This window comes from Oryctolagus cuniculus, chromosome 9, assembly GCF_051225735.1.
Source record: "Oryctolagus cuniculus isolate XC-2025 breed Fujian yellow rabbit chromosome 9, ASM5122573v1, whole genome shotgun sequence".
NCBI lineage: Eukaryota > Metazoa > Chordata > Mammalia > Lagomorpha > Leporidae > Oryctolagus > Oryctolagus cuniculus.
The window spans coordinates 103,459,202-103,522,357 of record NC_142875.1 but is presented as its reverse complement, the minus strand read 5'-3'; the positions used below and the strand labels follow the sequence as shown (position 1 = coordinate 103,522,357).

Sequence of the window (63,156 nt, the reverse complement as noted above, 5' to 3'; positions counted from 1 at the left end):
GCCCCACTCCTTGTCCCTAGGCTGTGTCTTATCTTCTGCTGAACAAAGATTTAGGAGCCTGTTATCTGTTCATGGGTCTCCCTGCCCCACACTGGGATCCTCCCGCACTCTGTTCATGGACAGAGGCTGCTTCCCGGCATGCGGAATCATATACAAGCACCCAAGACACTGACAGCAAATGAGCAAAGCCCCCTCCATGACCTGGCTGCTGCCCCTCTGAGCCCCAGCTGTCCCTCCCCCTCCCACCTCATCCCATCACTCAGCTGCCCCGGCCATTGCCCCAGCCTCATTCGTGTCCCCTTGTCTCTCACCTTGTCTCTCCACTGCCCTCAGCACACCTTTCATCTCCCGATGCTGCCCCCACGGCACCCAGAGACAGCTTGCTCAGAGAGCATCTCAGCTCTCTGTCCAATGTCCCAAAGCTCCGAGCCAGGGACTGCAGACACCAGCAATGGTCCGTGCCCTGCAGGAGCTTCCTGCCTGTCCCCTTCCTACCCACTTCCACCCAAGGAGAACCTAAAATGCAGGTAGAGCCCTACCTGGAACACACAGCTCATTACTCATTCCCCTCCCTGAACCCTTCACTGGCCATGCTCACTCAGAGTACAGAGCCCGCGGCTGAGAGACCTGGCACCCACACCCCGCACCTTCCCCTCCCCACACGCCTCCCACTGCGAGCTCCAGCCCAGACCCAGGAAGCCCCCATCTCAGCCCAGGATTCTCTCTCTATTGTCAGTTTCCCTGTGGAAAAGTTAATTCTTCCTGATTTAGAGCTAAAGCCCCAGCTCCCAGCTCCCAGCTCCCTTGGTCCCCACGCCCACCTGTCACTCCACCCATCACCTTCCTCCCATCCCGTGCTGCCTGCCACCACCCGAGGCGCCACCACTGCCACTACTGATTGCTCTTTAACTGCCTGGAGGGCAGAAACAAGATCTCATCTACTTTCCCAGCTCCTATAAAATACCGTCACATGTACCGGAAACATGTATTTGAATGGTTCAGTCCAGGAGAGGAGACTAAGGATAATACGGAGACAAAGCAAGAGCTACAGTGCGATACCAGGGGCTGCTTCCAGTGCGTGGAATTTGTTGAGTCCTTTTTGTTTCTTAGCATTTTCTGGTGTTTTTTGTAATGAGCAGGCTTTGCCTTGGTAAGAATAACCAATGATCATGGGAGCCTCATTTCTTTTTTAAAGATTTACTTATTTATTTGAAAGGCAGAGTTAGAGAGAGGCAGAGGCAGAAAGAGGTCTTCCATCCACTGGTTCACCCCCCAAATGGCCACAATGCCCGGAGCTGCGCCAAACGGAAGCCAGGAGCCTGGAGCCTCTTCCAGGTCTCCTGTGCGGGTGCAGGGGCCCAAGGGCTTGGCCCATCTTCTACTGCATTCCCAGGCCATCGCAGAGAGCGGAATTGAAAGTGGAGCAGGCGGGACTTGAACCAGCGCCCTTTTGGGATGCCTGCACTGCAGCTTTACCCGCTTGGCCAAAGCTCCGGCCCCAAGAGCCTCATTTTGGGGGGAAAAAAAGTGCCAACAGGGCTCAAGGGTCTCCAAAAACCAAGACTCTCCTCACCCCGTAGGAAAGGTGTGTTGACATTATGGGGCCATCCCTGTCCTTCCAATGAAGGGGGCAGGGCCGGGCCAGGTGGAGGCAGAGCAGGGGTGAGGAGAGGCATGGCAGAAAGAGGAGTGTCATAGCAGGGCCTTGAGAGCAAGGTGAGGTGTCTCCCCTTAGGTCACAATGCGCGGAGCTGCCGCAAGTTTCTGAGTAGCGGGGAGCCGGCTCAGAGCTGGTCGCCGGGAGCATCCCACAGGCAGCCGTGCGCAGCTCTGGGAGTCCCGAGCAAGAGCGCGTGGAGGAGTGGAACAGAGACGTGGCGACCACCCCTCACCTTCCTACCGGGCATCCACACCGCAAGCCCCGGAAGCAACCTGGGCTGCCCGACTCTACTAGATAAACGATTTCCACAAGCCCCAGGTGTGCTCCCACCCGGCCTTGCGGACTTCTAACACCACCTCCTGTTCCACCTGGTGTGCCAAAGAAGAGCAAGTTCATCACCGGAGGGCCTGTGAAGAGCCCTCCGAGAGGGAAATAAAGGCAGGCAGCGACCCTCAGGCTGCAGCAGGCGCAGCAGGACCCGCGGGGGCCCCTCAGGCTGGAGCAGCCGCAGCAGGACCCGTGGGGGCAGGCGGCCGTGGGGAAGGGGCCTCCGGCTCCCGCCGCCCCGCCGAAGGCACCCCCAAGTGCAGCGCCAGTCTGGGGACCACCGGAAGGGCGAGGCTACCCGTACAACCCCCCGGTAACAGGGGCAGGGGTGGCGGCCAGGGGAGGCCCGGGGCAGAGAAAAGGAGACGGGGAAGTTGGGAGGGCGGTGGAGGGAAGCAGAGCAGGGGCGAGGCCTCGGGGAGCGGCAGGGTCCCTGCCTCGCGGACCTGGGCTGGGCGGTGCGGGGCGTGGGCGGGGCAGGTGGGGCCGGGAGGCGGGCTGGGCGGGGGCGGCGGCCCCGGCACATGCGCAGGGAACCCGCCGCGCGCCCTAAGGAGTGGCACTTTTTTAAAAGTGCAGCCGGAGGCCAAGCAGCAGCCGCCAGCACCTCCGTCCTTTGCCGGGTTCCACCAGCCCCAGCCCCAGCCCCAGCCCCAGTCCCAGCCGCAGCCTCAGCCTCAGCCCCAGCCGCAGCCGCAGCCGCAGCCGTTCGTGTTCCCAGGCCCACCCCCGGTCAAGCCAGCCAAGGCCCCTCTATTCAGCATCATGCCGGTCAAAGGAGGCACCAAGTGCATCAAGTACCTGCTCTTCGGGTTTAACTTCGTCTTCTGGGTGAGTGCGTGCCATGACCGCGCGTTCCTCTCACGGGCCACCTGTTTCTGGGCCCCCAAGCCCCCCCCCCGAGAGGGTCGGGGGCGCCACGGCGGCCGGCACTGCCCAGGCTGGGCGGGCGAGAGGGCCCTGCGGCTGCCAGCTGGCACCTCGGCCCCGGGCGCGCGGGACGGGCCCGTCCGCGAGGGGCTCTAGCGAGCCCGGGCGTGCCGGCCGCTCGCGTCCCTCTCCTCCGCGCGCACTGGAGTGGGGTTTGGGTGTGCTCCATGGGAAAGGCTGCGGGGAGAAGCGGGATACAGCTCTCTCGGGAACTCAGAGCCCTGGGCGGGGAGGACCGGCGGGCAGTGCAGTTGGTGGCCGGGTGGGGTCCACCGTGGGAGCGGGCGCTCCGAGGACTCGGCGGTGCGGACACTGTCCTCTCCGCCCTTTAACAGTGCAGGGGACCCGGGCCTGGGTGAGAGCCGAGACCCCGACCCCTCACCCCCACCCCGGGTCCCCTGGGGGAGGGACCGCGCGGCCCCATTCACCCAAGATGGGGCTTGGCGCCGCCGTGCGAGCGGCCGCGCTCCCTTGCAGCAACCTGAAAGACGAGCTTGGCTTGATTTTGTTTTCCGAGGGCGATAAGCATCTTAACTGGAGAGAACTCTGGGAGAGTTGGGGAGGAAAGTAGGAGCCGATGCCTATCGCCGGCGCCTCCAGTGCGATGAGTCCCGGGTTTTGGCACTTCCGGCCTGGGATCAGGTGCCTGGGGCTGCCTGCCCGATGGCCAGGCGGGGTGCTCACCTGGAGAGGCCATCCGGGCAGGGCGCCCCGGGCACACCCACTGGCTATCAGAAGCAGTGGAAAAGGAGTGTGTCCAGGCCACACCTTTTTCCCTTGGGGGATGCAGGGACTTTTGTGTCCTGGTCCAGAGCCAATATCCCTTACACACAAATGGACTGCATTTGCCCCGTCTGCAGGCTGGAGAGGGTTTGGGAGGGCAGTTCTCGCACCACTCAGGAGAGGAAGCTGGAGAGGGCAGAGACTGGGACCCCAGAAATGCACTTCTTCCCCTGGAACAAATGACTGCTTCCCTGGGGCCCTGGGGTAGACGCCCTAAGATCTGACCCTTTGCAAGCTGAAGGCGCCGTAGCAGAGCCGTTCTGCAGCCTGCAGTCTGACCTGCCTTCGAGAGGGTCTGCACGCCCAACACACCCTGCTGAGCATAGCACATAGGTGTGCCCCTGCCCGACCCTAGGCAGCTTCAGGGAGGCCCTGCCCTGGGGGGGGGGCACCCCCTCCTACTGGTGTTACCTACAGCCAGCCAGCTGCCAGTCTCAGCTTCTGCCTCTCCCCAAGTCTGTGTCCCAGAAAAGAATGTTTGAAGGAGCCTCACCCCACCCTCGTCATTTGAGGAGCTTTGCCCTCTGCCCTGCCAGTTCATTGGTTAGCCCTCGGCTGTTGGCTTAGATTGCCCCAGCCAGACTACACCCCCATCAGCCCCATGGCGCATGGGGGAAGCTTGGAGTCTTGCAGGACCCGCAATCTGTCAAGACTGCTTCCAGCCTGCCACCCCACTCGAATTCACAGCTCCCTGCCTGGGCTAGGTGCTGCTGGTTAGCTCTGCCGGCCGAAACAAGGCTGACTCATGCTGGAAATGTTTGGGTTGAGAGTTGGGAGTGGCGCGGGAGCTCTCCTTCACAGTGAGGAAGCAGAGAACCAGATGCTGAGTGGGTTTGCCCAGGATCCCAGACAGCGCCACTGCCATTAACCCCTGGGTCCCTTCCTCTCCTTCTGTCCCTTGCCAAGCCCGTCACGGGGAGATGAGCAGCGACCACACTTTCCTGAGTATTTATTGGTCACTTGTCTTGTACTGGGGTCCTTGCAGAGGTAACGCCTTTTCCCCCCAGATGATGGTGGTGCACTTGGTGCCGTGTTTTGCAAAGTCCTTTCTTTTCCAACACAGAGCAGGAAGTGTCATCCCCCCTTTACCGACAACCAGGGAACTTGGTCCCCAAAGAAGTTAAGTGCCAAGGTCATGTGGCAGGAGCATATCAGATTAAGTTATTTTACCCAACTGGGTGGGAATGCAAGACAGTGGGATGAAGCTCCCCCTTCCTCCCAAAAAATTATTTTCCAAATTTTTATTTGAAAGGCACAGACAGAACTCCCATCTAGAGGTTTATTCCCCCAAATGTCTGCAGTAGCTCGGGTTGGTCTGGGCTGATGTTAGGAGCTGGGAACTCCTCCCAGGTCTCCCACATAGTAGCAGGAATCCTGTTGAGCTGTCGCTGCTACCTCGCAGGATCTGCTTTAGCAGGGACACTGGAATCAAGAGCCAGAGCCAGGAATCAAACCCAGTACTCTGATGTGTGATGCAGGCGTTTTAACTGCCAGGCCAAACAACAGCTCCAAGACTCTTTTAAGGAAATCTAGGATCTAAGGAGACTGCTTGGATTATGATGATGTCACCACTTCCCTTTCTGTTCCAAGACCAGGGATTTATATCTTGGTATTTGGAAGCCGATATGGGTCTTGAAACGCAAGAGTTGTGAGGCCAGGAGCCCCCCACGTCTCCTGTACTGAGGATGCTGGGCACGGGCGATGGGGCGGTGTGGGGTCCGGCGGGGATGGAGAGAGAAGCCAGCCCCAGCGGCAGTGGGAAGGCTGTGGGCCACCTGGGACGTTGTGCTTCTGTCTGGCCCTGCTCTCAGTCCTGAGGATCCCTCCGTGACAGCTGCGCCTGTGCAGTCAGCCCTCCCCATGTCCGGTGTCTGATGCCCACGGCCAAACTAGCAATCAGCCTGTTTTTCCAACACCCCCAGAACCAAACCTCCTAGCTCTATTTTGGTTGTTTCTGCATTTCCTTCAGCCCTCCCTGCCCGCCAACCCCCTGCAAAACAGTCGAGAGGGAAAACATCTTCCTAGTGTCAGAGTGCTAAACAACCCCGTTCAAGCTGGACGGGGGGACCAGGGCTAGGGCTACCCAAGGGATGTGCCATCCCCATTCTATTCGCAGATTCTAAGTCTGCACAGCGAGGGTTTCCGCCTTCTTCCTGGAGCTCCTTAGGATAAAGGAGGGGAAGAGTTGGCTGAACTGAGTGAGCCCAGTTCCTCGCCCTCCACCTCCTCCACTCTGCTCATCATGGCTCACCCCTGACCCTCCCTCAGTGATGGAAATAGCAGGGAGGGTCCTCTTTCCCAAGAAATGGTGTCACCTGGACCCAATGGGAGACGTGGACTCTGTCCCCAGACCTGTGCCCCGGAACTCAGTTTCCCCATTTGTAAAACCAGCGAACAGGTTAGAACATCACACTCAGCCTAGAAGCCAACCCCTGGAGCAATAGGACTTTCACACCCAGCCCCAGCCCCAGGCGGAAGTCAGGAAATGGAAAGATCCGTGTTTTCAAGACTCATCCTCCCAGCATCGCTGCCCCTGACTTCTGCCTCTGGAGCAAGAACCTGGTTCCTGTGTCTCTTTCCTGTTACCTCTCGCTCCCCTCTACTTGCCCTGGGTGGGCTCTCTGGTGGTGTTGTCAGTGCCCATGCACCTTAGCCCTCTGGTGCTCAGCGTCTCCCCGGGCATTGCTGTGGCAGCTCAAGAATGTGGGCCATGCCCTTGGCGTGGTAGCCTTGCACAGGGTGGCCTGGGAGAGCACTCCACAGGGTGGAGTGGAGAGCAGCCTCTGACAGGTGTGGCAGTGGGAGCCACAGATGCAGCCAGGAGCACTTCCGCCCGCACCATGCCTCCCTTCTTTGCCACCTCTTCCTGCCCCTGCGCCAGTCTTCCTGAACGTAAAACTGCCCCCGAGAAAAGCCGTGAGGCAGCAGGATTCGGAGCCTGGGCAGGGTATGGATGAGCAGGGTGGCACCGGCCAAAGCCCCTCCCTCTGGCTTGCTGCTCCTGGCAGAAGCTGCCTGACTTGGAGGTAGGGGCTGGGCCAGTGTGGACTGTGGGGCAGTTGGCTTCCCGCCCCTGGCGCCCAGACAGCCTGGGCCGCTGCTGAGCCGGGCTCTGTTTGTACTGAGGCTGGCAGGTTCCAGCAGAGGTGAGTTGAGGCCAGATGTCTGCATCTGGGAAGGAAAATGAGGCCTTTGCCTGCTCAGGCTCTCTCCCCAAACGTCTGGCCTTCTGATCTGGTGGTAGCAAGAGGATTCCTCCTGTACACTCAGTCTCCCTCCCTCACCCTCTCCACCCCTTTCTTTTTGAGTGACCGCCCCCAAGCACCTTCCAGACCCCACACTTTTGTGCTCAAAGAAAGCAGCTGCTAGTGCAGCCCGAGTCTGGCACTGCCTGCATAGGAAACTGTCACAGGCCACCCCCGCCCAGAGCCCCTACTCTGCTAACTGAGCCTTCCTTCCGTGTCTCATGGTCCCCATAAATCATTGCTGCCACACCTTCCTTTGGGTGGGAGCCCTCCAGCTTTGCACTCCGAGCTGTTTGTCCTGTGTGCGTTTTGTCTGTTTGCTTTCCCGTTCCGTTTTATGAGGAGGTGTGGCCTGGGGACTGGGCACACAGTGCAACTTAATAATACCTTGGGTTTATAAGAGCGCTTTCTCTCCCAAGCAACACGGCCCCTCATGTTCCTGCCTGGGTGCGGCTGGCCCGGAGGGGAGGGGCCTAAGGTCGCCGCCGGCCATGGCCTCCGTGGGCGCCTTGTCGGCAGCCCGTCCCGGATAGACCCGAGTGGAGGAGTTGAGGACGCCCTTTGAGGTTTGGAGCCATGGCGCCTCCTTGCAGCGTTCAGGTGGTGTCGAGTATGATGGTGTGAGCCGCAGTGGCCGCTGTCTGCCCTGGAATGGGCTCTTCCTAGTCCGTTTTTAAGCCTTGGTGTTTGAAGACTGACTTCAGACGGCTGGCCTGTCTCAATCCATGGAAAAAACCATGCTGTTCCAGGGGATGTTTTTGCTTTCCGTCAAGTAAGGGCACGCAGCTGGGGAGGGCAGCGCCCTGTCCCCACACGAGAGAATTTTGTAATAATTGCACCCACCCAGTAATTGCCTCCCCCCGCCCCCCAGAAAATGCTTAGTTGTGGATAGTTTTTAAGGAGTGTGCACTGCTTCGGAAGTGCGTAACTTTTCTAGGGACTCCTGGGAACGCGATGGGACCCGCCTCCACAGGGTTATGCCCATTTTTTTTTTTTTGAATTTCTTTTTTCCTGGAGACCCATGGACCTCAGGTAGTGAATGCCCCTTGCTGGTTTTCCATGTGACTCCCAAAACTGTCCTCAGTCCCAGCCTTTGGGGGCAGGTGGCCTCACCCTCCTCAGGGGGGCTCCAAGGGGTACTCCTGGGGACACTTGGCAAGAGGCATCAGAAACCCCAAGTTTCCCTGGTCAGGTGTGGCCCGGCCTGGAGCACTGCCTCCCTGCCCTGCCCGCCCCCCCCCCCCCCCCCCAGCGTCGCTCTGACTCTCAGCTTAATCATTGCCCAAGGAGTGGCTTTGGCTTGCTCTGAGTTTAATGCATGTGCCGTACTTCTGGTCTACCCCAACTGTTCAACTTGATGAGTGTCCAGCTAAGTCCTACTTTGTAGGCTCCTCCTTCCCACCCAGGGGAGACAGACGGCCCTGCCTGACCTGCTGTCCTCTTGCAGGATTTGGGGAAGGAAAAATGTCTCATGGGGATCAATCATTAGGGGATGTGGGCTCCTGAGAAGGCAGTGACCAGCCTGGTTCAGGAAGAAGGAAAGACAGCTGACCTAGAGGGCGGCCTGGGCTCATCTGACTCCAGAGAAGGTCCCTGGGGTGACAGATTTGGGGACCGTGGACTTGAACAGTCAGACCTCAGGCTTTTAAGGGTTCTTCTTGCTTAATCCTCTTGCCACACATTGTGCAGAGGAGCAGAAATTGTGGCTGTTGCTGGCTCTGTTAGGAAAGTCACCCTCCGAGGCTTATCCGGTACAGTCAAGGTCCAGGGTGGGGCGGGCCAGTGGCTGGTGAGCTGCTGCCAAGGCCCCTCCTGCACACCCAGCTTCTGAACCCCAGAGTCTGCTCCTAGCTCACGCTCATGGTGCAAACTGCAAGTTGATGTCCAAACGCAGAAATGACACAGTGCATACATCATAGGAGGAGGGAACGCCACTGGCGGCTAGAAATACCGCAATGGGAGTTGGACAGCTTTGTTGTTCCATTCACAACAGATTTCTCCAGCATTTTCGTTGGAACTTCTTTGTAATGTACATTGGTGGAATCTGCCACCCGCTCAGCAGTGAGATTGATTGATTAACGCTCTAAATGAAAAGGTCAGCAAGATGGGACTTCCTTGTTTCCTCATCATCGCTCTTCAAGGTTTGGTGTTGGAATCCGCGTCGGCTCTTCCCTCCGAGGTGAATGGTGGCCGTGTGCCGCTTTCCATGCACGCCTCAGATCCGTGGCCCAACTTGGAGGCGGGGAGCCAGGCCCCCTCCCCTCCGCAGCCCTACCCATAGAAAGGAATGTGCACCCCATACAGGAGGCCCCTCCCCAGTGTCATGTGGATGCCTTCGTTGTGCTGTGGGGCTGTAGATTTAAATCTACTACTGCTGTGACTCAACGTGGTGTGTTGTTATTTTTTCATGGGTTTTGGTTGGGTGGCTTTTTATTTTTTGGTATTTGCTTTGTTTGTTTGTTTTTGGAAGGCAGAGAGAAAGAGACTGACACAGAGATATCTTCCACCTACTAGGTCCTTCCCCAAGAATCCACATCAGCCAGGACTGAGCCAGGCTGAAGCCAGGAGTCTGGAACTCAATCTAGGTCTCCCACGTGGGTAGAAGGGACCCAAGTACTTGAGCTGTCACTGCTGCCTTCCTGGGGTATGCAGCAGGGAACTGGATTGGAAATGGAGTAACCAGGATTAGAACCGCGCACTCTGATATGGGATGTAGGCAGCCCCAGCGGCAGCTTAGCCACTGCACCAAACACCCGCTCCTCCCCTCACCAACCAGCCACCCAGCACCGCCAAATGGTTTTTTTTTTTTTTCTTTTTTAAGATTTATTCATTTGAGAAACAGAGAAAGAGAGAAGGGGAGAGAGAAGGGGTCTTCCACCCACTGGTTCACTCCCTAAATGGCCACAATGGCCAGACCTGGGCCAATCCAAAGCCAGGAGCCAATAGCTTCTTCTGGGTCTCACACTAGGATGCAGGGGCCAAGAACTTAGGCTATCTTCTACCGCTTTCCCAGGCCATCGGCAGAGAGCTGGATTGGAAGAGGAGCAGCCGGGACACAAACCAGTGCCTTTTCCAGCCTTGGAAAATCTCTCTAACCTTTCTTCCACTCCAGCCAGATTGTAGCCCTGACCCCCTAGATGACCCTTTAGAGACCTGCAGACTCACTGTACCTGGAAATGAGATTCTCTCCTGGTGGCGGGGAAGGACACTGCTTCTCGATGGGAAGCTGCATTCCCACGTCACAGCTGCCTCCGGGCCCCACGCTGTGCCTCGAGAGCGCATGTGCGGGGCTGTAACAAGAGGCCCATGGTTGTGCCTTCTTGTGCCCTCTGCCCTTTGCTGACTGGTGGTGCTGTGGGGAAAGGGCAGAGGCTCTGGGCTGCACTTGGGGCCATTCCTCTAGGGGAGGCAAAGACAATGGCCATTTGATGGCCGCAGTCCTCCTGCCTGGGGCCACAGTGGCCGATGGGCGGGGGCAGCGGTAGGAGAGCCAGCGTGAGAAGCCGTGCCAAGGCGCTCTGCAGAAGTCATTTCCCACTCTGATTTTCTGGGCAGTGGAGCGAGGGTGTGGCGGGCGCTGTCGAGACGGAGGCCAGTGGGAAGAAGCCTCAGCTCTCTCTGTTGGGTGGCTCCTCTGAGACAGGCCAGGTGGCCATTGCAGATCCCTACCCTCTCTCGGGCCTTTCAGTATAGAAGGCCCCAGTTTTGAAATGAATAGGAGAGAGAACGGGCAGAAGGGGGAAATTCTGGCTCCGGAATAAAAGAAACGATCAAAAAGACAAACGGCACGGCAGATCCAGCCTCCGCTCGGGGTGCCGGTGTCCCACATCAGAGTGCTTCCAGTCAAGCTTCCTGCTAATGTGTGTGCCCAGCAGGCAGCAGAAGATGGCCCAAGTGCTTGGACTCCTGCCACCCTTGTGGGAAACTGGGATGGAATTTCTAGATCCCTGGCTATTGCTGGCATTTGAGGAGTGAACCAATGGATAGAAGATTCTCTCTCTCTCTCTCTCTCTCTCTCACTTTGTGTGTGTGTGTGTGTGTGTGTGTTTGTATGATTCACTTATTCTACCCTTCATCTTAACAAAATGCAAGTAGTTCACTAAATGATTGCGAATGTGGAGTTTGCAGTCAGACGGTTCTGGGTTCAAGTTCAATTTCTGCCATGTGATATAAGACAAGCATCTTAACTTCTGTGCCCTGGTTTTCTCATTTAAAAAAATTGAAACGAATATTACCTACCCAGTGAGCCTGTTGCAAAAATTAAATCACTCGGGTGAAGTGTTTGGATGGAGTGTGGAACGTAGATAGCAAACGTGTGTACTTGCTAACTGATAGAGAAGAGATCCATAGTGAAAGTGGCAGATGGACAGGAGAGGGGATGGGTTAGACCCAGGAGTTTGGGGATCAAGGCCCTTGCCCCTGCTGGCTGGGGCTCGCTGTGTCCTGCAGTGGAGGCGGCAGGCAGACCACCGAGCAGAGCTGGGCATGTCTTGCTTACGAGGGCTTGTCAGTCGGTGCACCCCGTGGCATTGTTTGAAGGCCAGGAAGAAGGGACCCCGCTCGCCTCGTGAGCTGCTCTAAGCAGTTTTCCAGATGGAGTAGGCTCAGGCTGCCCACGTGGCCGAAGCGTGTGAGTGAGGGTGGGTGCACACACAAGCGCCAGACGTCTCAGCGTGCACAATGGAAACCAAATGTGTGGTATTCTGGAATCTAAGACTAAACATCCCCCCCGCCATAGTTCCCCACATCGGATGATTTGGGTTGCGATGAGAACAGCTGCTCTCGGCAGCAAGGGGATTTATTTCTGGGCCGGCCAGCGGCTGCAGGGCAGGCAATGGAAACTTAAAAGGAGATTTCTTGTTTAGACAGAGGCTACCTTGGGGAGGGGCCCTCCCAGCCAGCCAGTCAGCCTTTGACATGGGCCCCTAACATGAGCGCGCCCTGTGAGCCCGGAGACCGAGCAAGGGCTCTGCTTTTCAAATGGTGCTGACTTTGTTCCCGGTGCAGCAAGGATTTCTCAACTCCTGAACTTGTTCAGACCGGGTAGCTGCCTGATTTCCATAAAGGTAGGCTGAGGAAAAGCTTACCTGGCCCTTCATCCCCTGCCACGCCCCAGAGTGCACAGAGCTGCCTCCCTCCTCCAAGGGGTGAGAGGCCCGCGGTCAAGTGGCTGCGATCTGTGGCTGTCACTCGCTCTGGCCTGCTTACTGGGATGGTGCTGAACCCTTCCCGGGGTAGAAGGCAGAACCCACAGGTGTCCAAGGCTTACAAAACAGCAAATCTCCCAAAAGCCTCTCATGCATTGCATGCCTGTTACTCCTAACGGGAATGTCCCCTGCAAGGGGCCAGGCTCCAGCCTTGAAACCCAACTGCCCAAACGAAACAGGCGTAGCAGGGTGCTGGCACCCACGGGCTGGAGCTGTCTTGGGCCCCAAAGCCAGCAGACTGGTTCAGCGTTTGTCCAGGGCAGCAGTAGTGTGGCAACACCCTCAGCATCAAGGAAACAAGGCACATTTTTGAACTTCTTTTTTAATTTATTTTATACTTTGGATTTTTTTTTTTCACGTTGAATGGTATGGCGTGGTGGGGAGCAGGTACCATAATCTCCGTGTTTAGGGTGCTTTAAGGCCACGGGCAGAATGGCTCTCCAAGCACCTGGCTTCTCACGGCCGGGTCAGGGGTGGTTCTGGATCCACTCCCTGACTCCAGAGTCGGCTGCAGGTGCTGTGTGAGAGCCGTGTGTAGTAGCGGGAGGCCCTAGCTGACCCAGGGTACTGGAGGTGGGGCAGGCAGCACATTAGTGCCTCTCCTAAGCCTCAGCTGCATATAAAGGTAATGCTGTGGCCCTCTCAGGGCCTTCGAGTTGGTGAACAAATAATGGGATTGGTAATGCACAGTTCTTACTGTAGGCCTGGCTCCCCGGAAACAGCTCGTGTGCTGGCCTCTGCTGCCCTTCTCCTGCCTGGCCTAGGGTTTCTCAGATGCAGAGCTTGCCCTGCAGGTTGGTGGTCATCCGTGTCCTCTTGCTTCACACCGATGACACCATATCACACGGGATTGCTCAAGCTGAACTCTCACCTCTAGGCCCGTGCCCTTTCGAACACAAGCAGGGGCCTTACCGTTCCATCTGTTTCCAGAACGCTCACTTCCAGCATCTTCACAGCCTGCAGCAGGCGGGTAAGAAATACTAGTATTGCAGCCCTCTTGGAAATGCCCCAAAAGCATGCCTCCCTGGGTGGAGCTGAACTTGGAATTGAGCTTGCTGTCGAAACTGAAAGGGAAAATCTATTTGGCTCCCAAACCAACACAGGTGGTCTCAGCACTTATTCAGTTCACGCCTTGTGGCTCCCACAAGGGGATTGAGTACTCTCATCTAGAACATTCTAGACCCTTAGAACACCCAGAAACCAGTTCCCAGAAAGGGACAGGATCAAAGCCACCTTTGCTTCTGTGTGGACCCTGGGTAGAAAATCAGAGGAAGGGGGAGCAGGCCCTGTAGGGTGCATCTCACCCGGCACCACCACCACCATCTCTCCTAGCCTCAGCAAGGGGAGAAAGAGGGCAAACCTAAGGGAGGAGCTGGTGGTCAGAACCCCCGGCCCTCCCCAGTCCGCAGCCGACACCCTCAGTCTAAATCACAGTCGACAAGCAGCAGCAAGTAAGGGAATCCTCATTGCCAGGTTTAGGTTTAAGCCAGAGCATTTTGCCACGTTCAACATGTCCAGGCCTCTCTCCTTTCTTAGGAGGTCCCTTCCACCCCTGGGGCGGTGAGGAGGCACAGGGTGGGAAGAGAACTGCTAGATTGCCTGGTCCTCTGTGTGCACCTGCTTCTGCTCCACCTCTTTACTGGCTGTGTCTTTGCGAGTGGGTTTCATCTCTGAGCCCGATTCATCTATAAAATAGGGGTGATGAGAAGATGGGATGAGACGTTCCATATGTAAACCACCTCCCATAGTGTGTGACAGCCGTCAGCCTTCACGGATAATAGTTGCTGCCATCATGATTTTTGAGGCTATGACGTATTTCCCCGTTTGCTTTGCCAGCATTTGGAGGAGTTGATAATAGGCAGGAAAGACTGGCCAAAATCAACACAGCAGCCAAGATAACCTTCAACTTGTCCAGCAGCCTCCACATGTATTCTTTTAAAAAAGCCCTTTTATCCTGGAGCTTGGGCTGTCTGGAATAAGAGGGTCTGCTCTCATGTGTTAAGCAGCCTGGCCTAGGAAAGCAAGGGGACGTGTGTACCAGGTTGTGGGGGCCTCTCGCAGGCCCCCTTAGTCATTAGGGCTTCTCTTTAAATTATGAATGTACTTATATATTTGAGAGACGGAGAATTCCCATCCAACAGTTCATTCCCTAAATGCCCCCAGCAGCAGCTATGGCTGGACAAGAGCCGGAAACTCAATTCTCACACATGAGTGGCAGGGACCTAGCTACTTAGCTCTCGTCTGCTGCTTCCCAGGGAGCTGGAGTCAGGAGCGGAGCCAGGACTTGCACCTAGGCACTGCACTCCGGGATGGAATGCAGAAATCCCATGAGGCAGGTGGCTCACCCACGGCACTACATGCCGGCCCCTTACTGGGAAGCAGGAAGGCTCACAGGGCACAGCCTGGGGGGTGGGGGGAGAGGGACATTTGGGAGCCAAATGTAAAATGTAGGTTCCAACTTGAACATCACTTACTGTGGCTACCTGGATCCCATGCTTCCTCCCTCTCTCTCCTCACCCTTCTCAGCATCCCAGGGCTTCATGACGGTGGGTGGTGGGTGGTAGTGGGTCGTGTCAGCATACACCACCCCCCACCCCCGCCCAGAGCTCAGTGTAGTGTGGCTGGTAGCGCTCCCTTAGCCAGACAGTGAGAAAGCTGACACCTCCCACCCAGGGCTGCTTTTCAGTAAAGGCATAGAAAGCTATTCCCGCTCTGAAGAGCTCATGCCTGAGCTTCCTTGTTGTTCCATATCCAGATCTGTGGGTCTGATCACAGACTCGAAGGTGTGTCAGTCACCTGGGGCGACCTGTTCCCTGTAGAGTGCTGCCCCACCCCATCCACTGAGTAAGTCCAGGTGTGCAGGTGTGCAGGTCTGACAAGTTCCTGGGTGCTGCTGCTACCGCCAGAGGCCGGGGCACCACACTCTGAGACCAGGGGCTGCACCTGCCCAGCCAGTGCCCAGGATGGCCGCGTAAGGGGGCTTCGGGTCTGTAGAGCTGCGATCCCTGGAAGCTCGCACCTCATCCCCAGGAAGACTGAAGCTAGCCCCATGCCCTCGCCTTGTCTGGAGCTTCAAATTCTTTATTTGCTAAGGAGACCCAGTCCTAGTGGTTTTTTCCGCTGATGAACGTGGGTTTGGTTTTGTTGTGGTCTCACTGGAGGGCACCGAGGACGGGGAGACTGCAGGGCTTCTGGTCTTGTCCCAGTGGCTTCACCCTTCCAAAGACAACAGCCCTGGCCTTAATTTGAAGTTGAGGGGAGGAAGAGGGAGAGGATTCGCGGAGGCCCCAGGGAGAGCCTGTTTGTTCTTGTTGGCGACTGCCAGGCCCAGCCTCCTGACTGGTGAATCAGCCCGGCCCAGGCTTGGCATTCGGTGGCAAGTGCGGTTGCCGTGGCGATGGGTGAGGCCGGGCTGCCCGACTTGTTTTTGAAGGATGAGGCTTGTGTAGACACAGAGGGCCTTCTCTCCACGCCTGTGACTTTCTTAAAGCATGGCTGATGTTTGGGGGCCCAGCAATGGCTGGCAAGGGAACCTGGCCGCGTCCTCAGCTCTCGGTCCGCCGGGGACTTCCTGGCTGCTGCTCTGTCCCTCTCGTCCAGCACAGGAGACAAATACAAACAAAAACCAGGCTGGTACGCATCTCGCTGGAGGAGGGAATTAAGGGGTGAAGGTTGCCCTTTCCTGCCCAGCCCAACTCAGGAAAGCCCCAGCCTCTGTTATCTGCCGTAATAACTGCTTTCCTCAGAGGGCTCTGCCGGAGAGGCAGGCTGTGAGCCCAGGGCGGGCCGGGGCCTCGGGTCTGAGCCAGCAGCCTCCCTGGGACACGCCTTGCCCACGTGTCTGTGGCCATTCCTGGCGGGCTTTCTTGTGCTCAGGGAGGTTGTTTGTGGGTGCGAGGAAAGTAAATTTATCCTTCACCTCACTCTCACACTGACTCTCACAGAAGCCAGCAGACAGAACCCCAGTGTCCCGAGCCTCCCTCGCCTGCCCAGCTGTCTGCACGAGGCCCGTGGATCATCCCGGCTCGGCTCGTGTCTCTCTGAAGCGTGATGACCGATGGTACCCGTGGCCGGGATGCTGCCGCCAATGATGATCATGCTTGTTTTTGCCTTCAACACCTGGCTTGCTAGAGAACTTTCTGGTTTGCCCTCAGAGCGTTGCCCATATCACCTCATTGAATCCTCACTTTGTACCTGGGTCGCAAACAGGACAGGTAGCACAGACCATATATCTTTTTTTTTTTTTAAGATTTATTTATTTATTTGAAAGTGAGTTACACAGAGAAAGATCGATTTTCCATCTGCTGGTTCACTCCCCATTTGGCTGCAACAGCCGGAGCTGAGCTGATCTGAAGCCAGGAACCTGGAGCTTCTTCTAGGTGCAGGGGCCCAAGGACTTGAGCCATCTTCTACTGCTTTCCCAGGCCATAGCAGAGAGCTGGATTGGGAGTGGGGCAGCCGGGACTTGAACCGGCGCCCATATGGGATGCTAGTGCTGCAGGCAGTGGCTTTACCCACCACACCATAGCTCCGGCTCCCATATTTATTTCCAAAGGAGGCCCCTGAGGTGCCGAGGGGCTCAGGAGAATGCTGAGTATCATGGCACTCCTGGGTGACTGCACCCAGATCAGAGCTCCCCCCACCCACCAGTGCAGTCCCTCTTGGCAAAGCAGGACAGTGGAATCCCTTGGGAGCCCAGGCAGACCTGTGTTTGGAATTCCCCAGGTGGCTCTGACACACCCACCCACATGGAGCGAGGCCGTGGGCTGCTTGGCCTTGCTGGGAACAGGGGGCAGTGGGCAGTAGCAGGCGTCCTCCTCCTGCTCGCTGTCTTCCTGGTACACCACCTATCCCAGACTGAAAAATGTACAGTGCCTCACTGGCCACCACTCACCAGAGTAACCAGATAGCCAGTGCTTTTCCAGGACGATGGGACGTAGGCAAGAAGGCTCTCCCTTCTCCCGACCCCATCTACTCACCACCACCCGCCCCCAGTCCCTGTGTGCAGCCACCTGAATTCCAGTGCAGACCTGAAGGAGAAGTCAGCATGGAGAAAGATCCCCTGTCCACTTCCTGGGCTTTGTGAGCTGAGTGGACAAAGTGCTAATGAGCAACTATTTAAAATTAAAAAAAAAAAAAAAAAAAAAGTGTGGCCAGTCAGGTCCTGTTACAGAGGAGGAGGCTGGGGGGAGGGCAGCTTACCTCCCAATTGTTTGCCAAGAAAAGATTTCTCTTGGAAGTGGTGTTTGTCCTGTAGGCAAACATGGTTCTTTCCAGCTGAGAGATGGGACATGGTGGCCGCCCCCACCCCGACCCCACACACACCCGAAACTTCCTGTTGGTTCAGGCAGCCCCTTCTGCCTTTCGTGGCCCCTCCTCGTCTCAACCGCCTTCTGTAAGAGTTTCTGCCCGCATACTGGCCTGTTGTGTGTGCTGCACACACACACACACACACACATAGCCACCCGTGTTCTAGCTAGAACCAGTTTTGCGGACTTAGCACAGGGTCCCCTGAGCTCTCGCGCGTTTTGATGTCTTTCGACTCCAGGTGTGTGTTTCGGTGTTAGATTTCTGGACCTGTCCCTGCAGCAGGATCTGCAGGGTGACTCACTGAAACCCCGATCCCCAGGCCCTCTGCGAGTTACACTTTCGGCGGTGAATCAGTGTGAATGAGGAAAGTGCCCTGTGCACCTCACTTTGGGACAGGGCTGGCTTTTCATGACTCAAGCCCCAGATGATCAGGTTACCTGGGTTTCATCCAAAATGGGGATAGCTAACTGGCTTTTAAGGTGCCTGGATGCTGGCAGAGCTGCAGATACGGAGAACAGCAAGGCGTTCTTGTCCCTTGTCAGCAAGGCTTGTCATGAACTTTGGTGCTCTAAAGATTTTGTAAGCTTTTGCTCCAAGATCTCATTGTGACGTCCATCACTTATAGAAAGAGAACTCTTTCTTTTTTAAAAAAAATTTTTATTTATTTATTTGAGAGACAGATTTACAGAGAGAGAGAGAGAGAGGAAGAGACAGAGGGGTAAGTCTTCTATCTGCTGGTTCATTCCCCAAGTGACCACAACAGTCAGGGCTGAGCCAGGCCAGAACCAGGAACTTCGTCCTGGTTTCCCACATGGATGCAGGGGCCCAAATACCTTGGCCATGTCTGCTTTTCCCAGGTGCATTAGCAGGGAGTTGGATCAGAAGTGGAGCCTCTGGGACACAAACGGGCACCCATGTGGGATGCCAGCGTTTCAGGCAGGGACTTTACCCACTACACCACAGCGCAGCCCCGAAAGAAGTCTGTCTCAGCCACCAAGTACTGTGCATGCAGCCCTGAGCAGCCTCACTCAGTATTTCTTCTGGAAAGGTCGTTGTACTGAGTCCCTTCTTGCTCTCGTGGGGAGGTGTTAGAGGATGCAGGCAGATGAGAAGCCAAGTCAGAAGGCAGATGACCCAGGAGAGGAGATATGAGTGTGTTCCCAAAAGTCTCTTTTTTTAAAAAAAAATCTTTTTTTTAAAGATTTATTTACTTATTTGAAAGAGTTACAGAGAGAGAGGAGAGGCAGAGAGAGAGGGAGAGAGAGAGAGGTCTTCCATCCACTGGTTCACTCCCCAGTTGGCCGCAACTGCCGGAGCTAAGCAGATCTGGAGCCAGGAGCTTCTTCTGAGTCTCCCACGAGGGTGCAGGGGCCCAAGGACTTGGGCCATCTTCTGCTGCTTTCCCAGGCCATAGCAGAGAGCTGGATGGGAACTGGAGCAGCCTGGACTTGAGCCAGCGCCCACATGGGATGCCAGCACTGTAGGCAGCAGCTTCACCCGCTACGCCACAGTGCCGGCCCATAATTTTTATTTCTTTATGTGAGAGACAGAGATCTTCCATCTGCTGCTTCACTGCCCAAATGTCCACAACAGCCAGGGCTGGGCCGGGTCTCCACGTGGGTGGCAGAGACTCGGTGCACTGGCAGGCGGCTGGAATCAGGGGCCAAGCCAGGACGGAAACCCAGGCACCCTGATAAGGAATGCGGGCGTCCCAGCAGTATCTTACCACTGTGCCAGACTCCTGGCCCCAGAAAAGTCTCGTGCATTGACATGATCTTTCCTTTCTTAAAAAGTTATTTACTAGTGACTATTTTGTCCCAAGCATGGTTCGGGCAGGGGAGATGCTAAAGTGGCTAAGAAGTTGTTCGACCTCAAGGGTCATGGGCTCCAGTGAGTCGCTGAGGTGTGAGAGCGCAGCTGCTTTGCATTTGCTGCGGGGAGACTGCTGGGGACCTCTTGGTGGGGGGAAGCACAGTGGCCTAGGTGGCCACAAGGCTGTCCCTGGAGACGCGCTGTGCACGAGGCTGACTTGGCAAGTGTTGAGGGGGAGGAAAGAAGGTTACAATGGCATCAGCTGGCGCAAGAGCCAAACATGGGAGGACGGAGCAGAAGTCTTCGCTTGGGGCCATCTGCACGCAGCCTCTCAGAGTCACGCGGACCTGTGTGAAGGCAGGAGTCGGCTCCGGGTGAGCAGTGCTGGGACTCAGGGTGTGGTTGAGCTGCGGGCTCAGGGCTTCAGGGTAAGTGCAGGGCAACAGGGCTGCTTGGTTCTTGGGGATCAAGAGATCTGCGCATGTGCTGTTGGCAAGGGGCGAGAAGGTGGCAGAGGCAAGAAGAAGGCTCTTTAATGGAGCAGGCTTCCATCTGATGCTGGCACTTCGTGCATGCACTTCGCTTAGAATGGCTTCCTGCTCACAGGAAAGTTACAAGGAGAGAATAGAGAGTTCTCTTTCTCTCCTCCCCATTTGCCGCTCCTGCATTATCTGAAGCTTCTGTGCCACATTGTTACAGCTGAGGAAGCAGCCTGGCTGCCTTACCTTTAACCTAAGCCCAGACTTCCTCGGGTTTCGCATTTCCCGGGATCCTGTCTGGGACTCCCGGGACAGCTGTCCTGCCTCCTTCAGCGCCTCTGCTCTGTACTGCTCTCTGTCCCTCCTTGTCCCGTCATGACCTTGAGGGTTTTGAGAAGTACAGTCAAGGGTTTTGTAGCCTGGCACGTTTTTCTCCTGGCCTGTCTTCTCAGGAAAAAAACAGCACAAGTGAAAATTTTCCAGTAGAACAATGGGGAAAAAATATCCTTTTTTTTTCTCCCTGCACCGTCAAATGGATGGAAACCATTTTTTGGCCAGATGGCAAAGAACTATTTCCTAACAAACACAGAATGTTTCCATTTGGCTTTTGTCGGAAACAAAAGCGGTAACCAGGCAGACTGGGCGAGGCCTCAAGCTAGGGGTGGGGCTCTGGCGGCTTCTTCCATCCCCTCCAGTCCTGGTGCTCTTCGTAGGGGCCAGTGAGCATGGTCCAGGCCTGCATATCCTACCTTTTAATCCAGGTTCTTGCCCCACTCAGGGATAAAAATTCTAAGCAGAGGCACCAACACCTGCACGCAGGAGAACAGGATTGATTTAGCAGTGAAAGAGTGAACATCCCCTCACGTGTGAGTGTGGGACACCCAGGACAAGAGACACCCCCTCCCCATCAGCCTCTCTTATGAGATGAGGGTGGTGCCTTAATTGATTAAACAAACAGGGTAGAGTCTTAGCATGCCTGAAGCTCCCTGGGATTTTTATGGCACCTCCTTGTAGAGCAGTCATCATGGCATCTCCTCCTTCCTGGTCCTGAATGAGACACAGGTGCATCCTGGGAAGGTGGGCATTTTAGATTGACAGGTGAAGGAAAAATTCTTACAGGATTGGCAAGAATTCCAGCTCACGTAGGCCCAACTCCCTACCTGTTCACAGCGTATCAAGCAGGGTAGGGTCTGGGCATGATGTCAAACTTGCTTAGATCCTGTGATCATAGCCAAGAGCCAGGCAGCAGCCTTGGTAACTGTGTGGCCAATGTGACTGCCACATGTCAATCACCTGGGAAGAAGCCATCACTTTCTTGGTCTCCCAGACCCCTTTACAGTCATCCCTCAGTATGCATGGGACATGGATTCTAAGACCCAAGCAGATATCAAAATCCATAGATGCTCAAGGCCCATAGTTCAGCCGGCATAGGATCTGCATAGAACCTCCACATCCTGCTGTACTCTTTAAATTCTCTAGATGACTCCTGATACCTACCATGTTGTCGCAGTGCTTAGGAACTGGGGAAGGGGGAAAATGTGTGTGGGGACACAGTATAGACGCAGTCATCATGGGCCTAACTGCGTTCCAGTCAGTGGTAGGTTGAATCCGTGAACCCAGCACACACTGATACAGTGGCCAACTGTCTTCGTCCTGGAGGTCCCTTGATAATTGACTTGGCGCATTTTTTTAAAAAAGTTTATTATTTTTTGAATCTTAATGAAGAATGGGATGGGAGAGGGAGTAGAAGTGGGATGGTTTGCGGGTGGGAGGGTGGTTATGGGGGGAAGAACTGCTATAATCCAAAAGTTGTACTTTTGAAATTTATATTTCTTAAATAAAAGTTTTCTATAAAAAATAAAGTTTATTATTTTTTATTATTTGAGAGGCAGAGAGATAGAGAGAGCCCTCATCCGCTGGTTCACTCCCCAAATGGCAGCAACAGCAGGGTTAGGCCAGGCCAGAGCTGGGAGCCAGAGACTCCATCCAGGTCTCCCACGTGAGTGTCAGCCACCCAACTACTTGAGTTACAACCTGTTACCCTACAAGGTTTGCATTAGCAGGAAGCTGGAGTCAGGAGCCAGAGCCTAATACCGAGCTTGGGGACTTTGGTGTGGAATGCTGGTGTCTTAACCACTTGGCCAAATTTCTTCAGTGCCCTTTTTCAGGGCTAAAGTTCTCTTTAGTCCTATGGCTAATCTCCCTTTTAGCTTCTTCTCTTACTAAAGTAGCTGGGGATGAAAGCTGTGTCAGAGACAGGGGAGCCCTGAAACTCAGAAAATGAGTTCTCCCGGGGTATAGTTGAGCCCCTTAGAAAGCACAGCCTGCCCAGCCATGGATTCCGCATGCTTCGTGGCCCTGCCGCCCTAAGCTGTCATGTGCGCCCTGTGACCCAGTGTCTCCTATGGCAGAACAGAACACGGTGCAGCCAGTGGCTCACGTGATATCCCTCAGGCTGGTCAAACCAGTAACTTGGCAGGGCCCAGCATTGTGGTGCACCCAGCCAAGCTGCTGCTTGTAACACTGGCATCCCATATCAGAGTCCCAGCTGCTCTGCTTCTGACCCAGCTGCCTGCTAAGGCACCTGGCACAAGGCAGCGACTGATGGCTCAAGTGATTGGTCCCCTGCCACCCCTGTGGGAGACCAGGATGCAGTTCCTGGCTCCTGGCTTTGACCTGGCCCCGATGTGGCTGTTGTGACCATTTGGGGAGTGAACCAGCGCATGGAAGATCTCTGTGTCTCCCCCTCTGTCGTCTGCCTTTCAAATAAATAAATAAAATCTTTTCTTTTTGTAAAGGCACCTGACTCTCCCTTCCCCTCTGGTTTCTTGACCCCCCACTCTCACAGTGAGTTTTGAGGTGTGAAAGAGTGATCTGCATTATAGCTTCTTCCATTCCCCCAGGGGCAGCTGCCTCTCCTTCCTCACTGTAGCCGCACTTTGTGGTGTTGGCCGCCAGGCGGCCGGATGTCAGGTTTGGGGTCCCCACTCCTGTCCCATGGCCAAGGTGAGGCCTGAAGGACTTCTTTCCCTGCTGCTTCCAGGGCTCCCGTGTCCTGACCACCTCTGCACCCATGGACCAGAGAGGTGACCAGACTTGCACAGCTCGCAAGCACAGCTGTCTTGTCAGTGGCAGGGGCCTTATCCCTGGTCGTAGCTGGGTCCCCTGGGGTCCTCAAAATGTAGAACTGTTCCTCCGAGACCCCCATGCGGAGCCCCCATACAGAGTGCACCTCTGCTTAGTCCTTTGGATGGGATGGGGGTGGGGCAGGAGCTTCCCTCCGTAGGGGGATGGGATGAGCTGAGGGAAAATCTTTGATTGGCGCCAAGCCCAGAACAGAAGGCTCCCTGAGGAGCACCGCTAGGCATTGTCTCCAAAACCAAGACAAGAGGAAGAGGGTTCAGGGCTAACCCCAGTGGAGACCAGCCTGAGGACCCCGGCCTTGGGGGCTGCAGCCTAGCTTTCAGGTCATACATGCTGGGATCCAGCAGCCTGAGCCTTCCAGCCTCCAGGGGTGGGAAGGGATCACTTCCTGCCATAGGGGAGCAAGGTCAGATCCTGCCTTCCGCAGTGGCAAGACCCTCTCAGTGTGCACGTGGGGCTGAGCCACACCCAGGTTTTTAGCCCGGGCTGCTCCCAGCTGGGCGCAAGCACTCCCCCGCTCTGAGAGTGGTGCTCATGGGAACTCGGAGAACCCAGAGTCTGAATGAGGGCATCTGGGCTGGGTCCAGCGTGGGAAAGACTCCTCCTTCTTCCCCATGGATTAGGCCAGGAGACCTCATCATGTCTCACTGATAAGAAATCCTGGCCCCCGTGTGTCACTGAACCCAAAGCTCTCAGACTCTCCTCCTCCTCTTCCTCTTCCTCTTCCTCTTTCATTTATTTTTGAGAGAGAGAGAGTGCTCCCACCCACTGGTTTACTCCCCAGATGCACACAACAACTAGAACTGGACCAGGTTCCCAGTCCGGTCTTCATGTGGGCAGCAGGGACCCAACTCCTTAAGCCATCACCAACTGCCTCCTGGGGTCTGCATTAGCAGGAAGCTGGAATCAGGAGCAGAGCTGGGACTCTAACCAGACACTTTGATATGGGATGCAAGCATCTTTTTTTTTTTTAATATTGATTTATTTGAAAGGCAGTTGGGGGTGGGGTGGCAGGGAGAGAGAGAGAGAGAGCTCTATCTTCCATCCATCCACTGGTTTACTCCCCAAATGGCCCCAATGACCAGGGCTTGACCATGCTGAAGCCTGGACCCTGGAACTCCCATCTGAGTCTCCCACATGGGTGGCAGGGGCCCAAGCACTTGGGTCATCTTTGGCTGCTTTCCCAGGCATTAGCAGGGAGCTGGATCAGTAATGGAGCCGCCGGGACTCCAGCCCTTGCCCATGCGTGGTGCCGGTGTTGTAGGAGGTGGCATAAACTGCCATACCATAACGCCGGCCGGGGATGCAGGCATCTTAACTGCTCGGCCAAATAGCTGCCCCTCAGGTGCATTTTCACCGTAAAATTCCCACCCCTTCAAGCCTGACATTGTGCACTGTTCTCTTCGGCCTACAGCTGCCAGGCACTTGGCCTTGTGTGGTTCTAAGTGATGCTGGACATTGCCTTCTGTAACACAGGGACCGAGAGGTCTGGGAAGGGGCTGAGTGTGCAGAGGGCTGTGGGGCCATGCTCTTGACTGTCACGCTGCTCGGGTTATGTTGTTCTCCTAAGGCCCATTGGCACCACCTCCGTTGAAGGCAGTCTCCTTCATTAGTTAGCTGCAGGCCAAGAGGAAGACAGGGCCCCATCCTGCCACTCCAGGTGGGAAAACACTCAGCCAGCAATTGTAGGCCACTCTATGGAAATGCCCCTGTGATGGGGACAAATCAGCCTGCACCACTGGAGGTGCAGGCAAGGCTGTGGCCACCCAGGAGTTGGGGGTGGGGGGCTCTACTTCCTCTCTCCACCCAGCACATCTCACCCACTGCCACTCGGTGAGGAACAGGAGAGGAGGAAAGAGGGCCTGTGCACACCACGGATGTTGCCAGCTCCTGGGGCAGAGAATCAAGGTCCCTGGAGAGCTGGGCTCTGCATAAGAGCCCCTCTGTTTGCGGGTGGAGAGGGGTCAGCAAATCTTGGAAACCAGGCGCTGGCCCGGAGCCCGCCCACTCATTCGTGCAGCCGGTCACTTCGCTGGAGGCCTGTGAGTCACTCCCCTGGCAAGCCCTGGTACGGGCGACAATGGGAGCTGGCGCTGGGGTGGGGCTTGGCAGGAGGCCGCCTCCTTGGCCTGTTCAGCGGTGCAGGCTGGGATTCAGCCTTGTGAGAGGGGCAGTGAGGGGAGGCCCTGATGTGTCGTTTGCTAAGCAGTGCGGTCTCCAAGGCCAGGTGTCTGTGCCAGTGGTTCCGTAGTGGAGTACCCACATTGCTACCTGGCCCTGTTCTCAACTCCAGCTGCCTGCTAACGCAGATGGGAGGCGGTGGTGACAGCTCGAGTGATTGGGCTCCCGCCACTCCCAGGGAGGCCTGAATCCTGGTTGCAGCCTGAGCCAGGGGCCACTGCGGGCCTTTGAGGAATGATGGAAACTCGCTCACCTTCTCTGTCTCTGCCTCTTAAATAAATAACTAGTTTTAAAAAAAAACAATGAGAGCACTACCAGCACCCTAGATATGCCCCTTGCCACCACCTCCTCTTCCCCGAGTGCTTGTCCCTCCGTCTACCCAGAAGTCACCACTGAGTTTGTGGTCATCATTTTCTCTGGTTTCCGTTATCATTTGCATGCACATATTTGCATACGTATGTATATGTGCAGCCCTGCACAGAACACTGATTTTGGACTGTGTTCTCCTGGCTCTTGCTTCTTTGTGTAACTTTGAGAGATGCTCTCATAATGTTGCATGTGGCTGTAGTTACTCATTGTCACTGCTGTAGAGTATTTTTTTTATCTAAAGCTTTTTCTTGTTTTCATTTATTTATTTACTTGAAAGGTAGAGTTACAGAGAGGCAGGGATAGAGAGAGAAAAGTCTTCCATCCACTGGTTCCCTCTCCAAATGGCAATAACAGCCGGGACTGGGCCAGACCGAAGCCAGGAGTGAAGAGCTTCTTCTGGTCTCCCACATGGGTGCAGAGGCCCAAGCACATGGGCTGTTTTCCACTGCTTTCCCAGGTGCATTAGCAGGGAGCTGGATGGGAAGTGGAGCAGCCAGGGATCGAACCAGTACCCATGTGGGATGCTGTCATTGCAGACAGCGGCTCAACCAACCCGCTACTCCACAGCTCGACACCTGTGTAGTATTCTATTACCCGTCAGATAGTCACTCTGTTGCTATATTGCTAATAGGTGCTTGTTTCTTGCCAGCGCACAGACACTTAGAGAAACTGGGTTGATCACACACATACATACACTCCACACCGACTCCTGCTGCTGCCAGGTCCTTGTGAGGAACAGAGACTGAGAAATCCCCAAATCCTTGGCAAGCCTGAAGCCTCCCCTCCTGCATCCAGGTAGCTGGTGCTCAGAACTAACGCCTGTGTCCCGTGTATCTTGCAGCTTGCCGGCATTGCCGTCCTCGCCATTGGGCTATGGCTCCGATTCGACTCTCAGACCAAGAGCATCTTCGAGCAAGATAAGAATAACAACTCTAGCTTCTACACAGGTGAGACAGAGGGCGGGGGCACTTGGTGCTTCCTCGACTTTGGAGTTTCCGTGCCGACCCTGGCACGTGGGCTTGGGAAAGACTTCTGCTCTGGCCGCATTTGCCAGTCGTGTCTCTTTCAAGCTGTGTAGGTTTTTTGTTTAGCCGTGCCCCATGCATTTGCATTTGACTGATGTGGTTTCTTTTCATGCCGGCTGCTCTGGCATTCTGGGTGGCGTCTGATGTGGAGCTGGCTCGCTCTGCTTGTCCCTGATGCTGTCACTCGCTCCTAATTACACGTCTTCTCGGGCATCATCATTTCCGTCCTTCAGAAACCTTTGTCCCTGGGATCTGCAGTGCCAGCAGGAGGGCGAGGGCTCTTAAGCCTCCTGGAAAGCCTGGCTGGGAGTAGTAGAGGGCCGGCGTCATGGCTCCACAGGTGAAACACCGCCGCCATGCCGACATCCTGTATCGCAGCACCAGTTTGAGTCCCAGCTGCTCCACTTCCAATGTAGGAGACCTGGGTGGAGTTCAAGGTTTTGCTTAGCTCAGACCTGGCTGTTGCAGCCATTTGGGGAGTGAACCAGCAGATGGGAGCTCTCTGTGTCACTCTGCCTTTCAAATAAATAAAATAAATCTTTTTTAAAAAGTAGGAGAAGAAAAAGTAATAGGAGAGACTCCAGGGGCTCCCTGGAGGGTAAATGCATGATGCTTGGTTCTACTTGTTTTCTTTTTTTTTTTTTAAAGATTTATTTATTTATTTGAAAGTCAGAGTTACAGAGAGAGAGAGAGAGAGAGAGAGAGAGAGAGAGGTCTCCACCTGCTGATTCACTTCCCAATGGGCCTCAACTGCCAGAGCTGTGCTTATCTGAAGTCAGGAGCCTGGAGCTTTTTCCAGGTTTCCCACACAGGTACAGGGACCCAGGGACTTGGGTCATCTTCCACTGCCCTCCCAGGCCATAGCAGAGAGCTGGATCAGAAGTGGAGTAGCCGGAACTCGAACCGGCGTCCATATGGGATGCCGGCACTGCAGGTGACAGCTTTACCTGCTACACCACAGTGCCGACCCCTCTGTTTGTTTTCAAAACTACTTTTGCTTTAGAGGAAAGGGTGCCATCTTAAACATGTGAAAGTTTCTCTAAAAGGAATGGGAGGGGCCAGCACTGTGGCGTTGCAGTTAAAACCACTGCCTGCAGTGCCAGCATCCCATATGGGCGCCAGTTCGAGTCCAGGCTGCTCCTCTTCCGATTTATTTATTTGAAAGAGTTATACAGAGAGAGGAGAAGCAGAGAGAGAGGTCTTCCATCCAATTGTTCATTCCCCAGTTGGCTGCAACGGCTGGAGCTGCGCCGATCTGAAGCCAGGAGCTTCTTCTGGGTCTCCCAGGTGGATGCAGGGGCCCAAGGACTTGGGCCATCTTCTTATTGCTTTTCCAGGCCATAGCAGAGAGCTGGATCAGAAGAGGAGCAGCCGGGACTCAAACCGGCGCCCATATGGGATGCCGGCGCTCCAGGCCAGGCCATTAACCCGCTGTGCCACAGCGCTGGCCCCATAAATAAATCTTAAAAAAAGAAAAAAAAAAAGGAAATGGGAGATGAAGGCCCACAAATGTAACTTCCCAGCAGAGACCGACCCTGTGGCTCCATAGCACGCGTGGATTAGGGGCAGGAAACATTTCATTTGCGAGAAGCAAGAGGAACCCCCTATTTTTAGGCTGGCACTGTCATGCCATCAGGCTCAAAGTGTACGTCTGGTCACTTCCTTCCGCCTACCCAAGTTCTTTTTATAAAAGACGGAAAAAGTGGTCTGACCAGGGTTATCTCCCAGGGCTGGTGCTGCTGCCGCTGGCAGCCACGCCCCCTCCCCTTCCTGGCTGCACCAGGTCAGCAGGGACAAATCAGCCCATGAGGCTGCACCGCACCTGAGCCCCATGCAGAGTTTTCCTGCTTTTTGTTGTTGTCAGCGAGGCCGTGTCTTCCCTATTGTCAGAGAGAAAGTCAGGGAGAGAAGAGCATAATGTGTTAAAAAAAAAAGAAGAAGAAGAAGAAGAAGAAGAAGAAGAAGAAGAGAAAAGAAAAGAGAAGAGAAGAGAAGAGAAGAGAAGAGAAGAGAAGAGAAGAGAAGAGAAGAGAAGAGAAGAGAAGAGAAGAGAAGAGAAGAGAAGAGAAGAGAAAGAAACAAGAAAACAACCCCTTGAGCTTTTAAGGTGCAGGTTTCCATAGCGCCCTGGTTTGTTTTAGCAACAGAGCATTCTTGTGCGCCTGCAGTAGGCCTGGAATGCCACCCTGTAGCAGCAGCCAGGGCACTGTACACAGAGGGAGACCCTCCGAGCTCCGCACCTCGAGACGCGAGGGAGCCAGGGGCTCTCCGAGACGGAGTGGACCTGCCCGTGGGAATGGGCGATTTCAGGCCCAGTGTTCTCTCTCTCTCTTTAAATTTTATTTTATTTTTTCCTGAATCACAGAGAAACGGAGTTCTTCCATCCATTGGTTCATTCTCCAAATGCTTGAAATAGCCAGGGCTGGGCCAGGCTGTGCCACCATGTGGGTGGCAGGGGCCCAAAGTCCTTTAACTGTCACCTGCTGCCTCCCAGGGTGTGCATCAGCAGGAAGCCAGAGTCAAAGCAGAGCTAGGACTCAGGCCCAGGCACTCAGATAGGTATGTAGGTGGCCCACGCCGTGTCTTCACCACTGCTGTGGATGCTCACCCGAGTTTTCTAAGTCAGAGCCCCGCAGCCTCCCCACGTGTCTCCCAGAAAAGACATTGCATCTGTCACTGTTCTGGTCACTCCTCATAGTCGAGTTTTTTCTCTCTGGTTACCCAGAATGCCTTGCTGCATTTGCATCTTTAGATGCAGGAGCGAAGGCTGTCACCAAGATGGGGCTGGGGGGAGGCAGCAGCACTTGCGAGTCTTCCTGTGATGGAATTTAGTCCTCGTGGCTCTGCGAGGAGCCTCCACGGGTGAAGAAAGCAAGACCTAGAGCTGCTAAGAAGCTCGTCCAGCTCACCCCTGGACAAGCAGGGCTGGGATTTGAACGGCAGGCCCGTGGAAGCTGCGTCTGCCTTCTGTGCCGTGTTTGGTGGGGCGTCTCCCCGGGGAGGAGTGGCCAGGACCTGCACTGACTGACAGTTCCCCATTGTGGGGCAGGGTGGGGTTCTCTTGGCTTTTGGACTTCGCCCAGATTGCACTCAGGGAAGAGCAGTCCCAGCCAGCAGGGGGGGGGGGGGGTCAGCCGTGCAAGGTGGCAGCAGAGTGATGAGGACGTACTTGCAGGGGCCTGGACCCTCAAAAGATCAGATCCTGTGGGCATTGCAGCCCCCCTTCCCCAAGTGGGCAGTACTTCTACCTGAAGCCACCAGGAGGGTGACCTGGAGGCATAATTGCAGAGACTCAGCAATGCCAGGCGGGGGGCTAGTGGCCGCCGCCCCCCTCTAGTGCAGACCCTCTGCAGCTCGACCCCTGCTGGGCAGGAGCTCATGTGTGCAGAAGGCCTGGGGAATGGGGGTGATGCAAGTGACCCTGGGACAGCAGCAAGCTGAGCAGCCACGTGGGTCCGTTCCGCCTGGGAAACCGAATAATGGTCGGCCGTGGGCAAAGGGCCAGCAAGGCCTCTCCCTGTGTTCCTTTTCCCCACAGGGAGGTGAGCTCAGCCTTTTGTGTTGACCCCTAGCCCTCCTCCCAGCACGTGAGCTTGGAGTGCCAGCCACACCCTGTTCCTGACATCATGGGGTGACCGTCCCTTGCACTTGGGCCCTGTCTGCAGAGCAAGCCATGGGCCACCTTGACCACACAGCTGGCTCTGGGGGAACCCTGAACAAACCAGGGCTGTCATGCAGTGAGGGTCACAACTTGCAAAGCAGATACCATGAGCAACCGGGCAGAGAAGCAAGCGAAACTTCCTGTCATCTTCATAGTCGACAGCGAGTCCAGACCAGCTGACAGCCTTATATGGGCCTTCTCACCAGTCTGGGTCCTGGGAGCCTCAGCGGTCAGCATGAGACATGTAGACATGTTGGGAGCTCCTTTTTCTTGGTCCTAGGCCAGCGGCCCTTCTTAACTCCTTGATGGCCTTCCAGAATCAGGCACAGAGTGGGCCTCATCCAGCCAGCGTGAACGTCCCCCGGCCCTGCTCACGCCCGGTGCACCAGCCGTCAGTCAGCCGGTCCCGCGGTTCCGGCTTGCCCGGGGCAGTCCGTTTTCATTGCTCCGTGCCTCGATTTCGCCATCCTGAAACCCCGGGCAGCTGACACAGCGACACCTCCCCAAGGCCGAGGGCTGCTGTGTTTGGCAATCGGAATGGCACCGTGGTGCTTATTCGTGAGGACAGCCATCCATGAAAGAGAGAGAGAGGAACCAAGAGAGGGCCATTGCGGGCAGAGTTGGGGTTCCTTTGGACCCCCGAGTGAGTTACCTGCAGGTGTCATTCTGCACCCGGACAGGTGTACAGGATGGACTTGGGCCGGTGACAGGAGGCTGCTGAGTCCTGTGGGGCTCAGAGCGCTATGTTTCCTGTGTCAGGGACACCCCCAGCGTATGCTGCTGTCAGTGGTTTTTGTTTTTGTTTTTTTTGTTTGTTTGTTTTTTACTAGCCCTATAATGTCAGCCTGCAAAAGGCAGAGTAAACAGTCCTTAAGCGAATTAATACGGAAATGGTAGAGAAGGCTCTGTGACGAATCACTTTTTCCATGAGTCAGACAGAACACCAACGTCCCCTGCTTTTATACAGGGCAGCGCTCTGTCATGTGTCATCGCCAGCCCTTGCTAACAAGCTGGGGTGTAGGCCGGGAGTGGCCTTGCCCGAGGGGAGCACCCGAGGCCCACAGTGGTTCCCTGACCTCCTGGCAGGCCAGCCTGAGGCAGGGGTGGTCTTCTGTCTTCCCCCAACTGGAGGCGCTGGTGCACTGCCCGGGCGAGCCTCAACTTGGAAACCTCCCTCTGCGGGTCGCCGGGTTTGTGCACGGGATTGGGATTCACAGACAACATGTCTGTCCGTGCACTCCCACTCGACTGTTTCCCATGCTTGTTAATCTGATGATCTGACACCCCGCCTGTTTCTGCACCCTGGCTGTGGAGCTCCAACCAGTGGCCTCCTCCTTCCATGTCTGGCCCCGCTGAGATGGGAGAAACCTGGGCCGTCCAGTGGCCTGCACCCCCTTGCAAGAGCCATCCCTTCTCCCCGGTGCCCTGTACTTGGGCCGCACCGCCTCTCAGGGTCCAGCCCACAGTCCCACGGTGTCTGACGGCTGAGGAGGATGGGACTTGAGGACAAGCAGCGTTTGTCCCTCTGCCCAGTCTGGGCCGGGCATGCCCAGCAACAATGCCCACATTCATGCGGCATGGAGTCGGCCAGGCCCACGTGACGTGCTGTCACGGCAGATGTGGGGGAGAGGGAGAGGCACAAGCGCTCCCTGTGTGCATTTTGCCCTGCGCTGCCCAGGAGCCGCAGCTGCAGGCGGGCTGCACGCTCTGCCGCCTGCACGGCCTCGGCCCCGTGCGGGAGGGCACATGGGGGACGGTGAAGTCACTGCCACCTGCCCAGAGTGCTCATCACTGGGTCCTGGGGCAAGTGTCTGCTCTGGCTCTGGCTCTCTCCCGCTCTGGGTCTCATTTTCAGCTCCTGATCGGGAAAGTCTCTCTGATGCCAGGTAGAGGGCAGGAAGGAGAGCGGTGATTGTCGTTGTCACCCGGAGTTTGTGTGACGGAGATGCACAGCAGCTGGCGTTTGCTGTGCACGCGTGCATTGCACCACTCGGGCTTCACAGGCGTTGGTCCCGTCCCTGTGTGGTGGACAGGAAACAGGTGCACAGAGAGGTGATGTGGCCTGCCCAGCGTCACAGAGCTGGCCTTGAGACCCAGGCGTTCTGGGCTTCCGAGCCTGTGCTCTTGCCATGCAGGCCTCAACGATGAGACACTGAGACTTCTCTGCCGGCGTCCCCTTGGGGCCTTTGGGGTGGGGACCCATGCAAAAGCGTAGTCCCCACAGACCCTGCAGGCCGGCCGTGACGTCTCAAGAGTGTAACCACAAGATGGGCCCCTGTAACCACAGGATGGGCCCCTCTGGCCTTCCCGTGGCATGCTGTAGAATGCGAGTGGCCAGGCTGTTCCGCATCCTGGAATCTGCCTGGCTTGGGGCTAGGCGGAAGTCATAGAACCCACTACCTTTACCCTCCCTTTGCCTATCAGCTGCTCAAATTGGAGACATAAATGGTGTCACTCCCCTCCCCTTGGTACAGCTATGGGCTTCTTTTGAGATTTCCCTAGCAACCAAACTTTGTACTGGTAAGGAAATTGAGGCCCCAGAGAGAGAGAGTGTCTTACCCAAGGCCACACAGCAGGTAGGAGCAGTGCCAGGACCAGAACAGAGGCCTTCGACCCTCAGATCCATGTCCTTTGCCAGCGTGTGCATGGAGGGTGGGCGTCTCAGTGTGCATAGCCCCTTCCTTCTGGTACCTCGCTCTGAGAGCCTTCTCCCCAGAGGCCAGGGGGAGGCTCAAAGAGGCAGGCAGTGCCAGCTTGCAGGGTCTCTTGGCCTGCTTGAGTGGAGTCATCTGGCTGGGAGCGCTGGACTGGACTGGTTTGTGGCTTGAGCAGGGTTCCCATGGGTATTCTTTGTCCTCACAGAACTTTCCAGAAAGACTGAGGCTTCTGTAGGAACATGGGCTTGATGAAGCAGGGTCCTGGAAGACAGACCAGTGGGAAGGAGACAGAGGCTGGGGTGGAGGGGAAGGGGTGGGGCGGTGGGGCGGCACAGGGGAAAGGAAGTGCAGGAGGGGTCTGGGCCTCCAAACCCGGGTCTCCCTGGTCACGTGCTTCTCCTCCTCCGTCTTCCCCAGGAGTCTACATTCTGATCGGAGCCGGGGCCCTCATGATGCTGGTGGGTTTCCTGGGCTGCTGTGGGGCCGTGCAGGAGTCCCAGTGCATGCTGGGATTGGTGAGTGCCCCCTCTGTGTTCCCCACAGCCTCTGACACACACACTCCCTGTCCCCTGCGCAGCCCCCTGGAGCAGCCGGGATGGGGTGCGGTGTAGAGGGGACCTGGCGGGCCTGGGCTGTCCTCAGCCTCCCCTGCGCTCCAGCCCCCTGGCCCAGGGCCCTGCCCCTTCCTTCCTAGACCTGTCGCTTCCCTGCCTGCAGGCAGCTCAGTGCCAGGACTTCATGCTCTCCTTTCTCGAAGAGCACGTTTGCTTTTTTTCCCTGAATCCACAGGTACTTCCTCCTTCTCTCCTGCTCCTCACGTGGTCTGGGGCCATCCCCCCGCCCCCAGCGAGGGTGTCGACTTCCTCAGCGGGCCCAGTCTTGGGCTCTGCTCACTGCCTCTTGCCCAGTCCCCTGCACGCACCCACGTGGGCGCCTTCTGCTGCTCAGCTCTCACTCCTCACCCCAGCCTAACCCCGCCTGTCCAGCCAGCATCTTCCTGCCCCTTCCTTCTAGACTGTCCCTTGGTCCCCCAAGAGCTCTCGTCCCTCCTTGTCCTGATGCCCCTTGATGTCCTGCATGGGCGGCTGGGGCTATAGCTCACCCCGGTGCCTTCTTGCCTTCCAGTTCTTCAGCTTCCTCCTGGTGATATTTGCCATCGAAATCACTGCGGCCATCTGGGGCTATTCTCACAAAGACGAGGTAGGTTTTTCCTGGAAGGAGCCTTGGGTCCTGCCGTGGTCTGCATTTGTGAGTTGGGGGATGGGGGTGAGAGGGTTAAAGGAGGTTGTGGCTGGTCAGAACTGGAGCTGTGCCAGCCACAAAGCTGGAACATAGTAGGCACAGATGTTCTGCACTCTGGGGTGTGTCTATCTGTTTGTCTCACACCTTAATAGCCCTTTGCCCAACTCCTAGAAAGGTAGCCAAGGAGTCGTGGCTTTCAGTGGGCTCCCTACCCTTGCTTCTCCCTCGCCCCTCAAGGTTGTGTGTTCCTCCAGGTGCTGATGCCCCAGCTTTGGTTCCCACTTCCGGGAGCTTTGTCATCTAGCGCAGGAAAAGGCACACACTTGACAAGTGTCCTTGAAGTGACTCAAGTGTCCAGAAATACCAAAGGATTGAAAGGGGCAGGGAGGGGAGACAGGACTGGCTCCGTGCTTGAATATGAGCTAGGATTTCAGGAGACGGCTGTGGAAGCCCGTGGAGGGGTTGGAGCATGGCTGAGCATGGACTTCCTTGGGGAGCATTGGAGGCCAAAGAAGAAAGGCTGCAACCGCAGCAGTAGGAAGGGATGATTCCAGAAGATGTTGGGAAGATGCGGCATGTTGGTCTGTCACTGAGGCATGGCTGAGGGTCACGGGGACAGACGCGCATTAGATTGGGATGCACTGGGTATGAGAGGACAGTAATGTTTCCCCGGGTGATGTCATCGTCCTTGCTTCTTGCAGACTTTGAAGGTTTCCCAGGCAGGGTCTCCAAGGCCCCCTGTAACATATGTGGTTCAGGGACTGAAATTCTCCTGCCATGTGCATCCAGGAACACCCATGCAGAAAGATGTGAAAATCACACCTAACTGGTGAGGCAAAAGAAGAGGGAATTCAATTCTCTTATCTTGAGAGATTCAGTTTAGTCACCAGGCAGAAAGGCAGAGAGCCTAGTGGGGCTGATGGGACCCACCCAGGGTGCAAGAGAAAAGGGCTGGGACACGTCCCCAAAATATAAGAGAGGAGGTGGCAGGTGCCCCAGAGGCCCCAAGAGAGGCACCTGCTCGGTGGCATGGTCCGTGCATGGAGTTCACTGGCTCAGAACTTACTGAGCGTGAACACTGTGGGACAGGATGAGGATGTCTCGCCGCCCTTGTCTGCCCATCCCAGGTGATCAAGGAAGTCCAGGAGTTCTACAAGGACACCTACAACAAGCTGAAAAACAAAGATGAGCCACAGCGGGAGACGCTGAAAGCCATCCACTACGCGGTACGTCTCGTCCGCACAAAGGGCCCCCAGCACCTGCTGGCCACACTGCCCAGTGGACCTGCACACGGGGTCCCTGGGGCAGCGGATGGGCACGTGTGTTTAACCTCTGTCTCCTCCCCATCCCTGCACTCTCTCTGCAGCTGGATTGCTGCGGCATGGCTGGCGGTGTGGAGCAGTTTATCTCGGACATCTGCCCCAAGAAGGACATCTTGGAGAGCATCCAGGTTAAGGTAGACTGGAGAGCAGCCCCCAGCACCCCTGCCCTGGGCAGACCCCTCAAGGGGAGGAGTGAGATTGGCCATCTCGTTCTGGGAGGTTGGGTACCAGCCCCTCGTAAATGTCCCTTGCACCTGTGTGAGCGACCCAGGGTGACCTGCTCATTTCTGCCTTGCCCTGGGCCCACCTGGCTCCTCCATGGCAGTGAAACACGAGGCAGACCAGGAGACGACAAGCCAGAATGGCCCACTGATACCCCAGGCTCGAGCTTGGAAGACCAGGCATAGCTCTGAGCCCTCCACTCCTGCTTTTTATTTGTTAATGTTTTTAAATTTGTATTCATTTGAAACACACACACAGAGCTCCTGCTCTCTGCTGGTTCACTCGCAAATGCCCACGATGGCCAGGGATGAAGCCAGAAATTCAGTCCAGGTCTCCCATGTGGGTGGCAAGGACCCAGTTACTTGAGCCATCCCTGTTGCCTCCCCGGGTCTGCATTTGCAAGATGCTGGAGTCAGGAGCCAGAGCCAAGTGTCAAACCCAGGCACTCCCCCGAGAGATGCAGGCATCTTGACCACTTGGCCAAATGCCTGCCCCAGCTGCTCTTTAGACTCCATAAATACTCCTGATTGTGAGTTAATGCACGTATTCCGGAAGACTGAAAATGTACCCTGCAAGCGTATTAGAAATAGACCCCCGAGTGAGGCCCACCCCTCTCTGCACCGGGATGGCTTGCCCAGGTTTCAGGAGCCCACCTCCCACATCCTGTCAGTCCCCCTTCCCGCCCAACCAGCCAAAGATCTGTCCCTGAAAGTCCCGGAGTAAGACAGGTGCTGTGGGCAGGAGGCGGTGCCCTTGGAGTGGGGACAGTCTGTGATCTGGGTCTCCTTTCCTCCCTAAGTCCTGTCCTGAGGCCATCAAAGAGGTCTTCGACAACAAATTCCACGTCATCGGCGCTGTGGGCATTGGCATTGCCGTGGTGATGGTGAGTGGCGGGCCTGGGGCGGGGCTGCTGGTCCCTCTTGGTCTTGGTCCTGGTCCTGTTCATTAAGCACATGCTCTGGCCTGGCATTGTTTTCGGAGCTGTACGTTTGTCAATGCATTTAACTCTTGCCATGCCTGCTGAGTAGGGACCACTAGTGTCTCTACTGTATGGCTAGGAACTGGAGAGAGAGGACGGAAAGGTCATTCAGAGCCTCCCAGCCTCCCAGCTCAGCAGTGACGCATTCCAGGTTTGAACTCTCCAGAATATCCACTCTCTTCTCCATTAGGGCTCTAGGGCTCTTTTTTTTTTATTTCTTTAGAGAAAAAACACTCCCATCCACTGGTTCATTCCCGAGTGCCTACAAAGACCAGCACTTGACCAGGCCAAAGCCAGGAAGCAGGAACTTAATCCAGCTCTCCCACTCAGATGGCAGGGATGGATCTACTTAAACACTGTCAGGAATCTGAAATCAGGGGTGTAGCCAAGACCAATGTGGGACACGAGCACGGGCATCTTACCTGTGGAACCAGGCCTGCGTTCTCAGCCCCTAGGAAGCCTCCAGGGCCAACCAGTTCCTTGGGGTCCCCTGGTCCCTCCCTGTGAGGGATAACAAGAGCCCAGTGGGGGACCCACGTGTCCCCAGGGTGGCCTGGCTAACTGACGCCCGGGGGCCCTTTCCCTTGGTCTTCCTCTGGGCCACTCAGAAGAGAGCGAGGCTTCCTTTCCTCTTTTCCCCCCTTGAATGCACCCCTCATCTGCATCTAGGCCAGGCTTGAAGCAGCTCTCAGTGAAGAACCTAACAGTCCTTTTAAAATAGAATATTAAACACAGACACACACACACAAAGAAGCCAAAGTACTAGCCTGTGTGGCCTATTACAGTACCTGGAATCTGAGCATTAAATTTAGCTCTGGGTTTGTTTATCCTGCTGTGAGCCTTCTCCAGGGAAGGTGCTTATGGGTTACTGACTGGCTGTAGACTCTTGGACTCCCACACAGCTGGCAGTCCTCACGTTGTCCCGCCTGCCTCTCGGCTGCATCAGTGCCTTGGGCTCAGGGGCTCACAGCCACTGCCTGTCTGCCCTGTCTTCCAGATATTCGGCATGATCTTCAGTATGATCCTGTGTTGTGCCATCCGCAGGAGCCGGGAGATGGTCTAGAGTCAGCGTGTACCCCTGAGCAGGAAGGTGTACCCCTCAACATTGGGTTGGGTTTGGTTTTTGTTCGTGGGTTTTTGGTCTCCGCCACTAACTTTAGTATCCATTCTGCATTTCTAAACAAAATGAGTTATCCCATGTTTGTCTTCTTAATGCTTTATTCAACATTGATATTTGTGGTAGAGGGATTTGGGGATTTGTTTGCTTCAGTTCATATTTTTGGGGGTTGTTTGTTTTTGCTTGTTGTATTAAGCAGAAATCCTGCAATGAAAGGTACTATATTTGCTAGACTCTAGACAAAAGATACTGTATATAAAGAGAATTTTTTTGTCTTTAAATAGATAAAAAAAGTCTATCACATTTAATCAAGTTGTAACTTATATTGAAGACAATTTGATACATAATAAAAGATTACGACAATATCCTGGACTGGTTTCTGGTTTTTGCTGGCTTTGGCTTCCTTTGTATAGCTGTTTAGTGTTTAAATGTCTTTCAACTGTTATTGACTCTGACATTTTAGGAAAAGAGGGCTGGAAGGCTGCTCTCCCTATTTCACTAATGAAGAAGGACAGATTTTGATCTGGAGTCACATGGTTGTTGGGAGAAGAGTCAGTGCTAGAACCAAGTCCCTAGTCCCCATCATTCTGCTGGATCTTGTATCTCTTTCTTAAAAACAAAAAATTATTTTATTTATTTGGAAGCGCACCAGAGAGGGAGAGACAGAGAGATCTTCTATTCTCTGTTTTACTCCTCTAATGACTGCAATGGCCAGGGCTGGGCAGAAACCAGGAGCCTAGAACTCCATCCAGGTCTCCCATATAGGTGGCAGGGACTCAAGGCCTTGGGCCATCTTCTGCTTTCCCAGGCACATCAGCAGAAAGCTGGGTCTGAAGTGGACAGCCAGGATTTGAACCAGCACTCATGGGAAGCCCGCATCCCTTTAACCTGCAGCACCATAGCGCTGGCTCCCCTAGTTGTTGCATCCTGAGAACAAGAGGTGCATGCGAGTCTCACGATGCCTGGGGGTTTCATCCCTACTGTATGCCCAGCACCTGGGCCCAAGTGTCTGGTGGACAGCAGATGCTCAGTATTTTTCCATGCATCCATCTGTATGTGTTCATTGAATGAATACACAAATGTGTGCCCATCAGGGTTTATTTAGAGAAGCAGAATCACTAAGAGATACTCGTATGAAGCTGTTTGCTCCAGGGATTCCACCTTAGACAGTCGCTGGAGGCGGTGAAACAGTGTCTATAAGGTTGTTACCTCTGTGGAGCCAGGCAGGGCAAATGGGTGTGAAGTGGAGGCGTGCAGGAGCCAGCTGGAACCCCAGCACAAGCAGGCAGCCCTGAAAACAAATCCATGGCTGATGTTGTGTTCTGGTGTTGAGGGCATGGATCCGACGGAGACCAGTGCCCTCTGCAGCGACGCTGGATGCCCCCTGGCCTGGGAGTTGGAGAAGCTGCCGTGGGTCAGCAGAGAAGCAACTATTTGTGTGAGCTGCAGAAAGCCTGCTGCTTCATCTCCCTCCTCCACACCTCAAATGTGGGTCTTTATGCCCCACCCTAGCGGAGGGACTTCTGGGAAGCAAGGTTCAGCTTCACCGGTCTGCAGATCACAAAGCCACCAAGGTGCAGGAGACACAGTGCCTGCCCACACCGTCCACAATCAGCGGGCAGAGGGCTAAGCCAGCAGTTAGAGTGCGCTGAGATAAACACAATGAGGCAGAAGTACACAGGCACAGGAAATATTTTTAATTCCCTCTCCTTGATTCAATTTGGGTTCTTAACACTGAAAAAGAAAAAGAATCAAAATGTCCTTGAATCCCAATGCATTTAAAAATCAGAACACTCGTGTTCATAGCACCATTATTCACAATAGTCAAAAAGTGGACACAGCCCAGGTGCCCGTCAGCAGCTAAATACAATGGAATATTGTTCTGTATTCCGTGACATGCAATGCCAACGGATGCTGCGTACATGAACAAGACGCTGAGGAGGGAAGTGAGCCAGACAAAAGAACAAGTAGTTTCTAATTCGGGTCATGTGAGATGAGAAGAGGTAACTCGGACAGGCAGAAAGCAGATTAGAGACACCCAGAGACCTGAGTGGTGCGGATATACTTAATGCAGCTGCCTGTGCATTTAAGGATAACTTATGAAGGACCTCTGTGCATGTGATCCCAGTGGAAAGAAGTGGTCATCGAAGGAGGAGGTACTTTTCTCTGAAGGGAGGAGAGAGCTTCCACTTTGCATATGACTTTGTATAGATACTGACAGAGTTTGTAGATTCAAAAGGCTTCCATAGCCTTGGCAGCTCATGTCAAGAGCTTTGGGTGAACACTGACATCATACATAAGAGTGTTAATTGTTTAATTAACAATGGGAGTCACTGTGCACTAACTCCCCATGCAAGACTTCTGTCCTCAATGAGGTGTATCATGACAGTTGATAGTAAAACATGTTCTCAAAGATTTACTTCATTTTAGTGTATTAAGTGGAGGATATCCTTATGTCTCATAAGTTTTAGATAAGTCTAAGTGCCCAACTCCCTTACCTGTTTGCTTAGGTACTTCTTCGATTAATGATAAAACTGGTTCTCAAAGAGAAAAAAAAATTATCGCAAAAATTAAAAGAAAAATAAGAAAGGAAGCAGGGTGGAGGGAGGGAGAGAGACAGGATGGGGTGGGAAGTGCCATTATGTACTTAAAACTGTATGTATGAGATACATGAAATTTGTCCCATTCGTATAAATAAAAATGTAAATTAAAGGGTGACTTGCAGGCTAAGCGTGTTCTGCCGTCCGCAAAGGCTGGATCAGCTCGTCCTCTGTGGCCCTGGTCCTTACTCATGAGAGCAGGGGAGGCTCCTTCCCCTCTCGGAGCTCGGGAGACTGCAGGTCAGCCCTGGGTTTGTGTGGGAGTGCAGTGGCGGTGTCACCCCCGGCTGGTTCTCACGGCCCTGCTGGTGACCCCAGCTCTTCCCAGGGAAAGCGGGGCGGTGCACACATGTGCCACTCTCTGCTGAATGATGGAGTTGGTTGCTACTGAAAGCCAAAATCCCAGAGTGCCCAGCGTTTTTCTGTCCTGCTTGTGGATATTGGACAGAAGAGCCAGCTTAGGCAAAAGCAAGCGATGGGTAAGAACCCAGGTGGTGTTTGTGGCAATCAGGAATGGAAACATGGCCGAGCCTTCGGAAGATTCTAGAACCATGGACTAGGAACTCCCACAGCCCCATTTCAGTGTGCTCGCTGTTACCCTCCTCAGAGAACAACTTTCCTAGCCAGTCTGTCTGCGTGGGCTGGAGAAGGGCTGGCCCCCAACTCTCACACTCACAGCGAGAGAGATGGCCAGCATGAGCCCACGTGAAGTCAGGACAGAAAGCCTGGCCCGTTTCAGTCACGTACGTACAGGGGTCCACTCAGATGGCTGGGGTGGGGGAGGAGCCACCCTCTGTGCCCTGTAGCCTGCACCCACCACCACAGAAGAGCCTGTTGAGAGCTGACCCATGCTCCTGCCACGGGACCACACCCAGCTCCCCCACCCCTTGGTGGACAGGTACAGCCAGGTACAGCTCCGTGGGTAACCAGAAAACTGCGAGGGCCTGCAGCTCTCGGCCCTGAAGAGCCAGGTCCCAGAAGAGGCAGCGCTGGCAAGCTGGGTCCAGAAAGAAGCTCCTTGCAGCTGGCTGGGTGAGACTGCCTCTGGGCTCAGATGTGGCGAGCAGCCCTGGGCCACCAAAGTGAATACAAAGGACCAGACACTAAGAGGTTGTTGCTTCACCCAGTGCCCCACAGGGACTGCAGGTGCTTTCAAACCCAACAACACACTGGACTCCCCTTGCAAAAGGTTCAGCCCTCCAGTCATGGCTTTAGATGGAGTTGGGGGGCTCAGGCGTGGAACCAAGACTCCACGTGTCTCCCAGGGCTCATCCCACAAGCTCTCTCCCCTAGGCTGCCCCTTGGGTGAATTGTGTGTCCCTGCCCAGCTTCTCAGGCTCGAGGTGGAGAAGTACCCCTATCAGCTCTAGGAGCTTATAGAAACAGGTCTCAGGCAAGCGTTTGGTGCAGTGTTAAAGACACTGCTGGGACACGCCTGTATCCCACATCCGATGCCTGGGTTTGAGTCTTGGCTTCTGCTTCTGGTCCCGTGTCCTGCTAACGTGCACCTAAGAGGCAGCAGGTGATAGCTTGAGTACTTGCATCTGCCACCCAGGGGGAAGACCCAGAATGAGTTCCTTGCTCCTGGCTGTGGCTTGGCCCAATCCTGGCTGTTTCGGACATTTGGGGAGTGAACCAGGGGATGGAAGTCTCTTTCTCTCTCTCTCTCTCTCTCTCTCTCTCTCTCTCTGTCTCCCTGCCTTTCAAATAAAAATACAAATAAGTAAAATCTTCTAAAGTACGTGTCCCAGGCAAACGCTCAGGAAAGGAGCTCTCTGCCTCTCTGTTGTTTGGTTAAGGGCCAGGGGCTGAGTCAGGAAGGGCCTCAGTAAAGGCTAAATTTTAAGAACAGAGGACATTTCTATGGGCAGCCCAGAAATATTTCAAAATCGTGTTTCATCACTGAAATAGTGGCACTTCTTTTTGATTTGGTACCCTTGTTGGTCCCTTTAAGACACAAAGAAGGCCAGCACCGCGGCTCACTAGGCTAATCCTCCGCCTTGCGGTGCCGGCACACCAGGTTCTAGTCCCGGTCGGGGTGCCGGATTCTGTCCCGGTTGCCCCTCTTCCAGGCCAGCTCTCTGCTGTGGCCCGGGAGTGCAGTGGAGGATGGCCCAAGTCCTTGGGCCCTGCACCCCATGGGAGACCAGGAGAAGCACCTGGCTCCTGCCATCGGATCAGCGCAGTGTGCTGGCCGCAGCGCGCCAGCCGCGGCAGCCATTGGAGGGTGAACCAACGGCAAAAGGAAGACCTTTCTCTCTGTCTCTCTCTCTCACTGCCCACTCTGCCTGTCAAAAAAATTAAAAAATAAAATAAAAAAGACACAAAGAAAGCTGCACCCAAATCCTTCAATAATGGGGTTCGCCAGGAGGCGACTCAGCGTCTCGGCAGCCACACACCCACTTCTGGGCGTCTGCACTTCCTCTGCTGGCTTCTGCACCCGGAAGGCATGCAGCAGCTCTATCTGCAGCGCCGCCCTAGCGTTTCTGCCGCTGTCCGCCTCTCCCAATGCAGCTCCCTTAGCAGAAAGGAGCCAAAATGGTAGTTTGGTGCCATTCAATCAGAGGCATCCCCACGGGCGTCCCTGGCTCAGTGGTTCGTGGCCAGGACAGCAGTGTCGATGTCCAGCGTGCTCCCTGGTCTGCTGTGCAGAAAGCACATCCGGGGGCGGGGGAGGGGGCACGTGCCGGGCTACAGCTGATTGGCTCGAGGACCTCAGGGGACCCAAGAGGAGCCCACAGCGTGGTTTCTACATTCCAGGGGCAGCAGAGGCGCAGTTTTCAGAGTCAACATGACTGACATTTTTATCGACACAGCACCTGTTGAGGGGAGCTCTTCTGGCTTGGTTCCCCAATTTGAGAGGGATAGAGCGAGAGAGAGAGCGAGCGAGCTCCTATCTGCTGGCTTACTCCCCGAATGCCTGCAGTGGAGGTAGGGGGCAGGTGAAGGGCCAAAGCCAGGAGCCAAGAATTCGATCCAGGTCTCCCCGACATGGGTGGTAGGAATCCAGTCCCTGAAGCCATCGCCACACTGCCTCCCAGAGTCTGGAGCCAGGAGCCAGAACTGGGACCCCCAACACAAGCACTGCAACATGGGACATGGGCATCCTAGCGACCACACAAAAACGTTCACTCCCCTTGGGGGCTGATCTTTGTGGATGTTCTTAAGAAATGGGGTCCCATGCCAAAAGATGTCAGACTGCACATGTGGGACTCTGAGAAAGAGGGGTTACAGAAGGGCCTGTGAGCTGTGCGGAGGCAAATGGCAGAGTTGACTGCGGGTTCATGGATCCCAGGGACCAGCAGCACCTACGGACTTTATTCCAGTCAACCACCTTCTTGCCTCTGCCCTCAGCCAGGGATTTGAATCCACCCAGGGATGAGAGAGCCACCTGCAGCTCCCGCCCCACCCACCCGCTGCCCTCACGCCGGCTCGGGCAGGCCTGAGTGTCTAATGTAATTGTCTTCCCTCAAGCCTTGGCCATGGGTCCCCTGGAGAGCTAATTTGATTCTGTTCCTTTTAAATTGGATTTCCCCAAACCATCTGCTTCCCCTGTGGAAATGCAGACAGACCAAGTTGGCATCTCAGGGTGGAATCGCCCCACTCTGCAAGGCTCTCAGGGCCGGGGTGGACTTCCTGAGCCGAAGCAAAACTCCCTGTGGCCCCTCGGGCTGTCCTAGCACACCTGCAAGGCACGGCCACTGGCACCCAGAAGCCCCAGCAGGGTCTGGGCCATCCAGTGACCCTCAGTACCAGCCTGGGATTTGGGGAGATGTGTAGATCAGACTTTCCTCTCCCAATGCATGGAGAGACTGAGGGAAAGACTGCCAAGCTCAGACAGCCTAGAGGTAGAACGAACAGAGACGCTGGAACTAGATCTACGTCCAACTCATGACTGACACTTACCTAGCACGGTCTCAGGCCTCGGTGTCTCCCATGGAAGTTGGAGAGAGAATACAACGTACTTCACTGGGTAATTAAATTGTGCTTGCAAAACTCACATATGCACATAGCATACTTGTCTATGAACAGTGTTTGTGTAGGTAGCAGGATGACAACATGGATATTTCAACCCAGCCATCAAGATGCAGTGGATTTAACATCCCAGAGTGGGCTGCCAGGATCAGCTGAAGTCCAGTTACACAGCTCCTGAGCCTTCTGCTGTGGCACAGAGGGTTAAGCCATCTACAACACTGTAGAGCGCTGGTTCAAGTCCCAGTTGCTCCACTTCCGATCCAGTTCTCTGCTAATGCACCAGATAAAACAGCAGAAAATGGGTGAAAAGCTTGGATCCGTGTCATCCACATGGGAGACCCGGATGGAGCCCCAGTTATTGCAGCTATTTTGGGGAGTGAACCAGCAGATGGAATATCTCTCTCTCGCTCTCTCTCTCTGTCTCTCCCTCTGTTTCTGTCACTTTGCCCTTTAAATAAGTAAAAATAAATTCCTTTTAAAAATAGAGTTTTAATGTTTATACTGCAACTCCATGAAAGAACGCAACATGCATGAAATGTACGGATTTGTTGCTGCACCGAAATCTGAATTTCCCGCTAAGGGTGGGCTGAGTGAATCCTCCGCTGGTGAGGGAGGCTGTGGGGCGCATTGCAAAGGCCTCACCAGGGAATGAGGCAAAGGAGTTCCAGTCCTGGCTCTGCCACTTACTGAGTGACCTTGGGCAAGTCACCTGACCTCTGAGCCCTGGGCTCTCCCGCATAAAATGGGGGTGGTTTCCACTTTGCAGACAGCAGCCTACTGCAGCATCCCGGGGCTCAGTGAACGGTCGCTGGCTTGTGATTGTGCTGCTGTGAGGAGGGGATTTCAAAAGGTCCACAGAAAATGGACTTAAAAATATTTATTTTGGTGCAAAAATTTTGAAATTTATCCATATAGATCGTCAAAAAAGTTCCTGGATTACGCATATTATGGGGGAAAAAAAACTACGCATGGATTTCAAGATTTTTGGCATCAAAACAGATTTGTAACTCCATTTTCCCACAGACTCTCTGAAGTCCCCTTGGAGAGAGGGGAAGGTGGAAATGGGGCACCCAGCGCTGAGGCGGGGCCTGGTGGTTGGAGGTGGTTGTGAGGCCACTGAGGCGGCTTGGATGAACTGGTAAGAGGGGGTCAGGCAGCGCCTCAGATCTGGGGAAGAGCAGAAGAGGGCTAGGAGTAGAAGTTTTTTTTTTTTTTTCTTTTTGACAGGCAGAGTTAGACAGTGAGAAAGAGAGAGAGACAGAGAGAAAGGTCTTCCTTCCGTTGGTTCACTCCCCAAATGGCCACTACGGCCGGTGCTGTGCTGATCCGAAGCCAGGAGCCAGGTGCTTCCTCCTGGTCTCCCATGTGGGTGCAGGGCCCAAGCACTTGGGACATCCTCCACTGCCTGCCCGGGCCACAGGAGAGAGCTGGATTGGAAGAGGAGCAACCGGGACAGAATCCGGCGCCCCGACCCGGACTAGAACCCAGGGTACTGACGCTGCAGGTGGAGGATTAGCCTAGTGAGCCGGGGCACTGGCTGAAGTAGAAGTTTTGAAACAAAGACAAAGGACCCCTTCATTGCAGTCATCCGCAGACTTTCTGCAAGGTGGTTGTTTTTTTGTTTGTTTGTTTGTTTGTTTTTTGACAGGCAGAGTGGACAGTGAGAGAGAGAGACGGAGAGAAAGGTCTTCCTTTTTTGCCGTTGGTTCACCCTCCAGTGGCCGTTTCGGCCGGCACACTGCACTGATCCAAAGGCAGGAGGCAGGTGCTTCTCCTGGTCTCCCATGGGATGCAGGGTCTGCAAGTTTTTGACCCTGCTAAACTATCTTTCTCTCCAGCACTATCCCTTAAAGTCCCAGCTGTTCCTCTTCCCATCCAGCTCTCTGCTATGGCCTGGGAAAGCAGTAGAAGATGGCCCAAGTCCTTGGGTCCCTGCACCCACATAGGAGACCCAGAAGAAGCTCCTGGCTTCTGGCTTCAGATCAGAGCAGCTCTGGCCATTGCGGCCAGTTGGAGAGTGAACCAGCGGATGGAAGACCTCTCTCTTTCTCTTTCTGCCTCTTGTTCTCTCTCTCTGTAACTCTGACTTTTCAAATAAATAAATCTTTTTTAAAAAGACTTGGTGATTTCAAAAACACAGTGAAATCCTTCCAGCCACCTGGCTGTCTCTTTTTCGACCTTCACACTCATTCCCCTGGTCAGAGCTTTCAAACTTGACCCAATCGCGGTGTTTAAATGCTGACGTCTTCAGATAGCGCTCCTGGCTCTCTCCTGTCCTGTTTTATTTCATTTTCATAGATGCTGCTTGCAACCCACTAACTTAATTTTATGATCCACTAGTGGCCTGTGTCTCTCAATTTTTCTTCAATTTATTTTTTAGATTTTTAATGGACACACAGTTCCTGGGGCATTTCAATGTAAGTAGACCCTGCCTAAGGATCAGGTCCGGGTAACCGGCGTAGCCATCACCTACATTCACCATTTCCTTGTCTTGGGAACAGCCAAAACCTTCTCCACTAGCTATTTTGAAATACATGCCTCTCAATTTGAAAACCTCTGCTGTAGACTTTTTTATTATTTCATTCTGGTTTTAGAGATCAAAAAGTTGGGGAGGAGCCAACACAGGAGACAGCCCAAGTAACCAAAGAGGTAGAAGAACAAAGAGTTCTTTCAATAGTGCAGTCCAAGCATCACACGCTAATCTCTTCCTGTCATTCAGACTCCCTCCCTCCAGTCCTCCAACTACAACATTTTCCCACCCTGCCCGGAACTTCCACCCCATGGACCTTGCTGCCATCTCCCTGTCTCACACCTCCTGGTGCTGTCACGTCCTCTCTATCTGGTTTAGATTATGTCTTGTTAAATAAAAGTTACAGGGGACCCACTGTTTTGGACTAAGCTCCTGCACTGGATCCTAACAGACCAGACTGAACATTATAATGGATTCACTCACACTAACGTTCCAGTCACCAGACTAAAAGGAAGCAGCTTATCTGACCTTCAAGAGACATCAAACCAATGCAAAGAAATTAAGATCACAGCAGCTGGTTCCGGACACAGGCCACAGGTCACAGGACGGTCACAGCTACCACCATAACCAAGTTCCTTCTGCCTTAACAAAAAAAGGTGACTTGGAGTAAGCTGACGCTACCAGGCAATTACTAGCCTGTCATTCCATCTCCCTGTCCCTGCCCCACAGGAAAGGAATTTTGAGATGACTGATCTGCTTTTTGTCACTGTTTCTGCTTTCTAGCCAGACCTTGAGGACACTCATTCTGTGTTATGGAAGGAAGTGCTGCCCGATTCTGGACTCCAGCATGAAACCAGAAAGGATCATTAAGCAATTAAATTGTTGCAATATTGTCCTTTGGCAACGGCTCGCTGGTGAATGGTTACTGAGCCCCACTCTGTGCCAAGCACTGCTCGAGGTGCTGGGGGTGGAGCAGTGATCAGAACACAGGTCTGTGCAGGGCTTGTTATTGTGGGAAAGCAGACGATAGAACAAGCAACAGCACTGATACGGCTTCAGGGTGGGCATTTAGCACAGCAGTTGAGTGAATCAATGCTTAGGAGGCCTGCACCCCGTACCACAGAGCCTGGCGGGAGCCCTAGCTCCATTTTCCCATCCAGCTTCCTACTAATGCACACCCAAGGAGGCAGCAGATGATGGCTCAAGTACTTGAGTTCTAACCACCCTCATGGCAGACCCAGATGAAGTTCCGGGCTCCTGACTTTGGCATAGCCCAGCCCAGCCGTTGTGGGCATCTGAAGACTGAATGAGCAGATGGACAACCTCTCTCTCCTCTCTCTCTCTCTCGCTCTCTCTCTCTCTCCCCCCTCCATGCCAGCCTTGGTCCTTTCTCTGTGCGCGCTCTGCCATTACCATCATTCCAGTCTCACTGGGCATCTGAGCCAGTGGGTTGTGAATCCCCGGCCGGCCGTGCGAGGCAGGACGAACCTCTTCCCCTCTTCCCTTCACAAGCAGCGCTCTGAGGTTTCTGCTGCAGTGGTGCCAAGCCGATCCATGGGGCAGTCATTGCAGTGTCTGAGCACGGGGAGTGTCCTGAGCGGATCTCTGTCTAGCAAGCTCTCTCTGGAGAACACAGCGTGGGGTCGCAAAGGAGGACACAGGTGAGGACTTACTGGACTGATCAAGGTGGCAGAAGACGGGGCCTTGAACTCAGGTCATAGGGGACAGGGGCACCAGAAGTGCTGTGATTCTGGATACCAATTTCATGGTGAAATAGAATTTGCTAATGGGATAAATTCAAGGATGATTCCAAGATTTTTGCCCCAGCAACAGAAAGTGTGGAGTTGCCTTCTACTAACCTAGGGAAATTTCAGAAGGAGGTTCGGGGCTGAGGAGTCAAAAGTCAGGTTTAAAATATATCATGTTGGCCAGCACCACGGCTCAATAGGCTAATCCTCCACCTGCAGCGCCAGCACACTGGGTTCTAGTCCCGGTCGGGGCACCGGATTCTGTCCTGGTTGCTCCTCTTCCAGTCCAGCTCTCTGCTGTGGCCAGGGAGTGCAGTGGAGGATGGCCCAAGTCCTTGGGCCCTGCACCCACATGGGAGACCAGGAGAAGCACCTGGCTCCTGCCTTTGGATCAGCGCAGTGCACTGGCCGCAGCAGCCATTGTGGGATGAACCAACGGAAAAAGAAGACCTTTCTCTCTGTCTCTCTCTCTCTCACTGTCCACTCTGCCTGTCAAAAATTTTTTTAAAAAATTAAAAATAAAATAAAATATATCATGTTGCCAGCGCCACGGCTCACTAGGCTAATCCTCTGCCTGCAGCACCAGCACTCCGGGTTCTAGTCCCAGTTGGGGTGCCAGGTTCTGTCCCTGTTGCTCCTCTTCCAGTCCAGCTCTCTGCTGTGGCCTGGGAAGGCAGTGGAGGATGGCCCAAGTGCTTGGGCACCAGCACCCGCGTGGGAGACCAGGAGGAAGCACCTGGCTCCTGGCTTCGGATCAGCGCAGCTCCAACTGTGGCGGCCATTTTGGGGGTGAACCAACGGAAGGAAGACCTTTCTCCCTTTCTCTCTCTCTCTCTCACTGTCTAACTCTGCCTGTCAAAATATATATATATATATATATATATATATATATATATATATCATGTAAGCTATCCAGAGGAGGGGCCGGTGCTGTGACATAGTAGGTTAAGTCTCTGCCTGTAGCACCACCATCCCATATGGGTGCTTATTTCCTGGCTGCTCCTCTTCCGAATCCAGTTCTCTGCTTAAGGCCTGGGAAACCAGTGGAAAATGGCCAAAGTGCTTGGGCCCTTGCACCCACATGGGAGACCTAGAAGAAACTCCTGGCTCCTGGCTTCAGATCAGCTCAGCTCCAGCTGTTGAAGTTTGTGGCGGGGGTATCTATGGAGGAGCCATGAACTGTGAGAAAGTAGTAAATGCCTGATTAAAAAAAAAAAGCCATGGGTACTGCCTAGCACATATAAGATACTGATGAAAAATTATGGGATGGCAGAAAGGGTTTAGCTTAGCAGTTAAGATGCATGTATCTGGTTGGGCCTGGGTTTGAGCCCCACCTCCAGTTCCTGACTCCAGTTTCCTGTAAATGCTGATCCTGGGAGGCAGCTGGTGATGGCTGACGTCACAGGGTCCCTGCCACCCCGTGGGGGAGACGTGGATTGGGTTCCCAGTTCCCAGCTTCAGCCTAGCCCAGCCCCAGCTGTGGCAGGAATCTGAGAGTGAACCAGCAGATGAGAGTTCTCTCTCTTTCCGTCTCAAATAAGTTTAAAAATAAAATAAATAAAAATTATAAAATGAAAACACAGTGACAAAGGACAAAGTTATCACACATCTAATGTAAAGATACAGTGGGCTATCCTAGAATCTAGAATCAGGCAATGCTTCAGTCCATAAAATAGACTTTTTCCCAAAAGGACTGAAAATAGCAGGAAAAAAAATCCAAAAAGCAGAATGGCCATTTCAAACTTGCTTTCTTTGCAAGTTGAGGACAAGGAGACAGAACAATAGGAAGAGGATGGAGTAATTAGCATTAGGTTACTTCCACCTCCTTTTCTGGAAATGCCAAGCGCAGAGAACTCCATCATCGTGGTGGCTGTGCTGTCTTTTCAGGAAATGCCCAGTTATCTCTGGAATCCTGATCCTCTGAGCGTCAGATAACAGCTGAGTTTCCTTTTGGTGTCATGGAGCTCTTGTGTGAGTGAGTCCATTTGGATTTGTAGCTTGATCTGTCGGGGCCCAGTACGGGAGCTTATTCCAAACAAGGGACTGCTGAGAGACGGAGCCAGGGTTGAGCCGTGCCCTTTGTCTCTGGAGCCCACACCCCCAGCCTCCTCCACCACACACCTCTTAGGCACCAAACCCTTCTGGAGCATGGGAACATGAGCTCAGGGGGCTTCATGTCTGGCCTTCAAGGCCCCTAGCAAAACACAGACCAGAGAGACAAAGGAGGGGCTCACAGCACAGGAGCCCAGAGTTCCCTGGGGCTCACAGCACAGGAGCCCAGAGTTCCCTGGGCGGAGGGAGACACTGAAGGCTTCACAGTGGGCACCAGAGTTCACCTTGGCACAGAGGGTGGCAGACACCAGGAAGTCATGAGTACCTTCCGGACAGACCCTCTTGCCCCTGGCCAGGGTGCCGTGCCCTGGGGACAAGTCACACAGGAGGGATCCGAGCGGGGGGTCTGGGGCTGAGTGGGTGAGGATCTGTCCTGGCAGCAGAGGTGCACCTGCTGTGAGTCAGACAGGTGAACATGGCCTTCTCACCCGGCTGGCACTGGGACAGGCAGTGCCCACACAGGCCTGAGGGAGAAAGAATGGACCCCACCCTCCCAAGGACACCTGAGGAGGAGGGGACCTGCCTGCCCCCTCTCACTGAGAACTCACACAATGCGTCTGCCCATTCCCAGAACACCAGAGGAAGACCGGAGCCCAGACGCAACCTCTGGGTGGGAGAAGGCAGAATTCCATAGCAAAAAAAAAAAAAAAAGAGGAGCTGAATTTTTCTATTCTTAAGAGGAAGAAAGTAGTAATAAGAGAGCACAGAGGAAGGAAGAAGAAGCGAGTGGACATTTGGCCTTGTGGCTAAGACACCTACGTCTCAAATCAGAGTGCCTGGGTGTGAGTCCCGGCTCCGGCTCCTGACTCAGGCTTCCTGCTAATGCAGACCCTAGGAAGCAACAGTGATGGCCCAAATAATTGGATCTCAGACATCCACGTGGGAGACCTGGAGTGGGTTCTGGGCTCCAGGCCTAGCTGTTGGAGGCATTTTGGCCCAGTGGGAAAGCCACGGAAGCACAGTGGGGCAGAGAGGGGGCGGCTTTTGAAATAAAGGAAGGAGGTTGGGTGCTGGGTTGACAAACAGGAACAGCGAAGGTGAGTGTGTTAAGATATGGACCTGGAGGAAAGCAGGCACTCGGGGGCCAGATGACCAGGAGAATTAACCCACGGCGCTCACTGAAATCCTGTAGGAGATGACGGGGAAGTGAAGGTCTGAGCCGATCTTACCCAGACCTGGAGGGGTAGGGGGACCCCAGCTGCCCGCCAGCCTCCTTCTGTGGACGGTCTCAGGCCTCCTCCAGTGGGTGGCGTCACATGTCCCTGCTTGGGCAGCAGGTGCTGGTTTTCCAGCGTGAGGCAGACAGCACTGTCCTATTGTCCTTTGTGGCTGCACACCGACGTCGGCGTAGCTCAGTGGCCCTGGGGTGGCCTCTTCTTGTCTCCTTGGAGCCAGTCTCCTCTTGCTAACTGTGAACCCCAGCACCTGCCTCACAGACTGGAGGGATTACACAGAAAGCCCCATGATGGTTAACGCCCTCTTCCCACCTGTCAGGGCCACAGCACCCACATGTTGGGTCAACATTATTCTGAATGTCTCTTGAAGACCTTTTTGAATGAGATCAATATTTAAATCTCTAGACTTTTTAAAAAATATATTTATTTATTTTGAAAGACAGAGTTACAGAGAGGTAGAGGGAGAGAGAGAGAGAGAGAGGTCTTCCATCCGCTGGCTCACTCCCTAAATGGCCTCGACAGCCAGAGCTGTGCCCATCTGGAGCCAGGAGCCAGGAGCTTCTTCTGGGTCTCCCATGGGGTTGCAGGGGCCCAAGGACTTGGGCCATCTTCTACTGCTTTCCCAGGCCATAGCAGAGAGCTGGATGGGAAGTGGAGCAGCCAGGATTAGAACCAGTGCCCATAAGGGATGCCGGCACTGAGGGCGGCGGCTTTACCTGCTACACCATAGCACCCGCCCCAAATCCACAGACTGTCAGTGGGCCTCCCCAAGCAGCTGAAGGTCTGCACGGAGCAAACGACTGACCTCCCCCGAGCAAGGAGCTCCCCAGCACATGGCCTTGGCACTTGAGCTGCAGCAGAAGCCCTGCCAGGCCCTCACACTGCATGTTGGGCTGAGACTCCGTAGCCTCACGGGCTGGTTCCTCAAACTAAAGCTCCACGTTGTAAATCACACGCACATGCCCGTATGCTATTCGTTTCATTCTTTCTCTCTTTTTCTTAACTTAAAAATATATTTGATTTATTTGAAAGACAGAGTTACAGAGAGAGGTAGAGCCAGAGAGAGAGGTCTTCCATCTGCTGGTTCACTCCCCACATGGCCTCAATGGCTGGAGCTGGCACAGTCCAAAGCCAGGAGTCTCTTCTGAGTCTCCCACATGGGTACAGGGGCCCAAGGACTTGGGCCATTCTCTGCTGCTTTTCCAGGCACATTAGCAGGGAGCTGGATGAGAAGTGGAGCTGCTGGGACTTGAACTGACACCCATATGGGATGCCGCTGGTGCTACAGGCCGGGGCTTTAATCTACTGCACCACAGCTCCAGCCTCTGCTCATCTTAAGAAACCCAACTAATCAGGGGTTTTCAAAAAGTTGGTGGAAGGGCCAGCGTAGGGGCATGACAGGTTAAGCTGCCTCCTGATTAGCCAGCATCCCATGTGGGCACTGGTTAAGTCCTGGCTGCTTCACTTCTGATCCAGCTCCCTGCTAATGCGCCTGGGAAAGCAGAGGAAGACGACCCAAGTGCTTGGGCCCCTGCAGCCACATGAGAGACTCAGATGAACCTGCCGGCTGCTGGCTTCTGGCTTTGGCCTGGCCCAGCCCCAGCCATTGTAGCGATTTGGGAAGTGAACCAGTGGATAGAAGATCCCTCTCTCTCTCTCTCTCTCTCTCTCTCTCTCTCCCCTTCTCTCTGTAAATCTGCTTTCAAATAAATAAATGAATCTTAAAAACAAAAAAACCAGTTCATGGTAAATGAGTGTTATGAAGAAAACTATCCTTGTATTTCAATTTTTTCATTAAAAAAACGGACCTTTTTTTTTTTTTTTTTTTTTTTTTTGACAGGCAGAGTGGACAGTGAGAGAGAGAGAGACAGAGAGAAAGGTCTTCCTTTGCCGTTGGTTCACCCCAATGGCCACTGCAGCCGGGGCACTGTGGCCGGCACACCGCGCTGATCCGAAGCCAGGAGCCAGGTGCTTCTCCTGGTCTCCCATGGGGTGCAGGGCCCAAGGGCTTGGGCCATCCTCCACTGCACTCCCGGGCCACAGCAGAGAGCTGGACAGGAAGAGGCGTGACCGGGACAGAATCCGGTGCCCCGACCGGGACTAGAACCTGGTGTGCTGGCACCGCAGGCGGAAGATTAGCCTATTGAGCTGTGGCACCGGCCAAAAAACCAGACCTTTTAATTCTGTGTTTCCAGGAAGTTTCTGAAGGACGTTATAGAGGTAGCTGGCCAGCTTGCGCAGGAGTTTCGCCCAAGTCATTGCCACAGAGCTGCTGAGAACCGGGGGGAGGTAGGTTTCGCACTTAAGTCCTTTGATCTTATCAGCACTTCCGGCCTCTCTGACCCCAGGCTGCTTTTGAGGGGCCACGGCAGACTGTGACTTCTATTTTCGTAGCCAGCTTCTCTGAGCGCTTTTCTGTGGGCCATGGGCAAGCTTTCCTGTGGGAGCAGGATGGCTGGGCTGACGCCACCATCATCCTCAGGGACAGGTGCTCTCTGCCGCGTCCGGATGCTCCAGAGCGCAGAATCGGAGCCGCATCTACTGAGCGAACGCACAGAAGTACCCTTTGAAAGGCTCTGGCTGTAGGCCACCGCCATGGCGCAGCAGGCAAAGCTGCCACTGGTGACGCCGCCGCCGTCCAACAGGAGTCCTGGCTGCTCCACCTCCAATCCAGCTCTCAGCTGTGGCCTGGGAAAGCAATAGAAGATGGCCTGAGTCCTTGGGCCCCTGCACCCGTGTGGGAGATCCGGATGAAGCTCCTGGCTCCTGGCTTTGACCTGGCCCAGCCCCATGGGGTTATCTTGGGGGAATGAACCAGAAGATAGAACACCTCTCTCTCTCTCTCTCTGTCTCTCTCTCAGACCCTTTCTCTCTGTAACTCTGTCCTTCAAGTGAATAAATAAATTTTTTAAAAAATGAGTTAATATAAGTGCTAAAAGCAGCTCCTGACACATAGAGCTCAATAGATGTTCAATTACAAAACATGGTGGGCCAAGGTGTGGATGAAGCTGGAGGAAGTGAAGGCACTGGGCAGAAGCAGATCTTTCTAGAATTTTGATTCTGCAGTGGGAGAGAGAGACAGCAACTGGAAATGGCGTGCATTTAAGGAAGGGGTCACTTTTAGGACAGGAAAAATCTACAAAAATTTTTAAAACTTTTTATTTTTAATTTATTTGAAAGCCATAGATCTTCCATCAGCTGGTTCCTTCCTCAAATGTCTGCAACATTGGGGCTGGGTCAGGCCAAAACAGGCACCAGGAGTAAGGAAATCAATCTGCCACATGGGAGACAGGGACCTGAGTACTTGAGCCCTCACCTGCTGCCTCCCAGGGCGGGCACCAGGGGGAAGCTGGAATTGGAAGCAGAGGCAAGACTCCGTCCAGGCACTCGGATACAGGATGCAGGCATCCCAAGCAGTGCCTTAACCCCTGTGTCAAATGCATACCCCAGCACATGCTTAACTGCTGTCTAGAAGGACACAGGAAAGACAGGGGGTTGCAGAGCTGGGGGTAGGGAGAGATCATCTAAGTAGACAGACATCAGGGTCCCTGAGGGGGCAGAAAGTACCCACTCGGAAGAGGGAGGGCAGAGGAGGAGGGGAAACAGAGCAGACGCTAGGAACCAGGTGGGCAGACGTGGGCGGGGAACACCTTCAATTTACTCCAGGAGGCAGAGATGAGCTCATGACCAAGGAGGAGGAAGGGGGTGCGGGCGAGCAGAGAGGGTCACCCACATCCTTAATGAGAGGAGCCACAGCACTCGGTAACGCCTCTCTGCCCAAGGCTCACAAACCCAGAGAAGTGCACAACTCTCCCTGGTCCCCACCCCCAAGAACCCCACGGATCTCCTTTGCAGTCCCCTCTGTGGGAGCTGGGTTAAGGCCTGACACCTGTCTGTGGGACCCCAGACCTAGAACAAGCCCCTGGCGGGGGGGGCTCTGCACGAGCGCTTGCCTGCACACCTTTCTGGGAGAGCACACGTGTGCGCACACATGCACACACACATGCATGCACCTCTGTGCTCCCAAAGGATCTGGGGCTGCTGCCGACCGCTCCTGTCTCCCTCACAGGGATGACCTCAGAGCTGCTCTCTACCAGCAGGCAAGGCTGGCTCGTCTCCACTGAATGAACAGAGCCAGGTGCAGGGCAATGGGAACCAACGGAAGGAAGACCTTTCTGTCTGTCTCTCTCTCACTGTCTAACTCTGCCTGTCAAAAAAAAAAAAAAAAAGGTGGGGGGGGGGCGAAGACTGAGTGTGTTTGTTTCCTTGTGCACAAAACATTTCTGGAAGGATGCATGGAAAACTGTAACAGTGGTGGCCTCTGGGGACAGGAGCTGCCAGACTGGACAGAAGGATGACCCTTAGTGTAGCCACTTCTGGGCCTGCTGAAATTGAAACAGTTAAAGAAGTAGAGCCCAGGCATTTGAGCCATCTTCTGCTGCTGTTCCAGACGCATTAGCAGGGAGCTGGGTTGGAAGTGGAGCACCTAGAACTTGAACTAACATCCAAATAGGACGCCTGTGTTGCAGGTGGTGGCTTAACCCACTGTGCCACAGTGCCAGCCCCAAGGGCTTTTATTTTTATGAGAAATGAACCAGGGAAAACAGACTTTCAGTTCACTGTTGCACCCTGGTCCCTCTGGCTCTTGTCTCTCCCTTTTGAGCTTCTAACCCAAATTCAGGCCTCAGCATCTGGCTCTGGCCATGGGGCATAACAGCGGCTGCAGACCCAAACCACGTACCTTGTGAGAGAGACAGGGCAGGCCACCCCACATGCTACAATTGGACTAGACCTGTTTGCCTCTTTGAGTTGCCACAATCACGCTCATGCAGTTACTCTAAAAATGAGCAAAGAGGGGCTGGTGCTGTGGCAAAGCAGGTTAAGCCAATGCCTGCAGTACTGGCATCCCATATATGCACCAGTTTAAGTCCCAGCTGCGCTACTTCCATTCCAGCTCCCTGCTAATGGCCTGAGAAAGCACTGAAAGATGGTCCAAGTGCTTGGGCCCCTGCTGCCCATGTGGGAGACCCAGAAGAAGTTCAAGGCTCCTGGCTTCAGCTTGGCACAGACCTTGCTGTTGTGGCCATTTGTGGAGTGGACCACAGGATGAAAGGTCTCTCTCTGTCTCTCCCTCTACCTCTCTGTAACTCTGATTTGAGAGAGAGAGAGAGAGAGAGAGAGCGAGCGAGCACTGGCGCCCCAGCTCACTAGGCTAATCCTCCGCCTGCGACGCCGGCACCCCGGGTTCTAGTCTCAGCTGGGGTGCCGGATTCTGTCCTAGTTGCTCCGCTTCCAGGCCAGCTCCCTGCTGTGGCCTGGAAAGGCAGTGGAGGATGGCCCAGGTCCTTGGGCCCTGCACCGCATGGGAGACCAGGAGGAAGCACCTGGCTCCTGGCTTCGGATTGGCGCAGCGCACCGGCTGTAGCAGCCATTTTGGGGGTGAACCAACGGAAAAGGAAGACCTTTCTCTCTGTCTCTCTCTCTCACTGTCTAACTCTGCCTGCCAGAGAGAGAGAGAGAGATAGAGAGAGAGACCATAGTATAAAGTTACTTTAAAAAAGAAAAATGAGGGGCCGGTGCTGTGGCACAGCAGGTTAAAGCCTTGGCCTGAAGCACCGGCATCCCATATGGGCACCAGTTCTAGTCCCAGCTGCTCCTCTTCTGATCCAGCTCTCTGCTGTGGCCTGGGAAAGCAGTGGAGGATGGCCCAAGTGCTTGGGCCCCTGCACCCACGTGGGAGACCCAGAAGAAGTTCCTGGCTCCTGGCTTCAGATCGGCACAGTTCCAGCCACTTGCAGCCATGTGGGGAGTGAACCAGCAGATGGAAGACCTCTCTCTCTGGCTTTACCTCTCTCTGTAACTCTGTCTTTCAAATAAACAAAATAAATTTTAAAAAGAAGAAGAAGAAGAAGAGTGAGCAGGGAGCAGGCATTTGGCACAGCAGTTCAGATGCCACTTGGGATGCCTGGTTTGAGTCCTGGCTCCTGCACTTCTGATCCAGCTTCCTGATATGTGCATCCTGGGAGGCAAACGGTGGCTCAATACTTGGGTGCCTGCTGGGCCCAGGCCTGGCTATTGAGGATATCCTTGGAGTGAACAAGTAAGTGGAAGATAAGATCTCTCCACCTGCCTGTCTGTCTCTCTGCCTTTCAAATAAAATGAAAATACATAAATCTAATTTTTTTTTTCAAAATGAAAGCAAGGGGATTCCTTATAAGGAAGTCATGGCATTAAGGGACTGGAGCACTTCAAGGACCCCAGGAACACCCATCCAGTGTACCCCATGACTGGGAAACCCAGTCCTGGCCATTTGGGGAGTGAATCAGCAGATGGAAGATCTCTCTCTCTCTCTCTCTCTTTTTTTTTTTAAGATTTATTTATTTATATGAAAGTCAGAGTTACACAGAGAGAGGAGAAGCAGAGAGAGAGAGAGAGGTCTTCCACCCGCTAGTTCACTCTCCAATTGACCGCAACGGCTGGAGCTATGCCAATCCGAAGCCAGGAGCCAGGAGCTTCTTCCAGATCTCCCACACAGGTGCGAGGCCATCTTGTACCACTTTCCCAGGCCACAACAGAGAGCTGGATTGGAAGTGGAGCATCCGGGTCTCGAACCGGTGCCCATACGGGATGCCAGCACTTCAGACCAGGGCGTTAACCTGGTGCACCACAGCGCCGGCCCCAGATCTCTCTCTTTGTATTTTCCTCTCTCTATCTGTAGCTCTGCCTGTCAAATAAATAAAATAAATCTTAAAAAAATCTAATTAAAAAAAAGATTGACTATAAACCCATTTGACAATAATAATACAGATTGCATAGTGTGTTCAAGAGCCAGGAGCGCTGTGACAAAATACAACAGAGCCGGGACAAGGAGATGAAGGTGCCTGTGGCAGGAATCAGTGTCATCTCAGACAGAACGGGGAAGGCAGGTGGCACTGGGAAGGGAACAAAGGAGAGGGCTCAGCCATGCAGGTCTTTGGGAGAGACTGTCCCAGGCAGGGAGGTGCAGAGGTGCAAAGGCATCCCAGTGCAGGGTGCAGCCCAGACCGAGAGAAAGCAAGGGAGACCAGAAAGCCAGGTCTGGACGTCCCCCGGGGCTGGGGCGTGGTGGGTGGGGGAGGGGGGTCAGGATGCTGCATGAGTCAGATTTCCCTTACTGTAATTAAAATACCCGAGAGGAGCTTCTTGGGAAGTGAGTTTATTTTGGCTTTGAGGTGGGAGGTTCACAGTTCAAGCTCAGGCAGCGCCACTAGTCTGGCATCCAATGGGGGCTGGCAACGGTCCCGCCCGTTGTGGGCAGTGGGGGATCACCGGGTGAGGCGGGGAGCCGAGAGAGAAGCTGGGCTACTGCCTTAAATAACCAACGTTTTCTCAAGAACTGCCTTTGGGCAAGCCCCCAGCGACCTGAAGGCCTCCCACTAGACACCAATTAAGGCAAGTCTCTACCTAACCCAGTGTCCATTAGCGTTAACCCATTAACTGCCACTGTAAGCCCTTGGGTTGAAACGTCTGCCTAAGCCTGTGTTGCCAAGTCCTGCTCGCTTCATGGCAGATGCAGACTGACTAGGACTTCAGGGGCTGTTTAGCACTGATGGCTGTGTCAGAGTAGCTTGAAACAACAGCACGGACTATCTCATTCTGCAGTCCGAGAACGCGGGGTCCCCTATGGTAGGGAGTCTCTCGTGGGCTGCAATCATGTCAGGCTTCATGGGCGTAGGAAGAACCCACTTCCCAGCTCACTCATGTGACTGTCGGCCAGGCCAAGGCTGTCAGTTCCTTGCTTGCCATTGGCCAGAGGCGCCCACCGTTCCTTGCCACATGGGTCCCTCCCCACCCCCCACCCTCCAGCAGCAAGTCACCAAGCCAAGGAGGAGAAACAGAGACTGCAAGATGACGGTCACAGTTTTTGGACCTCATCTCAGAAGCGCATCCCATTGCTTTTGCCACACGCTCTTGGTTAGAAGTCACGGGGTCCAGCCCGTGCTCCAGGGGTGGGGGTGGGGGGTATCCATGCCTGCTTCAGAGGTCACTGCAAGAACTCAGGTTCTCACTCTCAGCCATGCAGGAAGCTACTTTTGGGTTTTGAACAACGATGCAGCATAGGCTGACATGGACGGCTGTCGAAGTGTTCTGGCCCCTGTGTTGAGAACAGACCGTGGCAGGCAGGGGAAGCTGGGAGTCAGGGTGCTCGCCTGGGAGGCAGCAGTGATGGTGGTGAGGACAGGCTGGACTCTGGATCTTTCTTACGGGATTTCCTAAGGGACTGGGTGTTGGTGTGCGATGAAGAGAAGGGCCAAAGGTAACTTCAGGAGCTTTGGATTCAAATCACTGAAAGATGGGAAGTTTGAAAGCAGGCAGCCAGGGAGGGATTTGATATTTAACAGCTGAGACGCTGCTTGGAAGGCCCCATCCTATATGGGAGTCCTGACTCCAGTTTCTGCTTCTGCAGACCCCAGGAGGTAACAGGTGATGGTTCAAGTAGCTGGGTCCCTGCCACCCATGTGGCTGATTCAGATTAGCTTTCTGCTCCAGCCTGGCCCAACCCTGGCTGTTGCAGGCATTTAGGGAGTGAACCAGTAGATGCGAGCGCTCTCTCTCCACTCTCTCACTCTCTCTCTCTCTCCTCTCTCCTTTATCTTTCTTTTATTATTATTATTATTATTATTATTATTTGACAGGCAGAGTGGACAGTGAGAGAGAGAGACAGAGAGAAAGGTCTTTCTTTGCCGTTGATTCACCCTCCAATGGTCGCCGCGGCTGGCGCGCTGTGGGCCGGCGCACCGCGCTGATCCGATGGCAGGAGCCAGGTACTTCTCCTGGTCTCCCATGGGTGCAGGGCCCAAGCACTTGGGCCATCCTCCACTGCCTTCCCAGGCCACAGCAGAGAGCTGGCCTGGAAGAGGGGCAACTGGGACAGAATCCGGCGCCCCGACCGGGACCAGAACCTGGTGTGCCAGCACCGCAAGGCAGAGGATTAGCCTAGTGAGCCGCGGCACCGGCCCATATCTTTCAAATATAATTAATTAATTAATTGATTGGGGCCGGCACTGTGGCCTAGTAGGCTAAGACTCCACCTATAGGGCTGGCATCCCATATGGGCGCCTACATGTCCCGGCTGCTCCACTTCCAATCCAGCTCTCTGCTAATAGCCTGGGAAAGCAGTGAAAATGGCCCAATTGCTTGGGCTCCTACACCCACGGACCCAGAGGAAGCTCCTGGCTCCTGGTTTCAGATTGGCCCAACTCCAGCCATTGCAGCCATTTGGGAAGTGACCCAGCAGATGGGAAGACCTTTCTCTCTGTCTCTCCCCTTCAATATCTGTAACTCTACCTCTCAAATAAATTAATAAAATCCTTTTTTAAAATCAATTGATTAACTTAATTTTTTAAAAAAGGCAACAGTGTAGACTCTGGGAAGTAGCAGGTAGCAGTAATGACTCAAGAAACAGTGCACATTCTCGCTTCTCTCTCTCTCTCTCTCTCTGCGTCTCAAATAAATATTTTTAACAAATAAAATACAATTGTGGATGAAGAAAGACTGAGAAATCGGGTCCCATGCAGGACGCACATCCAGGTGGTAGAGACAAGAGGCCCCGTGCAGTTGAGGCCGGCTGCAGGGTCGGTTCCAGCATCTGGGGGCCGGCACTGCAGCACAGGTGCACTGCTCGGGGCTGGTGCTGTTGCACATGGGTTGTCACTGCCTGGGATACCAGCATCCCATATACAGTGCTGGCTGAGCCCTGACTGCTCTGCTACCTATCCCGTTCCCTGCTTCTGTACCTGGGAAGGCAACAGAGGATAGCTCAAGTCCTTGGGCCTCTGCCACCCACATGGGAGACCACGGTGGAGTTCCAGGCTCCTGATTTCAGCCTGGCCCAGCCACAGCCATTGCAACCATCTAGGGAATGAACCAGTGGATGAAAGATCTCTATTTCTCCCCCTCCACCCCGCCCCCGTGTATGGGGTTGGGGGGTTAACTCTGCCTTTCAAATAAACAAAATAAATCTTAAAAAAAAAAAAAAAAAGCGCTGACACACATATACATCGCCTGGGTGGTTTTGATACAATCTGTTACAGTGAGTTAAACTCCACTAGGGAGGGGTTGGTTATAAAATAACCAAGTTAGAGACTCTTAGGAGTCACATTCATCTCATTTATTAAGTCTGATTCCTCTGACGTCAGCTGCACTAAGGAAACAGGCAATTTGGCTGCTCACAGCAGGAGAACAGAGGCAGCCTGGATGGGGTGCAGTGGAGGAGGCCTGGGGGCTGGGGCAGGAGATCTGCAAGGGCAAGAGACCAAGGAAAGGAAGGGAGAAGCTCCGGCCACCACTTTCCCTTCACGAACACACACCCTGCTCCCAGCACACCAGCCTTTTCACTGCTTCTGATTATAGCCAGGCAGGCTCCAGACAGGAGGCCTTGGCCCCGACTCCTCCCTGGTGGGCATCTCATCCTCCTCCCAGACAGCAAAGCCACCTCACCACCTGCCGCAGGCTGCTCAAAGTCACTTAAAAAAAAAAAGACTCATTTATTTATTTTGAAAGTCAGAGTTACATGGAGGGGTGGAGGGGAGATCTTCCATCTGATGGCAGCAATGGTCAGGGCTGGGCCAGGCCAAAGCCAGGAGCCAGGAGATCCATCTAGTTCTCCCAAGTGAGTGCAGGGGCCCAAGAACTTGAGCCATCCTCCACTGCTTTTCCAGGCCCATTAGCAGGAAGCTGGATCAGAAACAGAGCAGCCAGGACACAAACGGGTGCCCATATGAGATGCCGGCTTTATCTACTGTGTCTCAGCGCTGGCCCCAAATACCATGTTCTTGGTAAGGCCTTCTGGACCCTTCCCCAACACTCCCGACCACTTCATCCTGCTCTTCTTTGTCTGCACATGTCTCATCTCCCAACGGTGCAGAATCAGCCCTCAGTATCCATGCCCTCCACACCGCTGGATCAGCTGGCTGCAGACCAAAAATATGTTCTAATTGCATCTGTTCTGAACACATGGGAGCAGGCGCTGTGGTATAGTGGGTAAAGCCGTCGCTTGCAGCGCCGGTTCAAGTCCCAGCTGCTCTACTTCTGATCCAGCTCTCTGCTATGGCCTGGGAAAGCAGCAGAAGATGGCCCAAGTGCTTGGGCCCCTGTACCTGTATGGGAGAGCCAGAAGAAGCTCCTGGCTCCTGGCTTCAATTGGTGCAGCTCCGGCCGTTGCGGCCAACTGGGGAGTGAACCAGCGATGGAATACCTCTCTCTGTCTCTGCCTCTCCTTCTCTCTCTGTGTGACTCTTTCAGGTAAATAAATAAATCTTTAATATATATATATATCAGTATATATATTATCTATATATCAGTATATATTATATATTATATATAATATTATATATATATATATATATATATATATACTGAACAA

General features: G+C 54.3%; 1 protein-coding gene across 2 annotated transcripts; it reads left to right on the top strand.

The window, feature by feature from the left end:
* The first annotated feature begins 2,548 nt into the window (after positions 1-2,548).
* On the top strand, positions 2,549-38,037 carry CD9 (CD9 molecule). Of its 2 annotated transcripts, none has more exons than XM_051850195.3 (8): positions 2,549-2,818; positions 26,289-26,394; positions 33,208-33,305; positions 33,916-33,990; positions 35,160-35,258; positions 35,399-35,488; positions 36,376-36,459; positions 37,553-38,037. In XM_051850195.3, the coding sequence occupies exons 1-8, from the start codon at positions 2,753-2,755 to the stop codon at positions 37,616-37,618; spliced, it is 684 nt and encodes a 227-aa protein (XP_051706155.1). In that variant the 5' UTR covers positions 2,549-2,752; the 3' UTR covers positions 37,619-38,037. The 2 variants fall into 2 exon arrangements, with proteins under 2 accessions (XP_051706155.1, XP_069905442.1); XM_070049341.2 differs by lacking the exon at positions 2,549-2,818 and adding an exon at positions 19,544-19,702.
* The last annotated feature ends 25,119 nt before the right edge of the window (positions 38,038-63,156 follow it).

What these genes read in the sequence shown, in the direction of transcription:
- CD9 (XM_051850195.3), top strand. Translation starts at nt 2,753, where the DNA reads ATGCCGGTCAAAGGAGGCACCAAGTGCATCAAGTACCTGCTCTTCGGG. An exon ending in GGTTTAACTTCGTCTTCTGG is followed by an intron (nt 2,819 to 26,288) that starts GTGAGTGCGTGC and finishes TGTATCTTGCAG; the next exon opens with CTTGCCGGCATTGCCGTCCT. An exon ending in TTGGCATTGCCGTGGTGATG is followed by an intron (nt 36,460 to 37,552) that starts GTGAGTGGCGGG and finishes CCTGTCTTCCAG; the next exon opens with ATATTCGGCATGATCTTCAG.